Below are 72,089 nucleotides of genomic sequence, written 5' to 3'. Positions count from 1 at the left end.
TAAATTATAATTCGTAATTAAACTGTTTATAAATGAAATTGAGGACATGGTTGGTAGTGCAGCATAGTGGACTAGAAGATAAACAGAGACCAACTGAACAATGAAATACACGCAATTATATAACGTATAAACAAAAATTTATGATTTTTCTTAAAAAAATTAAATTTCAGTTTTAAATTTTTGTATGAATTTTTTAAATACAATTTTTGATGTGTATGACCAGTTAACACCACTGGTACAAAATTTATTCGTTATGATAATTTAATTTTAGCTTTTAAATTATAATCATGGATTGCATGTAATAAACTGAGTGATTAAAAATATACATTTCTTAATAATATTATTAACATTAACATAATTTAATTTAAGAAAAATACTTCTAACCCTGTGTATTATTGCCACCGGCATAGAATTTACTCGTTATGCCAATTTAATTCGATTTTCTACAATTTGAAATTTTTTTTATTTGCTTTTAATAATAGAATCTAAGACACTAAAGTAACATATCCTAGTTTTAAATGCATTTATGAACCTCTAGTAAATTTCATTACTCATAACATAAGGATTCATTTATGGCAGTGTTTCAAGAATTTATCTTAGCAATAGAGATGTTCATAATGTGCATTATAAACTTAGGTATATAAAAATTGCTAATGTGCTTTACATTCACAGTCCATAAGTAGAAATGAAAATTTCCGATCAAATCGAATTTAAGTACCTTGAGAGTGTGAATCCCGTAAATTAAAAACGGAGACAGCTGGTGGCCATAAATGTAGCTCACCACTGAACTTCCGTAAGTGCAAATACAACACAGTATGCATTTTCCCAATGACGCTACGCGTTCTCAACGATCTAATGGAAAAGGGGCTTCATACAATTGTCCCACTTAGTATGCATATGCAAAAAAGATAATGAAAGCCTTAGTTTTTTTTTTACTTCCTTGCACGAACTAAAGAGGAAGCATTCTAATCGCCAATAGTTTAGGCATCATATTTCGACGAAAATATACATTCTAACCGCTATCGAATGCTATTTAACGATGTTTTTGCGTGACATCGGTACGTAAGGGCAGAATAAAAGACTCTTTTCCTCCTAAAAAATTATAAAACTGACTTAAAATGAATTCCGGAGAGAATTTTTCGCCGCGTCTGTACGTACGTACTTATCTTGCATAACTGAAAAACGACTAGCCTCAGAAAGTTGAAATTTTGTATATGTGACTAGTATAACATGTAGATGTGCACCTGGCATGCTCATGCGCTATTCACTTATTCTGAGAACGTTTGGTAAGAAATGTATAAACTTGTTTAAAATGTATCTTAGGTAAAAATTCTTTATTTTATGAAGAACTCTATACTGTTTTGGTTACAGTTGAAGATGTTATTAATTCCAGACCTATAATCTATGCAGGCAATAAACCAAATGAACCTGATCCTCTTTCCCCATCTCATTTTATAATTCGATCTAGATTGACTGATCTAGATTGATCATCTGAATCTAAACTAGATCTGCAAGATCTCAGTTGATTAAAAGATGGAAGCTTAGGCAATTATTATTACAGTATTTTTGAAAAGGTTTTATAAGGAATATTTGTTAAAACTCTTTGCGGCTTAGTGTTCCACTACATGGAACACCCAAATTGAATCGCTTCTGAAACCTTTAAATTCAACCGTAAATAGATAAGAAATGCCTTTATTATATACTTTGAATTTTTCTTTTTAAACAGCAGGTAGCAGCATATCACAAGGATACACAGAATTTTCATTTATTATGTGTTATTAAAATCCACTTTTTTTCAAGTAATTTTCTCTATTTTTTTAATGATATAAAAATTTTATTTGGAAAAAAAAAATTAGGCATAATTTTGCTGCCTGTACTCCAAATTATTTGTTCTATATATATTTTTTTTTTAATCTTTCATACAAAAACCATACGCAGAATCATTGAATGAAACCAGGTGTTCCATTAGCGGAACACTGCGCCTTTAGCGATCTCATGCTGTTACGAATCAGAACATCTGTGCTTAGGAGAGAACATCCGTTATTTACGTTTTCTGTTTCCGTTGTTTTGGGGGAGATGAATTCAAACAAAGCAGTATTGAGGGCTGAGGTGTGTTTTGTGTTATGAAAGCCCTAATATTGGCATCTCGAATTTTTTGGGAGTAGTTTTTAGGCGGGAATTTTATTAGTAGCTTGACTCATTTTTACTTAGACCTGCACGAATTTTTTGCTGTCGCATTTTAGTCTCATTTCCATTTATTTTCAATAATTGTGTAGATATTTTTCGTGTATGTATATATTATAGGCTTATTTTTCTTTATTGTTAACATTAATCGTAGTTATTTTTTTTTATTATTAATTTTCCATAAATGGCGCGGAGAGGTCTAACTCTTTCCGAAGCGCTCTTTCCGAAAATTTGTAAATATTTTTGTACATAGGACTTGTGTATATAGATATTTATCTCATTTATCTGTATATATTCAAAAATATTGTGCATATCCAGGAAACCATGTATACAGCAATAATACAGAGTTTTTTCTTTCTTATACAAACGCTTCTACTCATTTTCGTACTTCACTGCAATGCTAGCTTTGTCGCACTTTTAAAAGCTCTGGCGGCGCAGTGTTCCACCTCATGCAACACCCACAGAATTAAAACGGTAAGTGCAATTTTTGCAAAATTTTACCTGTATACTCCTTTAGGACTAAATAGACCGCATACAACTTTTTTTTTTTTTTTTTTTTTTTTTGTTGAAATTCCGACGTTAACGTATAGTGCGCCGCAAAGGGTTAAAATTAAAATCAGTTATGTTTTCAAAAACTCAAAAAAAATTGTCATGTGTTTAAAATTAGTGATGTTGTCCTTGCACGAGAATATAATGTGAAACGTTGTAATTAGAATTTAGGATTAAGGAATTATTTCACGGAAGAGATGGTAGAATTAAATCTTGTGAAATTCAGTTCGATAAGGGTGTTGGTAGAAAACCAACGGAAAGACTTTATAATCTTGAAGTTCAGGAAGATTGATGCATCCGTTCACGGAGGCATGGGGGGAAGTGTTAAATACAAGTTTGTGATTATGTATTTTCAGATTGCCAATAGATGACGGTAGAGTTTCTTTGTAAAAAGAAACTGTGATGTCATAATTATGTATATGCATTAGTTCGTCTTTCGTATTCGTCAATAAACGTTGTGGGGAAGAACGCTCTTTGTTTATTACTTAAAATTCGATCCAGTCTGATTTATTAGACTTACATATATTTTATTTATGGATAAGTATATATATATTAAACATCATTAAATCAGAAGCACGTGCAAGAAATATAAATTTAATTCTTACCTGCACTTGATATGTACTAGCTGGTGGGTGCTGCGAAGGATTTGCCGAAAATGGTGGATTCATTGCGGGATGTTGTGGAGGCACTGGTGGGAGAAAGTAGCCAGGATACCTCTCCATCTAGAAGATAAACGCAGAATAATGACACGTATGCAATTACGTACCATATAAACAAAAATATAAGATGATTTTTTTCATCTGAAAATTAAAACTAATTTGTTAAAAAATTGTCTAATTTAAATTTTTATATTTAAATTATTTAATTTACGTAGATTTTGTGTATAGTAAGATTACTTTAGAAAATTCAAATTTTTATCTAATGAAATTCAAGTATACCGCTCTCGAGACTCAGAATTAAAATGGAAATATACAAGGGCAGAAGAGGTCCCATGCAGTGCTTCCAATGCCAGAAATTTTTCCATGCGCAGGCAAAGTGCAAGCACACACCTGGTTGTGTTAAACGTAGAGCCGAGGGACTATCAAAACCCGTCTCTGAGCTCTCAACTTGTGGCAACTGTGGATTACGACATACACCAAACTACAAATTTTGTATGCACTACCCCCAAAACCCGCTCTACTAAGTCCTACTAAAGTCGTCCCACGCGTCACATAGCAGACAAGGTCATTAAAAACAGTGCGACGTCCCCGGAAGTAATTGTAGTAACACAGAAACTTGAGGAAGAAAAGACTGTTATAGGTCAACTCACGGCGGCTCACGCCGTCTTAAAACACACCATGCAAGTCCTCCTGGTTACTAAGCCAGAGGAAATTAAAGCCAAAAACTGGCCTGTGAACCATGGATAATAGCACCAATAACATGTGTTCCCCATTGAAAATCGTTCTATGGAACGCAAACAATCTCACCAACAAACCGCACGAATTACATGACTTCCTCTCTGTGAATGATATAGACATTTGCATGAACACGGAATCTCACGCTACGCCCTCACATAACCTGAGAATACCGAACTGAAGTGACAGAAGTGACTGAAGAGAACTCACACTGAAGTGACAGACTTCACCACCGTGGCGGCTGTGCTAGGATGTCTGTAATAAAGAATCTTGATTCCTGTTTTATTTCTGCCGATAATTCGAACGGCTATGAAGCCTTGAAATTGTACATTACTCTTCCTAAATTCAGTCCCACGGTTTTCTGAACAATTTACAACCCCCCTTGAAATCTTAGCGTAAATCATATGGACACTCGTTTAAATTCTAACATGTCTACAGTCCTTGGATAAGATATCAACGCAAAGCACTCAGACTGGTGTTGCTGCAATACTGATAGAAAAGGTCAAGTCATCCATCACTATGTCGTCAGTAAACCGTTATTTCTCCATGTTCCTGAAGAACTCATTTAAAGGCCTAAAGTAAATAACAGAAGGCACGATATTCTTGATTTATTCATCACTACAGTTAACATCTCCATGGCTCTATCTGTTCAAAATGAGCTTTCGTCAAATCATGTCCCGATTGTTGCATATCTGGGCATCCAGCAAAACAAGGATCTTCCTCCAGCTAAAGTCACGGACTGGGACTTGTTTCGTAATATTGCTACCACTACGAAACTTAATATTGGCTCTTTACGAACTGAACCTGATATTGACGAGGTAATAAGTACCCTCACAGCCTTCCTTAGCAAATCAAGGGATGAAGCTACTCATACTGTTGATGGTAACCTCGAAAAATATAAACTTCCAGCCACATCAGAGAAATTATGAGGACTCGAAATTGGCTGAGAAAGGACTTTTTAACAGGACATGGGACTCCTTGCTCAAAACCTCAATCAACATGCTCAACAGTAAAATCAAGCAGCTTTTTCAAACAGCCACCTGGAATGACAAGAGTTCCAATATTAATTTGGACCTTAAACCAATTTGGAAAATCAAAAATTTTGAAGAAACCTGGCAGTCAAAACTCTCCCATCAAAGATGTTCGAGGACTGGTTTATTAAAACGCTGAGAAGGCGGAGCTTTTTTCAGCCACCTATCAGTTGAATTTACGCCCAATGCTCAGGTGTCCAATGCGGATTCTGAAAAACGTATCACCGAATTTGTCGAAAAATATATCATGTATCCTGCATCATGCAATATCCCTAAATTTACTACTCCGGTGGAAATTAAGAAAATTATCAGAACTCTCAATCTGAAAAATCTCCAGGAATAGATTCTATCAAAACAAAATGCTGAGATACGAGAGAAAATTATCAGTAAGCTGACTAGCATTCCCTATGCTTGCCAGCAAAATCTCTACTTTTAGAAAAGCATGGAAGCATGCTACCATTTTCCTCATTCAGAAACCAAGGAAGCCTCATGACAATCTCGCACGTTACCGGCCCATCAGGTCTGCTCTCTGCTCTTAGTAAACTTTTAGACAGAATTATTTATGAACGAATCAAGGATTATCTCAGTGTAATTACTTCCAATCAGCATGGTTTTCGCATGCGGCTTTACACTACTACTCAGCTTGTGAGAATCACAGAATTTATCGGTAGTTCCTTACACAACAAAATGAGTACCGCCAATCTTGATGCTAGACGTGGCCAAAGCTTTTGAACAGGTGTGGCACACAGGACTTATCTACAAACTCATCCAGATGGACTTCCGGATAGAAATTAAACCTATGTTCCAGTCATTTCCACAAAATCGTACATTCTCAGTTCGACAAGGAAATGACATCTCTGGTTCAAGAAACATCCTCTGTGGCAACCCTCAAGGAAGGGCTATTGAGGCAGTTTTGTATACTCTATATATAAATGACTTCCCTGATTTCAGAAAAGACAGTAATACCTTGCTCGCCTGTTATGCAGACGAAACGGCGATTCTTATTGAGACGCTCAAATCATGAAATGGAAACAATTTCCAGAAAAGATCTCTGTTATTGAGGGCATGTGTGCAAAATGGAAAACGTGCATCCAGCTAGAAAAATCACAATTTCTACTGACACAAATGTATCGTACGCAGGATAAAATCGCCAACAACATCACTCTGTTCGGACATCAAGTTCCTAAAATCAAGCAGGCTGTTTACCTAGGAGTTGTGTTAAACCGCCCATTCACCTGGTCAACGCACATCAGACGAGCTATTAGCACGGCGTGAGGAGTTGCCATGAAACTATACTCCTTCTCTAAAGATCAACTGCTGATGCTAAATCGCAAAAGGCATATTTATCTTTCTTTTATTTCGCCCATGATTACATATGACTCTCCAACACGGACAAATGCCAGCGAAAGGATATTCAGTCTCTGTAGATAATGCAGACTAAGATTCTTAGGATTATTACTGGAGCCCAATACTACGTACGAAATAAAAAATCTTTACGATGACCTCAAAATTGAGCTCATCTCCGAATTTCTGCACAGACTAAACTGAAAATTTTATTACAAGGCCATCCGAAATACGTCAGCCTGCCTTTCGGGCATTTTTACCTATGAAATACTCGACGAGGACAGAAATATCAGGCCCTGCGCGTCATGAAAGTCAGAAAATGCACAGACATAATATCAGCACCAGACAGCGTTCCGTCCAGCCCACATACTAGGAGTATTTTACTTAAATTAACTATATTGCAAAGTATACTCAAAACTTTACTACATTTGACGTTTGCATAGTAGGATTCAACTGACTATTTTCTCGCTCCTGATTGGATTTTAGCTCATCAAACTCTCACCGCCAGTGAGTCTGCAGAGACAACGTTTCTCATTTTATTAATCTCAAGTCTTCACATCTTTATGGTGAAACAGTTATGAGAAGCCAGTATGTGTGAGGCCCCAAGTGGGATGCCGCGGTAAGCTCTAGTAAGAGCAGGATAAATTCCTACTGAACACCAGAATACGCAACTAAAGCATCCAAAGATGTGCAATTCGTATTGTGGTTGCAATCGGCGGCACCAAACGTATATAAATATATGTATATATTACTCTGTTACCCGGTTCAGTGATCTCAGTTTCTTTACTTTTTTATGTTTATTAATTGTTCATTTTTTGCTTTAAACAGGATTGAATTATGTTGTTCTTATCTTCCGATTAGGATTTTTATGCCTTTAGAAGATCTGCGTGCAATATTTGTAGAGTTATCAACAATTTAAAAGTTGTTTAAGCTAAGACTTGTTTTTGCCATGGCGGCCATGTTTGTTTACATTTGAAACTTGGCAGAATAGCGGATTCGTTGCCAATCTAGAATTTTGCAACAATAAAGATAACGCCTTCTTTTACTATTGCGAATAAAATCGTGCTTAATCCATTCTGGAATTTATTCGAGGAAATAAGTGTTTAAGATTTATTTCGTAATTTTTAATAGATACATTATGTTATTTAAGTTTTTATGTATTTGTGCCTTGTGAGGAAGTGAGACCTGAATTAATTGAATGATAAATACTGAATCGTCTGTGAAAAACTGTTTTTTTTTTTTTTTTTGCTTAGTTTGCTTAATTTCTTTTATGCATCGTTCTAGATTTATTATAATATTTGAATAGAACATGTGGCAACGATTAGATAATTCATCAAATGATATAAATTTACATGCATTCTGAGTTACAATATGGAGGACATGTAACGCTGTTAAGTGAACCTAGCGCCAGAGTGTCGCTATGGTAAACAAATGTAATGAATTTTAAAAAGCGCATTTATTCTATTGTGGTTTATGCGCTATCGACGAGGTAGATTTTATTCAATCCTATAAGTTTAAATGAAATGTAAGAATAAATGCATGTTATTTAATATTCCGTACAAGGAAGTCATGTTGTGTACACATCAGATTTTTTCTTCATGATTTAAAAATAAATGCACAGGGAGGGGGAGAAAATGTAAAACTTAAGAGAACGTAGCGAATTTCATCTGCTATTTTTTAACAAAATGCTTAGTTATGAGATATTGTCTTCGATATCTTTCAGAATATCAAAAGAAAAATTAGTTTAGAAGTAATAAAAGAAAAAAATAGAATTATTACCTGAGCATAAACAGGAAATGGCGTGCCTAAGATCTGATTAATATGTGCAGAGCCTGGTCCTTAAACTCTTTGACTTGAATGCGTTTTGCAAGTCTTCTAGAAGAGAAAAACACAAAAAAGCAATTGAACAATGAAATACAATATAGACAATGCAAAGCATACTGTTATGAATTTTGTACATAGATAGATTATTTTAGTGTGATTACCGTATTTACTCTCATAATAGTCACCTTCGTGTAATAGGCGCCTCCTTCTTTTGAAACAGAAAAAATCTGCAAAAGTGTACAATATTCTGTAGCAATTTTCTACCCATAACAGTAGTAGCACCTTGACTTTCACAATGAAAAAAAAAAGTAAAAAAGCGCGACTATCACGCGAGTAAACATGGTATATGTGAAACTGATGTAATTTTCTGTGCATGTAACGCGAAAAATCTAAAGAGAGAAGCTACACTGGAAAAGTGAGAATACAGGGCAAGTCCATTTAATGTTACATAAAGGGGTATCTTGGTAATTTTGCAGGATATCGTAAAGTCGACAACAAGTTTGCTACTTATTGTGTTGGAAAATTTGATGAGAAATTGCGCAAACCTTAGTCGACCGTTTCGCGATATTTTAGTCCGGTTCCTGTATCACAATAGTAGTTATTTGAAATTAAATAAAAGTAATTGACCACTATATTAATCGCAACAATATAGTGGTCACTCTTTATTTATGCGTAATATAAAATCTGAGAACTTTCAGATTTCTTTTTTTTTATGGTTTTGTCGGTGCTTTCAACTAAGCCTAGCACAGTTATCGGAAAAAATTTGTAGGGAAACTCCCTGGAAATACTTCGCTTATAGTTTTCATACCCCACGCTCCTGATTAGAGATTTATTTTTTATTTTTTATTTCTCTGATGAGATGCAAATATTCAACAGTGCTCAGTTACTGGAAAGAAGCATCCCCATTTTTTTTTAAACCCATTTCTCAGAACTCTTTGGAACAGTGTAAACACAAGCGTACTTTGGTTTCAAACCTTATCCCTAATAGAATAGAGTTGTACTTTTCTAATCAATACCAAAAACATGTTTCTTGATGTGCTCTTGTGTTCGATGTGCTGATGTGCTTGTGACTAGCAATGCGAAATCTGTTGCAAAAACAAAATGACCGTAGCATTTACAGCTTTAAAAATATATGAATCTTTAATTCAAGATTAACTACACCAAAAGGAATAATTACTCAAATGGGCAACATATTATTGACAAAAAAATAGCCTTCTGTAACTGCAATGAATTCAAATCTCAGCATCTTCCAATTATCTAGTTAATTTTTAAAAACAAATTACATATTTTTCTGTTCAACATAACCTGCCTTACACCAAAAGATAAAATTGGTCTTAGAAATTTATTCTGCCTATAAACAATATTATCTGCACAATAGAGGAGGCGGAACTGGCATTCTGATTTAATACTAGCTTTACATTATAATCATAAATTACTTTTAATAAACTAATTTATAAAAAAGTGCACACTTCTTAATAATATTATTAACATTTACATAATATAATTTATGAAAAGTATTTCTAACACTGTGGACCGTAAAGAGTAAATTTAATTCGATTTACTTCAACTTGAAGCATTCTTTTTTACTTAATTTTAATAATAGAATCTGAGAAATTAAAGGAACATATACTAGTTTTAAATGCATTTATGAACCTCTTGTAAATTTCATTATTCATAAGATAACGATTCATTATGGCAGTGTTTCAAGAATTTATCTTAGCAGTAGAGATGTTCATAATGTGTATTATAAACTTGGTTATCTAAAAATTGCTAATGTGCTTTACATTCCCAGTTCATAAGTAGAAATGAAAATTTACAATAAAATTGAATTTAAGTACCTTAAGAGTCTGAATCCATTAAATTAAATACAGAGACAACTGGTGGCAATAAATGCAACTGACCACCAAACTTCCGTAAGTGCAAATCCAACGCAATATGCGCTTCTCCCAATGACGCAACGCACGAATGGAAACGGGGCTTAACAGAATTCACCCACTTAGTATGCAGATGCAAAAAAGATAATGAAAGCCATAGTTTTTCTCTGCATGATATAATAATAAATGCATAGGGGGGGGGAATGTATAATTTAAGAGAAAATAGCGAATTTCATCTGCTATTGTAAATATTATTAACTTTTTGAATGTTATAAATGCTTAGCTATGAGATATTCTCTTTTATATCTTTCAGCATATCAACAGAAAAATTATTTTAGAAATAAAATATATCTATATATATAATTGTTACCTTAACATAAACAGAAGTTGGCGGGCCTAGGTTCTGATTAATAGCTGGAGAGCCTGTTCCTTCATTCTTTTGTCTTGAATGCATTTTCCAAGTCATCTAGAAGAGAAACCAAAAAAACATTTGAACAATGAAAAATATACAAGGCAAAACATGCTGGTATGAATTTTGCACATAGATAGATGATTTTAGTGGAATTACCATATTTACTCGCACACTAGTCGCTTTCTTGTAAGAGTCGAACCCCCGTTATGAAGCAGGAAAAATCTTCAAAAGCGAATTACATTTTGTAGTAATTTTTCCCTCATAAGAGTAGCACCAAGACTTTCACAATGAAAAAGTGCGACTATCACGGGAGTAAACACGGTATATGTAAATTGTAATTTTCTCTGCACGTAACGCGAAAAATCTAAAGAGAGAAACTATAGTGGAAAAGTAAGAATACAGGGCAAGTCCATTTAATGTTATGTAAATGTATAAATGTGATGTAAGTGTATAAAAGTGATGAAATCATCACATTTATATATTGTGTAAATGTGATTAACCACTAATGTATATGACCTACTATGGAATCTCGTGGGTAAGACTGCTGAACATTGATATCTGAACAAACTCCATATTCTGGCGAACAAATTCATTGCATGGATGCTTTCATGGGTTTTCCCATGTATAACATAAACAAAGCCATATCCTTGAAGTATCCATGAAGGCATATTTTCTCCTTCACAGCCCAGCAGATAAGACACCTGAGCACTGATGCTTCAGTCCAAGTTCAGATCTCAGTGACCAAACTGGCTGCATGCACGTTTTCATAGATTTCTCCCTTGCGTAACGTGAGTACAAGCCAATTTAGGTCAGAAAGCCAACCATGAAAGCATCATTTAGTCAGGGAATATAGACTAGTATACTTTAATTTAATAAATCCCAATCTCGTTTGAGCAGACCGTTCATATCTTTGCCTAAATCTAAAGTACAGATATTAAAAATCCTATTCTACATATATATTTAAAATATATATCCAGTAAACAGAATATTATTTTTTAATGTTTCTTATAAATTATTAGGCATATATCTAGAGATAGACAGATAGATGAAAGCTATGTAAATCCTTCTGGATCCTCTCCCCGACCCCACCAACAAGGCCAACATATTTGTCAGAAATTTCCACTTTTAACAGAAAGCATAACAAGTCCATTCAATGTACATTTGTTCATGTTGCTCTTAATCAATTTTAGTTTATAAAACTTTCTGCACTAACAGCATTTATAAGAATTTTTTGAATTTAGGAGAGGTTGTAAAGACTAAGGTACTGACTAAGGTTCCGTTAATAATCATTTTAATATTATCTGAGGACTATTTCTTTGTATATAAAGAGTTCATCTCATTTCTAATTCTAAACGATAAATATGAGATTTATTTCTATAAGACACTAAGAGCCATTTTTCCTTTAAGACACTTCATGAAGGCATCCCTAATTCTTAAGCAGATAGCTCTAATATCCATTGGTTAATTTTCCCCCGAGCTTTCATTCGTGATAGCAGAATTGGCAGGTTGCATAGATGTGTTCGTAGTTTTTCCACATGTTACTCAAATACAAGCCACTTTTTATTTATTTATTTATTTTTAAAAAATTTCCGAGCCATGAGTATTTCTTCACATCTCTCTTGTAATAAATTACTTGATATTTATGTTCTTGTGCAGTAGAAATCTGTTGGTTTTGCTATATTACAAAAGAGATATCAGATTATCCTACAAAAGACTTCTGTCTGTGTAACGTAAGAACGGTCCCACTAGGTAATTATTAAAAGGAACGTAAATAAAGCACTGAGAACGGGCAAAGATACGGAAGCCACAAATATGGAAAACTAAAAAAAGTTTACTGTTACGTAAAATCAACTGACACAGTTGCAGTAATAACTTTTTCAGATCGAGATGAATCTTCGTGAAGTTAGAACAACATTGCACAAATATATATTCTAGTGCCTTATAATAGGCAATGTCTGTTTTCCAATACCAGTTTTTGGCATTTTTAAAAAACTCTCAGTAAACTACGTACCATGCTTATGAATTAGTAGTATTCATTTCACTGATTTTGTTGCATTTATCACTATTATTTGAATTTATAATATCCCAGCTGTTCGATATCGTGAGAAATCCTGTATAATTGTCTACGAAAAATTTAAATATTTCTTTCAAATAGTTTAGTTCGGGATTACGTTTTGCATTTTACTGTTAAGATACGGGTACGATAAACTGGCAGCATGTTGTTTATAGGAAGAGTATAAGTGACATGCTTTCAATATCTTCCTTTCGTCGTGCAGATCAATGTGCACTATCTAAAAGTAAAAACTAATTCCTGTTGCACTAAAGGCATGTCGTAGTTTGTAACTGATAAAGAATACTATACATAGTTGGCATATCTACTATCGAAATGAGACCATTACCTATGTAAGCATAACTACACAATGAAAGGAATATATTGAAAGTATGTCACTTATAATCAAACCAATAAACACATTGAAAGTATTTTTAGAGCTGGATGAAAACTAAATTGGAGAACCCAGCCGGCAGAAATTACCAAAGGAAAACAATTTAAGAAAGATGACTAAACACAGGAGAAAAAAATCAGAATCTCTGTGCAAGCTTCGCTCTTTAGATGCCCTGTATCTTCCGTTGTGTTTAACATTCTTAGTGATTTGAAGTGATAACTAGTGATTGTGCTTTATCATAGTAAGAAGAGTTCTACGAGTACTTTTGTGAAAAGTTCAAGAACCGTAAAATATTTCTTTTGGAAAAATAAATTTTATCAAGCTATCACCAGTTCGGTATGCTTACAATACATTACGAACACCGAAATATACGTTTGTAGCTCAAATAAATTACAGTGGATGAAAATGCTCTCTCCTTATTCTATAGAATTCATCCTTTCGAAAGCTAGAATTAAAATGTGTTAAACGAAAATGCTCTGTCAAGTACTGTTTCTAATGTCACAACACTTAATAATAACTAACCTAAAATGAGTAGCAGTGTCATGTCCCAGATTTTATTTTTAAAAGAAAGGGTGTCCATTTTACAAAATAATTGATTTCTGGAAGCAGTTACTTTATATGTTTCATATATTTGACCCATTAATAAAAATAAACATATATGGAGACATATACGCAAAACAAATACAAATAACTACTTACAGTAATTCTCTGTTCTGCAGTCGAGAATGAAGGAATAAATTCAGGAGGTGTATAATTCTCATACATTGAAGCATACATTGTGGGAAAACTATAAAATAAAAACAAAATTAATCAAAATCTACAGACTTCTGCACATGGAAATTTAAGTACTTTTAAGGACCTTTAATGAAAAAATTTAAGAAACCAACAACAAATTGGAATTGAATAATTTCAATTAAAGATATAGCTATGCCTGAAATTCACTTTTGTGATACCATCCTAAGAATAAAATAGATTCACAGGTGGAATAAACTATTATTATAATTTAATAAACATAATTATAAAAAAATTAGTATAAAATCAACTTTATAAAATTTATCAAGTATAGTGTTAAATATTTTGCCCTTCTAATAGTTGGGCATTTTTAAAAGAACATTAGTGACATTTTGTTAACATTTTACTAGCAGTTAGCTTTTCTTTTTTCTTTATGTTTCATTGTGTCATATACTTGCTCAGTTTAGCGGTTTAATAAATAGTGGGGAAATTTTATATCAAAGGGCACAGGTTAAAATGAAAAGTAAAATCCTAACCAGCATGATTCACTACAGATCACTGGCTGTTGCCACCGCTGCTTCTGATCTAGAGTGAGGCCTGCTGATCAGAACAAACCTGAAAGCGTGATGTAGGCACGGTTGGCAAGTTTTGAAATTTAGTTGTGCTCTGCCCGTCTGAAGCAGTAAGTGTCACAAATTTGTGTAGCGTTCCTGTAACCCAGTTAATATATTTTAAGGTTCCAAGAAGTCACTAAAATAAACAGAGGTTATTAATTTTGTATTATTTTATGTCTCATTAGGTGCCAATAATTAAATTTGACATTAATTTTCACATTTTTGTGCTGTATCTTGTGACAATGGTCAAGATTAATAAAAGGCAATAATTCATCTTAATATGCAGATAACTTTTAAGGCTGATCATTTAATTAGAAATAATTATAGCAAGTTAGATATTCCTAGTTAATATGCATTTATCAAATCACAATCTATTAACATGTCACAGGTTAAAATTTATATAATTTATGACATTGATTCTTAAAACATATTAAGATTCCCACATTAAAAGCTTGAAACCTTTCCAGACATTCTGGCATCAATTTCCTTCTCTTTAAGTCTCTTTTCTAACAATTAGAAAATTGTTTTTATTATGGAAACCAATATTACCATTACTTCCTGCCTGTTTTATGTCATAATTTGCCAATCTCTCGACTATATACCTATGAGGCTTTACTTGATCTGATAAATGTTAAATAGTCCAAACCCCTGACGGACATGAAGTAAATTATCGCTATGTCTGAAAGTAACTACAAAGTGAGATAAAGGTTTAAATAAACTTCTTATTTAAAAAGACCTTAGAACATAAAGGCATGTTCTTATCAAAATCGTAAAAGAAACCTTATATTTAGCGAAATCATGTTCTTATGCTTGCAAAATCAACTACAGCTTTTGGTGATACAATTAAACAGGAAAAGTCAAATTCAAACTAAAAATGTGGGCTAGTATTCAAATACTACACAATTTAATCTTATCTAAGCTGGCTCGGTAACACGTAGTATCAAACTAGTAATTCATTGCAGCGTAGTTATCATGTAACAAATTGAAATACGGGAGTGATCTTATGTGGCAATGCCGGCTCATCCATACAAAGCATAAGATACCTTTCTTTCAAATTTATTTATTCATTAACAAACTAAGTCATTTTAAAGCAATAAATACAGTATCATTTCAGTTATTAATCACTAGCTGAATTTACAGAAATCCTCTCTCTCTATATATACACATATATAAAGAAGGGCATCTGCATGTTTGTGTGTATAATTCATACAAATTTCAAACTTTATTAAACTTTTTTCTACACACTTGACCTTCAAAACAACAGGAAGGTGATTGTCAACTTAACATATCATAAAACAATCTCATGGCGCTTATATTAAAACATTGCAATCGCAGGAACCGATCTTAGTTTCATAATATCGCATATCGTTGTTTCATTCCTGCTGTTAGGGGTAAGCAAGAAATATAACCTTTTTTTACAAAAATAAATATTAATATTTTTAAATATTGAAATCACATCATCCATTTTAGGTTTACATCATAATTGCTGCATTCTAGCAGTTTTTACTACAGCTATTAGATGGTACCGTGTTCATTTTTGCTTTAGAAAAGCACAGAACCTTTCGTCAAAATTTAAGTCGCAATCTATCCATTTTTCATGACGATTTCAAAAACAATGAAAAAATGGGCCGGAGTGGATTGTGATTTTCGGAAATAATATGCAACTGATAAAGAAAGCAAGTATCAGCACTAACTAAAACAGTTTGCTATATTAGTTCTACAATTTTACTCGAGCTTGGTCATATTTTACACATTTAATTTAGAAGCAAACTAAATTACATCTACCTCAGATTTTGAAGAAACTACCACCATCCCCTAAATATAGTCTTTTCACTCTGCTTAAAGCGAGTACTTAAGCTAGTAGCAAAACTATACATTGAAAAGATTGGAATTTCCTGTTAAATTTGCCCTAGGAATAGAAAAAAAAATATTCTTGTTATAAAAACATGGCACAATTATAGCAGACCCCCTGAATAAAATTTGAAAAATATATGTCATTATCAACTATATTACCTTTACATTCATATTTTTAATTTATGCCAAAAGAATACTAATATGAAGGTTGCTGTAACTCATGTATAAATAAATATTTAAAAGCAGTTATGTTGAATTAACAAGGGAAAAATTTAAGTTATGATTTGTTAGAAACTTTACACAATTTTCGACATACACATGGAAGACATGCACATGGAAATGACGAAATGTTCGTCAATGGCCTGCTTACTTAATCTGGCTTTGGTCAATGAATTTGTAATGATCGTTTTGCAGATGTTGTCACAGAATGAGCATAGTCTTTGTTGAGCCGTATTCTTGCCTTCTCCAGTCATTAAGATGTGTTTTCCCATTAAAAGTTTGTCTTAGGGCAATAGCCACACATCCAAGAAATGTCAGGGGTTTCTAGATGTGAAGGATGGGTTATCCACGGCATGCCCACAGAAATAATGGCATTCTGTAAAGGGTTGTTCTTTCTTCTCAGGATTCAGCAATCAGGAGATACTCTGTACTGATTCATATGATACTGCACTGATTCATATAATGTAAATCAATCCTCTGATGATCTACATACATTACTGTCCAAATTTGTGCCTCATTTTTGAAAGTACTGCCGGCGGAAAAGTGGAATCTTGGAGCAATATTCTTCCATCCTCAAAGTACCTATGGCACTTTACCCCACTACTGCAAGCTTACAAAGCATGTATCGCAACTCTGAAGCTAATTTACAAATTTAATGCAAAAATTTATTTTAGCTCATGGTTCTGCTTTTCTATTTATAATTGCGTACTATCATACATGTGTGACTACAAAAACGCAATTATAATATTTGATATGGTATTATTCCAAGAGATGACAAAATCTCTTGATACAGTGCCTTATTAAAACAGAAAATCACTATAGTGTAATCCTAGAACATTTGTTGGCGCACTACAAAGTCTAATCCAAGAACCTTTTGATATAGCTGCATGTATACTTGATGTGTGTGGGGGGGGGAGAGGAATGAAGGATTAGCTTCTCTTCATCTCAGATCATTAAAAAATTAATAGATCTGTATGCAAACATAAAAAGTACGGCAGTCCCAAAAGCAAGTGAATACACAAAGCTAATTATCACTAGTGTGAATTTTGTTTAAAAATACTTTCTTTAACAGTATCGAAACATTTACTGCAATTGATTTGACTACTAATTTTGCAGCTTTTACTGCCGATTCAGCCAGTTAACTTCTTTCTTCAAACCATTTTTTTAAAATACATATAATTGACAATATTTCTTTGATTGTTGGCAGTATGTCTCGCATGCTTGAAAATGTATTCTATCATTTAAATGGCACTGTGCAATGAAATGAGTTTTTCTTTGAAATGACTGAAATTTTGTATCCAGTTTTCTTTTTCACGATTTTTATTTTTCTATATTTCATAATTAGTTGACCAAACCTTTTTAAATAATTAAATCATCAAAAACTTGACGCATATGTCTTGTAAAATTTGTAACAGTTTAATTAATTTTTTCATTTGAGGCTTCTATTTCAGACCATTTTAATGTGCTGTTGTCTATTCAAATAAAAGATACCAAATTGTTTTCTCATACCTCAGTATAAGAAAGACATTAATCAAAAAGTTTGAAATTCTTGTAGGGTTGTATTTTTTCAGATGCGTCATTTTTTCCATGTTGTACGCGTTCATGTGCACGAAGTAGGTTCTGCTTTGAAAAAAGTTCCTCACAATCATCACATGTAAACTTGCGAGCAGTTCCTAATTTAGGAGCTAATTCCTGTAATTTCAAAGAATAAATATAAGACACAAGTAAACTGGTACGTCAGGGTTAACTTCGTAGCGTGACATGTCTTTAATTGCCGATCGTAAGATACATCGCCAATAGTGTATAGCAGATGCCAGCCTAATACTCTTGCGAAGCCTAATACATATATATACTCCTTTTTTATATTTGTTAATGATTTGAAGCTTATTAATTCAATTTTTACTACGGTAGCTTCTTGCCCTCATAAATAAAAAGATCAATTTTAGCCCATTAATTTTTCATTTAGGCTTTCAGTTTATTTTATTTCATTCACTGTTCTCACTCGATTTTACACATTAGAATTTAAGAAAGTCTAAGAAATCTAAATAATTTTTTCTAAAGGAATTGGCAAAAAACCTATAACTTGCAATTTAATTTGTTCTATCTTACTCTCTTCATTTTGACAAATAGATGTTATTGCAATGCAAAGATGCATAAGATTTTTCATTTGTCTTGAATTTTGTTAAAATACTATGCTCAGTATCGCGTAAATTAATGTTTTAAGAATTGTTTTACCTTGATTGGAATACTAAAAATGGAATTGGTTTTCCAGGTCCCTGGGCAATGAATCGACTTCAAAATTTCTGACTCTACTTATGTGTACACTATTATTTGCATCCAGAATAAAATCAGATGCGTATTATGAAATATTGTTGTAATAGCGTATCAACATTGACCGTATCACCGCTGAACAAAAAACGGGACAATGCAATTGCACAAATGGGATAAGAGACAATTATGAAAAGTGAATTTACAAACATTTTGATTGATGTTTTTCTTATACTGAGCTATAGGAAAACAGTTTTGGTGAGGTGGTATCTTCTATTTGAATAGACCACAGTAAATTATAAGGGGCTGAAATTGAAGCTTCAACTGAAAAGATGAAAAAAATTGTTTGGGGCGTAAATTTGTTAAGCTTACCATTATTCTTTTAATATCTGCATAGATATAAAAATTTAGGCACACAGATAGAGATAATGTGTACCATACTTCGCCACCATCATGCTATGAATATTAATGTTACTCAGAAATTTTTCTTCTTTCACACTTCATTATAAGAACGTATTATACTCATTGACACATATTTGCATTCCAGCAGCTTCACCTGCCTCATTGCTTATCCTAAGTGCTTCCTTTATCACATACTCTTGTAATAAAAATATTTTTTCAACATTTCGGAAAAATCTTAATGCTTCAGTAAAATTTCATATTTGTCTACGTGGGCTATTTTATATAATTAGAATAGCTGCACCCCAGTCGAATCAAGGGTCGAAAACCCATTAAAAACCGTGAACCAAAATTTAAAAAAACTAGAAATTAATGAGACAATGCTTAATTAATTAATATAATTAGTAAATAATAAGTATAAATTAAGTAATAAATAAATATATTATGAAACTAATTCTCGGTCACTTCGTATACTCCAGATCGAGAAATAGTCCTTGGTTCAAAATTCGACAATAACTTCGCATTCACATATATAACATTAGAGCAAAGATTAGAATTTTAAATAAGCATAAGGCCGCTCAAAATTTCTAAATGATCTTCAGAAGGAGAAAAAGGCCAGTTATCGAGCTTAAATGAAGGTTAACAGTTCGTATACCGGGTACGAAAAATTCCAGAACATCTAATTTTTAGAAATAAGTACAAATAAAATTTTAAAACATTCAGTTAAAAGTGCCAAAATCCATCAAAATACAGAGAATTTTTAGCCATCGAAAGACTGAGAAAAATAGAAAAAAAAAATAGGTAATGTGTAAAACTAGTTAGCACTTCCAGGTAAATTTTAACCGAAAATTTCATAAATATCTAAAATAGTACGAATGTTTGTCAACTGGAATGTGGGCTTCCATAATTTCTGACATTCTTTCAGCTATGGCACGTAATATATGTCGAAGATGGAGTAATCCCAAAACACGTTATTTATTTATTTTAAAAATTTTTATAAATAAGTAAATGTTCTAGAAACATCTGAATTTCAATACTATTTTTTAGGCAAACGAATGCTTTTTTTCACGCCCTTTTCTCGAATCAAGAATTTACACCGAATTTTTTCACTCACTCCTCAAATGGTCGGAAATGCTCCGGTCCTCGTGCTTGGTTCTGCTACGTGGTTCTTATCTTGAGTTTTTTTGTTCATATTTAAAGGAATTTTAGGGCATAATTTAAAATTTGCAGCGTGTCCCAAATTACAGTTATAGAACGCTTTTATCCACTTGTCCACAGTTTTCGATCCATTTATAAAAAAATTGTAATACATTAGTTTAATAATTTATTCCCCAAAAACTGTGTAAGAGTTTGCTGTACATTAATTCCAGCAATTCGTGTGACAAGCTCTTAATCGACTGTCTAAGGAACGGCTTATAATCATCTTGCTAAGCTTTTTCAAGTGACTTAGCCACAGCTACCTCAGTTTGTTAACATTAATAAATTCAACAAGAAAGTTTCCCTTGATTTAGAATCTCTAGAATTTGCCTCTGCTGGTAATGTTCTAGCGAAATTTTAATTTGAATTCCCATCAAGTACTTTTCATTATAAATTACTATTGCTTAAAACTCGTACCTCTATTAACCACAGCAAAATATGCTTACCACTTTCACACTAAATCACCAAAATAATTAACAAAAGGAAAAGTATTTTCCAATTAAAATTAGCCAAATTAATAGTATTTTTCAGTTTAAAATCTTGATCTATTCGAAATATAACAAAAAATTAGTTAGCCTAACTATCACTATTAAGACACTGGAAATTAGCATTTCATGATGTTCTAAATCTCTTTTAATAAAAATCATGCCCACATTGTTACAAGTGAACTTAATATCTTAGAAAATAAGCAGTTAAATAAATTCATCACTTTTGTCACAGAATTTAAAATTCATTACAGTTCTAATAAAAACTGGCTGAACAAAATCATTCATACCTAAAAAGAATATACTATCATATAATATTTCTCGAAAAAAAAAACGCAAGTACACTTCCTGAGATTTTCATTAAATAGACATACCATTAAATTTTGATTAAAAATTAAAATAATAATAATAATAATTAAAAAAATCTGAAGTTCTTTAGATTTTATATTACGCCCAAAGAAGCGTTTTTTCTAACGTTTCGTGTGTTCCTTTATTTGTTAAATATAATGTTATTCGCACTTAAACAATAAAATTTAATCCTACTGCCAAATTTAATCTTTCACAAAATATTTAAAAAGAGCATATCTTTAGAATTTCCAATACACAGTCCCGTGCGAGGGACGTTGTACGGGAGGGGAGATAATTCCCATCCCCCGTACAATGTTGCCATTGCCCGTTTTCAAAAGGTTGGTTTGTTTATCAAAAATTCCTTAAAGGTTTTCAAAATATTAAATAGATAATAAAACAAATTCCAAATTTGAGCTTCCTGATGCCCATATTCGGCTCGAGGACTACTTTCTTCTAAATTTGATGTCTCTAGGTATCGTTGTTTCTTCACAATGTGGGAAACATACATAGATTCGTTATTATTTAATTTCTTTAAGTGGAATGCAGAAGGATAATATTTGGTAGCAGCAATTTGAAACGTTAAACGCCGTTTTATAGTACATCAGGCAAAATGCCAAAACGAAATTAATAGTCCTTCGGAGCAAATTGTCCCTTTGGCCTAATAATGACAATAATTTACGACTCATGAGAAGCAATTTAAGAATTTAGAAGTTAATCGAATATTAATATTATTAACTTAAAAAGCATTTTAAAAGCGAAGAACACAAAAAATTTTATGTTAAAATTTTAATTGTGAAACTACATTGAAAAGGTAGATTACTGAATAAGCTTATTTCTTGCCCCATCTAATGAAAATAATCTCTCAAACTTTCTAAGGAAATTTATAACAATAATTTTAAAAATTTATCAAATTTAGTTAATTTAAGAATTCATAATGCCTTTTGGGTTAAATATGTTTTGAGCACTAAAACTACGATTCAATGTCCTCTTTTCAGAACAAAAACCTAGAAATAATATGACTTCGGATACTCCACGTGTTTACAAACATACTTTCCCTACTAATATGGCTTTACAAAGAAGTGAACGAGAAATAGTGCGATCACGTGAGTAAGTTACAAAAATATACTGATGTGTCTTTCGTTTATTAATGTGATGATCAGCACATGGGACATATTTTGAAACTGTGATGCGAGTATCGTATAATTAAAATTTAAACTGCTGAACTGTAAAAAAGGATGTCTTAGAGCAGTATTTTAAATACCTCTTAAAAAATTATTTGACACAATGCGATCGCATTAAAGAAGTTAAAGAGCCGCAATTTAATCATGTCTGGTTTAATCTGACTATATCATCAGATTACGCTATAGCTTCTGCACTGCAGGAATTAAGTTTACATGTAGAAGTTGTAGCAGTATCTTTTTAAAATTTACTTGTGGGGCATATCTAACATTATGTTGTTCCTGGTATAAGCAATTCTGCTGGTGATCAGTTATTTTATAGGGTAATTCGGGTGCCTTACTGTCCCATAAGCAACGAAGACTAAGAAAAATAATACATATTAACCGTATTTGTGACAATGAATGGCATTTAATAATACAAAAATAGGCACCTATATGCTTATTTTAGTTTTAGGAAATGATTTTCTGTTTCCATTTCAGCTGTAGCGCTATCGATTGGACTGAAAACATCTTTCCTCTCTCTTATCGAAGAAGACAATTTCTTCCGTCCAAATGCAATGCTCAGTCAATAAGGACGTCACTTAGTCAGTCATTGGTCAGTTAATGTTCAATTTTTATTCAGTCACTGGTCAGGCAAAGAAATCTTCACTTTCTCAGTCGACGTTCAGTGAATGTCCAATTTTTATTCTGTCACTGGTCAGTTAATCAGATCGTCACTCAGTCACTAGCCTGTCAATGAGATCGTCACTCAGTCAATGTCCAATTTTTATTCAGTCACTGGTCAGGCAAGGAGACCTTCACTTTCTCAGTTCCTGTTCAGTGAATGTCCAAATTTTAGTCTGTCAGTGCTCAGTCAATGAGATCGCCACTCAGTCACTGCTCAGTCAATGTCCAAATTTAGTCAGTCTCCGGTCTGTCAATGAGATAGTCAGTTAGTCAGTCACTGGTCAGACAATGTCCTACTTTTAGTCACTCAATGAGATTGTCATTTAGTAAGTCACTGGTCAGACAATGTCCAATTTTTAGTCAGTCAACGGGCAATCAAGGAGACCGTCACATAGTCAATCAATGTCCAATTTTTAGGCACGCCCTGGTCAGTCAATGTGATCGTCAGTTAGTGACTGGTCAGTCAATGTCCAATTTTTAGGCAAGTACTGGTCAGTCGAGATCGGTGTCATGCCAAACAAATTTATCACGAATACAAACTGAAATTGTGTAAACTTATCTCAGATCTATATAATATGTTTTAAGTCCTTTGTTTATTTTTAATATTTTAAAGCAGAAATATTTCAGTAATGTTTTTCTTATGTTTGAAATTTTGAAACGCTTGCTATGATTAGAAGAAGGATGTTGAGTGTACTCGTCATCAAAGCAGATAACAGGGAAGGTACCAACGACGAGATCAACGAGCTGTTCTTTAGATTCTTCAGTTGGTTTCAGTTCTGTTCTGTCTACTTGATTCAGTTTGCCATTCATTTTTGGTTCATTATTTGTGTTAAGCAGATTACCAGAATCGATGTGTCTTTGTGCTCCATGATCGTTATGCGATACAATGCATTCAGCATCCAATGATTCAAACTGAATTCTTCCTGGTTCAAGATGGCTATACTGCTATTCGTGCCTATTTGATTACCTGAGTTATCAAGTTTTGGAAAATCAAAATCCTTTTCTGTTTCATGTTGGAGGTAATTAAATTGCTTTTCTTCGCTGATATTGTGCACATCATAAGAATTATTATCGAAATCTTTGGCAAAACGGCCGATGTGATCAGTGTCACAATCAATATGCAACTTAAGATTGTTATTATCAAAAGTTTCGTTATTAACTTCGAGGAGATCGGTGTCACTGTCTATGTCCACATCAAAGGAATCATCATTAAATTCATTCATATCAGCATATGAATCAAGGAAATCTAAATTGTTTCCGGCATTAAACTTGTGTTCATTACGGTTAATAGAGTTTTCATCATTATTTTCCCGAATTCTCTCTTCTCTTCGAGAAAACAAAAGGAAGGCAGCCGCAAAACAAATAAGTATGCCCAATAGGCTGTCGATAAAGGGTGTTGGTATAAAAACGTAAAACAATACTGTCAAAAAAAAGAACTCCATTCCTAAAAAAGGTTCGAATGCGATTTCAGCATTACAAATAACAAGCAAATAAGCTCCACACGTAAGATTTTAGCACCACTAGATTTGATATCTCTAATGATTATGGTTTATAAGTATTGTTAAAAATGTATACATTATCTTTCTGAGATACTCCCTTTCCGTGTGAATGACAGGGACATAAATGGATGGAGATGATAGCTCATCATCTCCACGTACAGAATCTTATTGAGGGAGGTAAGAACAAGTACTAAAGATCCCAAACACAACCAGAAGAAAGCATACCAGACCATGATTAAGCCTCCACGGCCTTGTACAGTTCCAATCAGTCATACCGGATTGATACATTCATGATTCTCTCGTCATATTCTGAGCCTCCCATCCGTATTAATTAGAGGGATCGACACTCATCACTCCTACACATTTCATGTCCACTAGTGTCTATTCTCTATATTCTCTTGCCCAGGTAAGAATGGCAACTCGATGGCATGCATTTAGGAAAGGTACCCTCGTGTGTCTACGGCTTCCGAAAACCATATGGTGAAGGGAGCGATACACGATCGTTTTACTGACTGTACGACTGTCGCCTGCTTTATCTAGGTGGTAATTTGAGCTAATATTTGGCTTCATTGACCATGTACAATACGGCTGAGACGTGTCACAGCACGATTGTTCTAAGTTAAATGTGCTTTGCACTTTGCAGAGTCGCTACCTTTCCCCCCCATCCGTGTATTCTCGGTATGCTCTTGACACTGTCGACCGTTAAAATCCTATCCCGCTGAGGATTTTAGAAATTGTATGGCCCATGCGACGAGAGATTACTATCTGCCCCTTATTGAAATTTTACCTATACTGGTATATGAAACAACTGATTATCGACAAGCATAGTGCTAGCTGTATGTGCATTTATCACAACTCCCTCACGTAAGTCCAGATGCGGCGCAGCGCTATTCAATTTGCATAGCCATGTCTATCCCTAATTTAGTGGCACTTCAGTGTAGTTACAACTCATGAAGCTTGGGCATACGTGTAACGCTTGCAAGAGATAAACATGAATTTACTGCCGAAAAAGAGGAGCAAAAGACTTAATATATTGGTTCAGAGAAATTTTTTTTTTTTTTTTTTTTCTAAAGGTTGTAAAGTTGCGCGCTTCCAATCTGCAAGCAACAAAGTGTTGACTGCTGAGAACTGGAAATAGACCAAAGTCTTGAGAAGGGTTTAAATCCCTTTTTATTCAACTTCAGAAATTACAAATGCGTGCTCTTGACGCTCACAAACTACGCCGACCCGGCGGTAAAATAAAAATAAGAAACTGAAAAGAGATAATAACAAGTGACTAACTACAAGGCTCTCTAAACGTAACTAACCTCACCGTGTTCTAAAATACCGCTGATAATTCAGCAAACTCTGAATATTACGTTGAAAGATTAACAATTTGCCGAGGCAAGCACACAGGCCGAAACGCGTGGTTCTTCAATTTCTAACTAGCCACCTCCACACTCGTGAAGCAAGAAAGCACCCTTTCGAACTCGTTTCCTTTCTATTTAACTCAGATACTTCCGCTGATAATTTGAATCCTTGCGCGTTCTACTAAAATTTACATACTCTGGCATTGGCAATTCCAGGGGAAAGTAAGGCTTGACAGGAAAGATAGTTTAAACTTAAAATAAATGTTAGTTAAAATAAATATAAACCCTACATTTTCTGCTGCCAGAATTTGGAAAACTTGGAAGCAGGTCCTACAAACGACCTGTTGAATAGTTTCTACAATTCTGAACTAAATTTTAGGAGCCTCGTTTACATTAAAAAAAAAAAAAATTGTTATCTCACAAAAGGTATAATAAATTTCTGTGTGTACTTATTTAATTCTCTCTTCTTACAGCAACTTTTCCTGGACTTCAGCAATCAATCTGTTCTCTTCCTTCCAGCATCTGGAAGGAATAAGTATCAGTATCTTTCTAAATACATTATAATTTTCACTTTCTTGACACTGAATAAGTTTTTGTTTTTGAACGATTTATTTTCCTTAGTTACTGCTTAATTCACATTCATTCAAGTATTCAAACATGAATTTAACTTTACCCTGGCTCTCCACCATGTGTGGTGTCAGACGGGAATATTCGTGTTTTAGTATTGCAACACTTCCCCTAACCACAATGATTTGTTAGAATTCAACGACCAAATAGGCACACCTTACTCGACATTCTACAACTCGATGAGCTACTTTAACATTCTTAAAATTCAAGTGTAGGTGGAGAACCCTACAAAACACATTCATTCTAAATTCCCCCTAAGCAGGCTTTCGCTCTAAAGCATGATCTTATCTACAGTTTAATACTTAAATTTGAATTCATTGCTTTTGAGCATTAACTTTTAGCATCTAAAATTTTATGCTTCAAGACTAAATTCTACTTTTACATAACTTTCAAGTATTTACGTATATTTACAAAATTCTAATACATATGGTTTTTACAATTTACCATAAAATGAATAAGAGAAAAATAAATTTTTACTTTACTTATTCTTCGTCAAGCTGGCGGCACTGAAACTAAAGTTCTTATTAATACAAGAATACGAAGTTATTTTTAATCTTCGGCCAAATTTTGGCTTTAACATAACAGAATTAGTCTTTCGACCAACAGAAACTGCTTGGTCTTAGATTTTATACTTAAAGAAAATAATACTTTTGCCTTAGCTAAATAAAGTAAAACAAAACTAAGTCTCAACCGAGACACATTGACTTCCGTCAAAACATAGAACTTCGTATTTACGCATAACATTTCGGAACAAAAGAAAAAAAATTTATAGAAGATTTTAACTTATCTTTGAGTTTTCGATGATTGAAACTCCGACATTCTTTTCTGGCAGAACTGCTCCCACGTTGTAGGTTTCATGGACATCAGTCTTCTCCTTAGAATCCTCCGAGTGTCGTCCACGTTATTTTTTCTTTTTCGCCCTCTGCATGCTGGCCTCTTGGAGTGGTAGTCGTCGGGTTGCTGTCTTTTCCGTTTTTTCCCTGGACGGCTGGTCTTGGCGTCCTCCGGTCTGCAGTCATGCTTGAATTTCTTGTTAGTGGTGGTCTTTTCGTTCCTCCTGCTGTCTTTTCATTTTCGGGAACGGCGGCCTTGTTTGCACCTGACTCTCTGGCCCTGGGAGCGTTCTCCTCGATGTAGCATTTCTACTGCGATACGTTGTAAGTGGTGTTTTCCTCTTTACCAAGGTTTCTTTACGCGGCGTCTTTGCTTTCTTGTTTTTCTTAAATGCTGGAGTCTAAAAGTTTTCGTTTCTTCTTTTCGGTACCGTCGCATGGGTTGTAGAAGGGCTATGTTTCTCTTCAGCTCTCTGCTTCTTGGGTGGTGGAACGGGTGACGTTACTTCTGGACCTTCTACTTCTATTACGCTTGAGTCCTGCAAGAAACTTTTAAGGATTTCAAAATCAATTTGATTATAATATTTTTTCACCTAATCGGGACTTGCTTTACAGATTTCCCCTCTCTCGTTCTTAAAGTACAATACGACTCCTGAATTGATTTCCTGAATTACATAGGGGCCTTCAAATTTTGGAGCTAACTTTGCAGTAAAATTGTCTGGGGCACTTGATAAAGAAAATTTCCGCATCTACACTTTATCCCCAACTTTAAAATCTGCTTCACGGCGTTTTCTATCATAATATACTTTTTGACTATTTCTTGCCGTATCCGAGCTTTTAACCGCCTGGTCAACAAGTGTTTGCACGTCTTTCTGTTTAAATTCTTGCTCTCTTTGTTGCACAAAGAATAATTTATCTAATGGCGTAATTAACGTTCGTCCTAAAAATAATTCTGCTGGGGTTTTTCCCGTAGTATCGTGATTTGCCGTTCTTAAAGTATAAGCTAACTCATTTATGTAGCCATCCCAGCGCTTGTGACGTGTGCTAACGAAACTTCGAATTATTTTTACAATGTTTTTATTAACTCTTTCTGCTATGTTTGCCTGTGGTCTATACGGAACCATTTTGATATAGCGTATGCCAAGTCCAGTGCATATGTTTTCAAATATTTGACTAATGAATTGTTTACCGTTATCGCTAATGACTTTTATCGGTGCACCGTATTTTAAAATGTATCTGTGTAAGAATGCATCTGCGACTGTTTTGGTTGACGCGCGTTTAAATGGAACAATTTCTGTCCATTTTGAAAAATGATGTACAATTACTAAAAGAAAACGATTTTTATTTAACTCACTCTGGGGGAAAGGACCCAGAAGATCTGTGCCTAAAATTTCATTCGGAAATGTAGCGCAAATGCTATTTAAGTACCCGGCCGGGCTGTAATTAATATCATTTATTAACTGACATTAATTGCAGGACCTGACATACGCAGTTACTATTTTGTATAATTGCGGGAAATATACCGCCTCGCGTACCCTTTTTAAAGTCTTTCTGACCCCGAGGTGGCCCGCTGTTTTTTTTTCGTGCAACTCCCTCAAAATGCTTAATCGAAGCGAGGCTGGGATGACTGGCTTATACTCAAGATTTTCGTTTGTTGTTTTCGTATAAAATAATAAATTATCTATTATTTCATAGTTTTAAGCTCTATTTCTTATCGCATCGATATCTGTGTGCTCAAAGCTTTCGGGGTCTTTCAAATATGCATAGATACTTCCAAATTCAGGATCAGCTTTCAATTCAGCAATAACTGTATCTCTAGAATCTAAAATTTTTTAAGTCAACACAGCCTATTTAAGTTCATTACCTTTATCGTCCAGTTTTATACGAGAAAGTGCGTCAGCTACATTGTTTTCCTTACCCGGTTTATATTTCATTATTAGATTATATTCTTGGAGTTTTAAAGCCCATCTTATTAACCTGGGCGTTAGGTTTTTCCCCGAGTAAAGTCTACCAACAGCCGCATGATCCGAAAAGACTGTTACTGGCGCTTTGCCGAAATAAACTCGAAATTTGTGTACAGCCATTAATACGGCTAATGTTTCTCTCTCTGTAGCTGTATAATTCCTTTGTGTATGTTTCAACGTTTTACTAAAAAATGCCAAAGGATGGCTAGTTTGCATAAGAACCGCACCCACCGCATAGTCCGACGCATCTGCTGCAATTTCCAGGTTTTCGTCCCCCTCCGGGAATTTCAAAACAGGGGCATTGATGAGCGCTTCTTTTGATCTTTCAAATGCGGTATTTGCTTCCGCTGTCCACGTGAATTTACTTTTCTTTCTTTTAATTACTAACAAGGGTTCAACAATATTAGCGAAATCTTTTATGAATGACCGATAGTAAGAACATAACCCAAGGAAAGAAGAAAGTTTCTTGGCGGTGTTGGGATGTGGGAAATTCTTGATTGCTTTTATTTTTGAATCTTGAGTTTCTATACCCTTTTGCGAAATTTTATAACCCAGATATTTAAGTTCTTTAGTTGCCAACTTGCATTTTGAGGCGTTAATTGTAAGACCGGCCTCTTTTAATAATTTAAAAACTTCTTCTAGATCTTTAATATGTTGTTCCAACGTACTACTCGTTATAATTATATCATCTATATAGATTAAAGTCGATTTTCCTAGGACATGCTTTAGAACAATGTCCACAGCTCTCTGGATTGTTGATGGGGCCCCACACAACCCAAAGGGCATGCGTAAAAATGTATAAGTGCCCGATTTTGTTATAAACGCGGTTTTATGTATGTTTTCGGGTCTCATAGCTATTTGATAGTAGCCAGACGTTATGTCCAAAGTAGTCATGTATCTAGTAGATTTAATCTTTCTAATAATTGGCTCACCAGCGGCCGAGCGGTAAAGTCGCTGAACACTGGTAGTTCGGTCCGAGGTTCGAATCCCGCGAACGGGCTGGCTGCATGGGTGTTTTCGTGGTTTTCCCCATGTGTAACGTGTATACGAGCCAGTTTCCCTTAGAAAGTCCTCCACGAAAGGCATCCCTCCTCTTAGGCAGATAGCCCTAGTGTGCTTTGCCATAATTAAATACACCACACCTTTCTAATAATTTCCTCTATAACCGGCAAAGGGTAAACTGGGAATTTAGTAATACTATTCAGTTTTCTGTAATCGATAGCAAACCTCCAAGCCCTTTTATCCGAAGGAGGAAACTCGTTATTTTTCCTACATAGTACGACTGGACTCGCGTACTCACTATTTATGGGCGTTATTATTTTGTTCTTTAACATTTATTGAATATGTTCTTCTATGATTAGGTCTTTCTGTTTATCATAGCGATAAGGTTTAGTCCTACAGGGTTTGTCGGCAGTTAACTGTATCTCATGCGTAACTATTTGACAGCTACCAGGCCGTTCTGAAAACAAGTTTGAAAAAGTACTCACCACTTGCTGGATGGCTTGACTTTCATGGTCATTCAAATGGCTAAGGTCAACTTGCGGTTGTTCCACTGGTTCCACCACCCTCCGGTCCATCTCCAGCACAATAGAACTGTCCTGAAAATTCAGTTTGGCCCTCGCGGCCCTTAAAAACTCCATACCTAAAATAAGTGGATTTTGCAAATTTTTTACTACAAAAATTAATACTTTGAGGCTTTCATCTTTTACCTGTATGTTTAATGATAACTTCCCGATGCATTGACAGGTTTTTCCTTGCGCCGCTATAATTTCTGTGTTTTTATTTTTAAATAATCGTAACCTATTAAAATTCTTCTTGAAAAATGTATATATATATATATATATATAGCATTTTTCTAATGTAGGTATTTTGGCAGTTGGCGATGTACCAGTAGAAGCCCTCATCGATACAGGAGCAGATATATATATATATCCTAAATAGCGCTTTCGAGACATGAGAAATGCAAGTTGAATTTCGTCAATTGGCCCATTAGAACGCGAGATATAGAACTGCCCCCCTTTTCCCCCCGCAGTATACATAAGTTAAAAATTTTTCCATACGGCTGACTGCTTCGTCATTTCCGTTTAATTTTAGGGATATTCTCTGCTTAAAAGCCAAAGACAGAATGCATCAGATGCACTGCCATTAGAAATCGGATTAAAAACAAAACTTACTTTTATAAGTGAAAGAATACTTGTATGTAAATCTGTTTGAAATAGCTGTAAAACTATTAACAATTAGCTTAGTATATTCTATAATAATAATAAAAGGAACACTGCACTCATACACTATTGTGTTACTGATTGTTGTACCTTCACCCCCAGATTTTAGAATGATACCCCTATCCTTAAGCTATCTTGCACATTCAGTCGACACCATCGTGGTCGTAGCCAAGATCCAACTACGAGGTGCAAACGATCTTAGACCGAGAAAACGAAACTAAAATATGACTCTAACTCCTGCAGCAGTGTTTGAGTGTTTAAAACTGTTGAGCACTAGTAATTCGGTGTAAGAGCGTACTGGTTGGCTGCATGCAGATTTTCATAGATTTTCTCAAGAATTTCTTAGATAACTTGAATGCGAAGCAGTTTCCCTCAGAAACTGTCCTCTTCAGGTGTAGAACCCTCACATACTTTATTGCTATTCTAAAACGAGAAAATAAATAATGGATTGGAATAAATGAGTTTAAGCAAAATATGAGAATTGAAGATTGGGAAAAAAAAGAAACTGGTTTTTACTTCTTTGTACGAAGTAAAGGAAGTATTGTAATCACGATTCTGGGAATTATATTTCAACGAAAATATCATTTTGCCCGCTATCGAATGCTATTTAATGATGTTTTTGCGTGACATCTGTACGCAACGACAGAATAAAGGGCTCTTCTCCCCCCCCAAACGAATTATAAAACTGATTTAAAATGGATTCAATAGAGATTTTGTTTCGTGGCGCATGTACGTACGCATGTAGTTCGCATAATTCAAAAACGAATAGTTTCAGAACGTTAAAATTTTGTATATAGGACTGCTGTAATATGTAGTTCAGCACCTCTCTTTTTCGTTGCAATCGGTCGCACTAAAAGTACATAAAAATATATAACCACTACGTTACTCGGCTCGGTGACCACACCTCTTTTTGTTTTTGTATGTTGGTAAATTGGGCATTTTTTTTTTTTTAATGATTGAATTACGTTGCTATTATCTTCCGGTTAAGGTTAGGTTTTTATGCCTTTAGTTAACCTGCATGCAATAACAGTATAATTATCAACAATTTAAAAGTTTTTTAAGTGCAGCTAAGCCTAATTTTTGTTTACCATAGCAGCCATATTTGTTTACATTTGAAACTTGGCAAAATAGTGGATTTGTTGCCAATTTGGAGAAAGTAAGCTTCCCAACAATTTTTTTTTCTATTATTGCGAATTAAATCATGCTTAATCCATTCTGGAATTATCACTTAATTATTAAATTATCTGACATATTGATTCAATATAGCGTCCACAACAAATTAAGTCATTTTTTACGCCTTCAGTGTCTTTTTGCCGAGTGAGACCAAAAGTAAACTTTGTTTTGTTCATAGAAAAATTTTCTTGTCCGCTGGCCGAATTGCTTGTTTTTGCGTAGAAAATCTAATTTTAATTGTAGAAGTTCTTTAAATTGTTATATTTTTTAATTTCTAATAAAAATATTTTGAGGTTTTATGTATTTTTTTGCCTTGTCGGGATTTGAGAACTGAATAAACTGAATGTGAAATATATCGCTAATGAAATGTGAGGAAATGCAGTTTAAATGAAAGGCAGGAAAAAATGCCTATAATTTAATATTCCGTACAAGGAAGTCATGATCACACACACAGATACATATCAGATTCTTTTATTCTTATATGTTGGTAAATTGTGCATTTTTTGCTTTCAAAAGGATTAAATTAGGTTAGTCTTATTTATCTCGGTTAAGGTTTTTATGCCTCTACTAAATCTGCATGCAACAGTTGTAGAATTATCAAGATTTTAAACTTTTAATTGGTAGTAACTTTCGGTCAAGTAAGTAATAAGTAAACTTAGTTTTGTGCACCAAAAAATCTGCCTTCTTGCCCGCTCGCCAAATTGCTAGTTTTTCCCTTAGAAACTCTAATTTTAATTGTAAAAATTGTTTTTTTAATCATTTTAACTGTATTTGGTGCTTGATGCTTTTCTATATTTTTCAGTTTTTAATAAAGATATTTTGAGGTTTTGTATTTTTGCCTTGCCGTCAAGTGAGAACTGAATTAATTAAATGAGAAACATATCTCTAATGATTTTTGAAGAATTAAGTTTGAACAAAATGCAAAAAAATGCATATGATTTAATATTCCATACAAGGAAGTCATGTGGTGTCTCCGCATGAGATTTTTTTTTTTTTTTTTTAAATTTAATCTTATAAAAAATGTCCCTTTCTATTTCTATTCTTGAAAAAGTTTTCAATGCACATTTAACATACACAGCCCATTCACACTATTCTTTGTTATTGTTGAGCACAACAAAATTTTTTCTCTGCCCAGGGTACTAAATGAGTGCTCAATAGTACTCGTTATACATGGTTGAGACAAAGATAGAAGAAAGACATACTACATTTCTGTAAAAAATGTCGTCGCTTATTTTACCTCACCTTTACCCTCTTTTTATTGTTAACTCCTTTATCTTGTTGATTTTTAATTTCTTCCCTTTTCAGAAGTTACACATTATTCTATCTCCCAGATTATAAAAAATCGAGCTAGCACTACACATTTTTTGATAAATTCTTCTACACAGGAAATTCAGCCTTAGTTGAGAATTCTTCCTTAGAGGCCCTGAATTCCATAAAATATAATATAATGGGAATTATTTATGCTAATGCTTTTAAATTTTTTTCCAATTACTTTTTGCTGTTAAAAAATAAACCTGATATGTACAAGTTCATGATATCTAGAAAATTATTAGCTATTACTGATCTAAAAAGTGGTTTTTGCATGCTTTGTGTATGACATGGAAATGCCTAAATGGTAGTTCTGTGGTACAAATAATTTTAGCATGAATTTCTAGTGTGCATTGTTATGATTACAAAGAGACTTATGTATCTGTACACGAAAGCCAGCTCGCTGATACGCATTTTATCATGGAGCTTAGATAAAACGAAGCAGCTACTCAAAAGAGATACAAAGAACCATTCCAGAGTAACTCCTTCGAAAAGATGTTTCGTTTTCTTCTGCAGTACCTTATCGAAAATATTCGATGAAATCGACGTTTATGGAGCGAAGAATGTTGTTCAAAATTAACGAGGTGAATGAAAATTTATGCCAGCAAATTGCTTTAACAATGTCCTATCCTATACTACTCCCGACATATTTTCCCACAAACATTTCATTAGTATTTCATTAGTATTAAAATCTGTTTATTTATGCCCTCTTTACCTGTCTTTATATTTTCGAGAGATATTTTTTGAGCCAAGCTATATATATTACAGAAATTCAGCATCAATCAGTAATAGAATTTTTATTTTGTCTTAAGTTGATATTTAATCAATCTTAATGTTAAAACATGTTTTTTAATTCGTATTTAAAAAATTTTTTTTGTGATATTAGATGGAGGGGGGATCACCTAGCAGTTTACCATTCTGTTTTTAAACTACTACTCTGTTTTCTGCACACTTATTTTGTACAAAATCAAGAGAAAAATCACAAAATTTTTAAACATAGCATATTTGGAACTCATAAATTATTGCAACCATCTTAGTAGAAGTCGCCAAACTCTGGCAACCATCTGCATAATAATTCTCTTAGATAACCATTTACATGCAAGTTTCAATACCAAAATTCCTGATCACCTCTTTCTATTGTAAAAATTCACCAAGGTAGTTGTGCTAAGTAACCGCATATTTTTAGAATTCCCAGTAAAGTATTAAGTGTTGTCATACATTTTTCTTTTTTCTTTTTTTATTTTTTCAGTCTTTTCTCAGCTCCTCATATCAGTGTTCAGATTTCTTAGGTACGATGACTTAGTTTTTAACAAAAAGATTGAGAAACGTTGTGTTAATCTTTTGATTATTAACTTTTAAATTTATTTATTAAGCATTACTTTCTTTACACTTACCCCAAATAAAATTCAACAGCAAACCACAAAATATTTAAAAGCAGCACATATATTTGGAACTGCCAATAGAGTGTTAAGTGTTGCCATACACTTTTTTACATTCGCTATATTATTTCTTTAAAAATATTTACATGGCAACAAGATTTGGTGGCAACATCCTTTTACTTGAAAAGTGATACGGATACAAAAATGAGGATCAAGACTAGCAGCACCTCTGATGCCAAAAGAGTCGGTCTAATTTTTTCTTGCATTTATCATTTACTGGTAACATAAAAAATGTCACATACATGCATAAAAATTTAATAAACATCTTTGCATTCAGCTGTTTTTTTAGAGCATATTAACTTCATTGAAATGACTTTATTTAAGAAAATCATCTAAGTTTACGCCAAAAATTCAAAAACCATTCTCTAATTTATACTCAGTTTTTGTGTATTATAAGTCACAAAAGCCTAAAAAATATCCATGAATTTTCAGAATGTTAAATAATAAATCAAACAACAAGCTCTAACTGCTGCCTAGGCCACAACATCCAGCCTACGTTCTTATGTTTCAGAAGGCTGCACATCTTGGTGCAATTTCTCCTTATTCTGCCTTTGTCTAGGAAACAAACAAGGAAAGCGATTTGTGGGAGCCCTAGAAAGAACACTGCTTCTGCGTTAATTGGGGCCTGTAGAACAATAAAGGTAAAGGTAAAAGTATGGGGGACAGCTGCGATGTACCATAGGCCTACTGGTAATGCCTTCCCATACTAAATCTTTGAAAAAAAAGGGAGGTGTGAATTGGAAGTTTTATAAGAATTTGCATAGACTGAAGGTTTCCAAAAAGTCTACAGTTTGCCTATTATGGTACATCGTGCAATCCCACAGTACACCCCGCATCCAGTATTTATTAAAAATAAAGATGTAGGACATAAGTAGATTACAAAATAGTCGAAATACAATTTGAGATTCACAAGATAAATTGAACATCTGATTTGTTTCAACAAAAATAGGAGATAAACATAATTAATAAACAGATAAACATAATGAGATAATTATAATTAGTACCGGCAACACAATGTTAAAATGAATTGTAATAATAATGCTAAAGAGGTGGCTGTCCACGGGTTATTTCAGATAGACGAATGAATGAATAAGAAGAAATCAAGTAAAACTGTTCGTGAACTTCTATCGGTTAAAAAAATTGCTTTTGTTTTACAGGCTGTAAGAGCATCTCCCTGCATTCTGGCCGGATGCAGGCATGGATAATCTGATAAAAAACAGGTGAAACTAAAGGAGAGATTCATGGTGCATGATGAAGCATTTTTCAAAGGAACTCCAAATTGGCTTAAATTCACTTATAATAATGAATGATTTAGTTTATTGAAATATTTGTAATAGAATTCTGATGTAAAAGTTAGTATTTAATTAAATATTCTAAATTTCATGCTCTTTCACTTCATTTTGTAATTTTTTCACTTTTATACCGAGAAAAATCCAGAGTAGATAAGAAAAGCTTTTTTTTTTTTTTTTTTTTTTTTTTTTTAAGTACTTTTAAATGAGATGAAAAAATAACTAAAGAATGCGGTATCTGTGGGAATATCATATATGGAAGTAAAATAAAAATTAATACAAATATTAACCAATTTACTAACATTGCTTGAATCTTCATATAAAATCTGCAAATGTCTACAAGGAAACCACATCAAATGAAAAAAAAGTCAATAAAATGTAATAAGGGAAAGTACACTTCAAACCAAATAAACTTTAACAAGAAAAATTATTCCAAAAATAACCGGAAGTAGAGAAACAGCATATTTGTAACTTTGTAATTTTGTAACTAAACTAATTTTTGTAACTAACATTTTTGTAACAGCATTAATTTATTAAATTTCACATATTGTTCTGATATTTCTAAGCAGAGGCTCAAAATTAAAAACTAGAAGATGGTAATTTATCGAGAGATGTTTAAAAAAACCAGGAGACGTAGCAGCTATGTGATATTTTGGACAATTTCCACCATTAATAACTGACTGACATATGTAGATATTTTCTTTCTGTAAGGTTCGAGTTTCAGTGCAGTTAACCCTTCGTGGCGCACTATACCTTAAAGTCGGAATTTCAACAAAAAAAAAAAAAAGTTCCATTCAGTCTATTTAGGCTTAAAGGAGCGTACATGTAAAATTTTGTAAATATTGCACTTACCATTTGAATTTTGTGGGTGTTCCACGAGGAGGAACAGTGCACCGCCAGAGCTCTTAAAGTGCGACTGCACAAACATTGCAGCGAAACACGAAGCTTTTGTATAATAATGAAAAAGCAATGTATTATGGCTGTATACATGGTTTTTCTGGATATACACAATATTCTTGAATATATATGGATAAATATATATATATATACACCCAAGTCCTATATAAAAAATATTTACAAATTTTTCTATTTCTTAACTTCATGAAATTGTTCAAAGCATGTCACATCTTTTGATAGAAGCACAAATCAACTTTGCAGGTTTTGCACAAACTTGTTTTGTGATGACTCGAGCTGCTGAAAGGATGACTCGAGCTACTGATAAAAGTCCTGCCTGAACTCACAAAAATTTCAAGATGCCCATATTAGGATTTTCATAGCACAAACCAAATTTCACCCTCAATACTGCTTTGTTTGAATTCATTTCCCCCAAAATAACAGAAACAGAAAACATATACAACAGATGTTTTCTCCTCAGAACGGATGTTCTGATGCGCAATAGCATGAGATCGCTAAAGGTGCAGTGTCCCGCTGATGGAACACCCTGTTTTATTCGATGATTCTGTGCATGCTTTTTGTATGAAAAATTTTAAAAAATATATAGAACAAATAATATACAGCTATTAAAATTATACAGAAATTTTTTTCAAACAGTTTTTTCTTTTTGTATCACAAAAAATAGAGAAAATTACTTGAAAATAAGTGGATTTTAATAACACATCATAGGTGAAAATTCTAGGTCTCCTTGTGATATGCTGCCATCTACTATTTAAAAATAAAAGTTCAAAGTATATTATAAAGGCATTTTTATCCATTTACGGTTGAATTTAACGGTTTCAGAAGCATTTCAATTTGGGCGTTCCATTTAGTGGAATACTGAGCAACAAAGGGTTAAAGAAATTAGCAAAGAATGAAACTGCTGAAAGTACGTAATTTGCCTCTGATTTAGTTCCTAATGCAAAAGAATTTTGTGGTTTTCCTTAATGTAATACAAATGTAAGCTTGCTTGGATGAGAGAATTTTCCAACAAGTGCCTCTTTTAAGATCAGCAGCTTTTGCATGCTTTACAATAATCAACAAACATGAGTTAATTAAGAAAAATGTAAGAATGCAAGTACAAAATTTTTATTTAGCAAAAGGTATACCAACACAGTACAACAAATATAAAGCACAGAGCTAAAAGTTTAACTATTATTTGTAGCACACTTGATTTGGTGCATCACAATCTTCATTTTAATCTCCTCCAATATAAATAAAAGGGGAAAAATCTGCTTTCTTATATGAACTATACAAATGAAAAATTTATCTAAAAAATGCATCATTTTCCACACCACCTTTGAGGTATGATGCTAGGCACATTATCCCTTTTTGGGCGGGTTCTCCAGTTGACCTATTTCCCTTATATTTCATAACAGAATCATCTTGAACATAAAAAATCTTATCAGAAAAGATGAGAACACTCTCAAGCAGCTACGAAAGACGTATGTATTTATACGGAGTTTGTCGCCCTGAAAATAGAAATGAAAGATTATAAGGATGTGAATACATAATATACAAGTCTTTAATAACATATTTAAATGCAATAAAATATTTTTCATAATTTCAGTTTTAGTCATGCATGCCTTTACAAAGAAAATATATTTATTAATAATGTTGAAAGAGACACGATTTCTAGTAGAATATTAAGTTCTATTTTATTATAAATAAACTGAAATATTTATATATTTCAGTTTATTTAATATATATTTTATTATAAATAGACTGAAAGAAGTTTATTATAAATAGACTGAAAGAAGTTTTCAGCTTTAGACTTCCATGGAAATTCTGCAAGAAAGGAAAGTAAAAACTTCAAAACTGTGACAGGAGTTAATACAAATGTTATTATTTTCTTAAATGTGCAAGTGTTCCATGATATATTATCTAAAATCACTTTAATTAAAATGGTGATATAACACATAAATAAAAAATGCATGCTAATTATTTTGAAAAATGTTATGGATAATGTTTTCTTTATGACAATTTTCATAAATTTAAATTCATAACACTTTTATAAATAGCAATATTAGCATTAAAAATCTCATTCATGCATAACAGAAAATAATGAGGTGAATACACAGGTATATGTAAATAATAGACATGCATAAAAGTTTACAGGAATGAGGTAGATTTATAATGACATCACATTTTCTTAAAAGCCACTTTATTACTGAATAAATGTAGCAAAGTTTTACAATGCAACTGTGTGCAAAGAAAACAATTTTGATACCACAGCAAATTTTCTAAAATAACAAAGTTGATAAGCCAAGAAGTAATAGAAAGTAAGTGCATCAGAGAAAAAATTTTAATATCTATACATTGAATTATCACTTTTCATTGTTGATGAGAAAAAAAAAATTATTTCTCAAAATGAAATCAATCATTATTAATTGATCTAAAGTGTTTGTATTTCATTAACACTTGGTACACGTTCAAAGAATGCAAAATCTGCAGTGATGTAAAAACATCCTAAAATGATATTTTATTTCTTATTTCAAAATTAATTTCTAGTTTTTTTTTTTTTTTTTTTTTTATCTCTAGTAGAATGATGATTTCAATATGAATCATAGAATGAGAACTAGTATATATAATTCATAATATGAACTGTACTGCCATAATACTATAAATAGTAATTGTATATTTCTGCTTAATCTTAAAATTAACAAGAATTATTTCTTGTATTCATTCGCAACATTTATTCACTACATGATTCTAACATACACCACTTTTTCACATACATAGCTAAATCTAAACATTTCCTGCCTAAAATACTTCTATAAAAATTATTATTTTCTTGTTCACTGAAACACTGTTCATGTCCTTAAATGAGCAACTCTGCGTCTGGAATTCAGTCTGAAAGTTATTTTCAAAATATTCCATAGTTATATGTTTGATGTCATCATCAGCATGATCTCTTCCTATGAAATTAAGATTTCAGTTTAAAAAAAGATAACTGGAGCTAATTCTGAACATCACAAGAGCTGATTAAAATCCTTAAACTTACAATTCTGTTTTTGAGCTGCTGAATAAAGGTATCCACGACTTTTTCATCTGAAAATGTTCCTGAAGAATGCGCAAAAACAATTATTTTATGTAGATCCAATCTTGCTTCTATCTCCTTAATTTTTAATTTCTTGTCACTCAATATTTCAAATCTTTTCTTTAGAATAAAGACTCTAAAAGTTAAAATTTTAATTGAAGTGTACTAAAATTTTAACATTTTCGGAACAAACTAACACATGGGCTCATTCACTAAGCAATCAAAAAGAACATAAATGATTTCTCTAATGAAAATTAATTTACTTGTTTAGTATTGCAAACATGACTGGAAAAGGACTTTATCGCGAAAAATTTATTGTGAAAGCATATGACACTGTATTTTATTAATAGGTGGGTAATCAGAAATTGCATATAAATCAACAAAATAAAAAATCAAGAACTTAATTTCCTAGGGACAAGAACTTTAAGTATCCACTTTTTAACGATTTCCATTTTAAAAAATAAGAACATAAATAAACTTTCTGATAAATTACAGGAATATTGGTTTAAAAAACTGCATATTACCAATAAAATACAGATCTGCCACATAAATCACAATCGATATTCAATAAACAAAAGAATAAATATACAGCATGTATGCTAAAGTTAAATTTAACTGGATCTGTAAATTAAGAAATATGAAAAAATAAGGAAAGGAATGCTACTAGGAAAAAGTGTTCAAATTTTGTGTAAGAATATTTCCAATAAAAATTAAAGCTAAAAGGAAATTAAAATAATCATAAATTCTTTACCAGGTGTGGGAAATATATCATCCCTTTTTAAAATCTCCTGTAAACGAGGGAGCTTCTCTGCTTCAGGATTTATGTTCTCAACTTCTAAAAATTTAATGTATAAATATTTCTGCGAAATAACAATTTATTTTCTTTAAAATTACAATATCAGGGTTCGTACACATTTCCTTACATGAAAATTAAGGACTTTTAAGGACCATCAAAGAAAAAAATTAAGGACCTGTCAGGGAAAAAAAAAAAAAAAAAACGAATAGAATAAAGCAATTATCCATTTAAGAAAGTAACAGAAGTGTGTATTATGCACTATTAGTAAATTCAATTTAATACTTAACATAAAACAATTTTCAAAATTAAACTTAATACTTAACATAAAACAATTTTGAAAATTAAACTAACTCCCTACAAGTTATGAAGATAACATTAAATTAAGAACATAATTTCTTGAAAAATTTGCATAAGTGTATTTCACAGTAATAACAGCCACCGATATTTTAGAGATTTACATGATTATTATTTAACTTATTTGATATTTATTTAAACACAGTCAACTACTATTATAATTGCAATGTAAGAATATTTTGCAGATTAAAATAACAGATATGTAAACATACATTTCTTTGGTTTTTTGAAAGATACTAGAATAATAAACTATGCAATAAAAAATACAAAACATTTATGCTTTTTTAAAATCTGAAAATTTTTCAGATATTTTAACATCTAATTTATTTATGTCTATTTCCTTTTCTTTAACTATTCTTCTAAGTTCATATGTTTTCATAAACAAATCAATGTTCCTGCTCGTCTCGGCTTCATCTGCAAAAAGCATCTATCGAAGCTGCTGCTGATCTCATTTCTTTATTAATTTCGATATTAAGAATACCTCCAGAAAATTTTATGTAATCAAATACTGTGCGTTGAGAAATGTATGATGAGTCACTTAAATTTTCAATTTCAACTGCTTTATTTACAGAGAAGTCCCTTTCCACAAAGGCCTGTCCATGTGACAAGATAAGAATCATTTCCACTATTTTTCATACTTTAGAATAGTGGAAATCATGAAAATAAGAAGTGAGAAATGTGTCAAGAGAAAGATTTTGGAAATCAAAAGTAGAAAATTTATGTAAATTTCTCTTAACTACTTTGTCTAGAATCTCTCCAAACTGCAGCAGAATTTCACCACAATTATCTTGTAAAACATGTTTATTCCGCGTTAATACGGTTAGGACTATTTTCATTTTGTTCTGGGCTTTTTCTGGACTTTTAGCCATCAACTGTGGGTATACACAAGATGCATTTCGAATAAGAGAATAATTTATTGGACATTTAGCCATTAAGTGTTGTACCATTGTTAAGACACATTGTTGACCTTGTTTCAATGCAAAACTTGCAGCTTGTGAAATGTCCTTCTTGCGGCATTTATCATTCATTAACTACTCACCAATGAATCCCAAATAAACTTTACTTTTATCATTATAACAATTTGGATCATTAAAATTAAATTTATAAAGATTTTCTGCTTTAATTATTTTTGAATATTCTAGTTTCAAAATTTTAAAGTGCTAAAAGCAATCATTTACAAGTTTTAATATCTTCAGCAAAAAACGGAATAAGTGGTTTATCGCTTTGATAATATTCAAGGAAAGGCAATAATATTTTCGACAGAGAGAGAAAAAAATTTAATTTTATAAGAAATGTTTTATCCTTAGTTGCCTCCAAAATATTTGAGAAGGATTTCAATGAATTTTTTTAAACTGCCCCATTTCAACGTTTTTAACGTATAGTAGCAAGTCATCTCATATTTCAATGGCTCTTTCTACTGCTGGGACATTTTGAAACCATCGGTAAAAGCAGAATTTCACAGCAGAAAATTTTAATTAAAACATCATTTCTTTATCTATCAGATGATGGAGCAAAGATAAAAATTCTGCAATAATTTTTATTATTGGCTTTATTGTTTTATTTTTATTATGGTTTTATTGTTAAACAAAAATGCATGAATTTTTCTTACTCATTATATTTTAACACTTAAAAAATGTACTATATCGATAAAAAATTGAGACATCGTGAAATATTCTAGGCAAGCATTCCTGCACAGATTCCATTACATCGCTAAAATTGCCATAAGAATGCTATATTGGCAATACCATGAACACATTTTCTCCGTGTAGCAACCATTCCGCTTATCGGTCATTTTCTTTTAATTTATTAATCTTCCGTTTCTTTTATTTTTCCCTTATTTCAACACTGACTTTTTATTCAGGATTTAGCTTTCATTTTAATTTCTAGTTATAAATAGGTGAAATTAGCTTAATAACAAAAGATAATTTCAATCATTATCACAATGAAATTTTATATCGACCAACTATTTGGATAACTGATGCGATATTAAAATTCAATAACATTCTTCTGAAAGCAGTATTCCTTTTATAAAAATACTTAATAAAAATTCTAGTATACGGTGCAGCCTTGGTGCAATTTTGAAAATTATCACCAACACCAAAATGACTCGTTTAACTACTCATCGTATATGTCTCGTTTACTGCTCATCATAAAGTTGCCAAAAGTAGCCAAATCCCTTATGCAACGGATACCTTGTGCATAGGATTAAACTTTCTTTAAGAGTACTTAATTGTCTATTGAAGCTTCAAAACATATTTCCGAACTTCACATTTTTTCGGCTAGCGTTACCGAATTTGCACTTGGTGACCTAAAATTGAAATGAAGCCAATAGATTTCCCGCGAAATCGATAACAGACCCTCTGCAGAAATAAACTCATAATTCCGATATCCCATATATATATGTGCAAAAGAGAATAAACTCCATAGAAGGTGATCAAAAGTTAATTTATGGCTTAATTCAAACAAACACAGAAATTAAGGTAAGCATAACTGTGTAAAAACAAATTGAAATGATAAAACAAAACTTAATTTTCATGTGAATTTTCAGAGCTGACTCTCCCATTCTAGAAATTTCAATTTTTTTCAGACAAAGACCACATTTAGCTTTATAAGGATTGTCATCCATCAATATCCAGTCTTTGTAGTAAGGTTGATGAAGTCACAGTTTATTGAAAATGCACTTTCCAGGCATCTCATTCCTATTGGCGTCGAAGGGGTTGTGGCCTTCCAGGTTGGAATTGTTCTAATTTCGGCAAAGATTTTCAGAATTCCCCCCCTTTTTTTTCCTCGAGCACGTTCATCATTACTTTCGCCTCTTAAAGAACTTCCGGCTTCACGCTTTCATCACAATCTGCATAAATTTATGGATAACACCTGTTTCGAAAGATTGGGTGAATAGCCAATCAGACACCCGATACTTTCATCCTAGGGTAGCTAATTGTTTTTTTATCATTTGCAATGCAAATCCGCCAACAGATTGCTTAAGAGCCGTGTAATTTTAATTCCATATTCATGAGAAATCGCATTTCACACTTATAATGGCAATCATTAAAAATGATAAGAAATGTCAAATGAGCAAAATTAAGGACCGTTTATTCATTTTGACCAAAAATAAGGACTTTTAAGGACCAAAAATCATTTTTGAAAAATTTAAGGACCGTACGAACTCTGAATATCTATTTCCTTAAAATTACAATATGTATATTAAATTGTTTGATAAATTAATAAAAATGTTTCATTTTTATTACATTTCACAAACTTATTAAAAATGTTTCGATTATCAGTTAATCATTTGATATCATTCAGTTATTACATCTTTAAATTGAGGTGTTACGGTACTTTCCCGTTTCGCCGGCGCAAAACTCGCCAAGCAGACTTTGTTGGCGACAACATACAGTATGCACATAAAAAATTTTAACAAATGTTACTTCTAAGAATTTATTATTTTAAAGGTATAAACATTTTAATATGGTTTAAAATTTTGTAAAAAGCCAATAAATAAAGGCAATAAATTCGTAAAAAACATTAATTTAAGAATTTACTATGCTATCATGGTTCTACATCCTGATTCACCGGTTCGTATCACGTGACCACAAGTGATCTCATCTCATGTAAGCTACTTTACAAATATATAATTCTCTCAGTAATTATCTACATTAATTTCAAGTTAAATCTTAATTTGGAATACAAGTTTAAATGCAAGAATTATTTCAATTCGTACGAATAGCTTACTCGGTGCTCTACTTCCCTAGTGCATTCTCATTAGAATTGATGAATTTAACCCTTAATTTTGCCTTTTCTATATTTTCGCCTTCGGGCGAGCGGTGTGATTACATCCTAATTGACTTAATTACCGCTAATGGTCTTAGGGCATAAAGTTTAATTTTCTTTGTAACTATTTTATGTAATTGTTTGCCAGTATTGAAAGAAACAATCAATCTGGTAAGAAATGGCTGCGACTTGTTTTGAAAATGAGGCGTTAAAGGTTACCAGCGAAGATATTCCGTTTGGCATCAGTTCTACCATTAGTGGCGACTTTATCGTTTGCGCCGGCAAAACGGAAAAGTACCGGTGTAATTATTTACCGTAACCATAAATTACAATTACAGGAAAAGTATTAAATTTGAAAATATACATTTATTTCACTTGCAAATTTATAATAAATTTCAGGTAAACACTTACAAAATATTTCTAAATATGCAAATTAAAATTCAGATTTAAACAGTCAATTTCAATCAAGATTTAAACAGTCAACATATATCTTGGATTTGATCTAATCTTAACCATCTGCATACAGTTTACCAATGAGGGAAGTTTTCACTATGAAACTTGCTACATAAGCAAGTACACATAGACACAGATATTACTCTAAATTTATTCTACCTTACTACCTGTGAGGCTTAATTTTAAAAATATAAAACGCAAGGTTACCAGTTGCCCGAATATGGCTGTGAACACAAACTTAGCTTTAAAACTTTTTGTAAGTACACTACCTAACCAAGTTTTAATATAGGCAATTCGCAGGTATCTAATAATAACAATTCAGAATCTGAACCTACCACCAATCAAGTTTACCTTTAGGCTTTAGTCGTATGCAAGGTAGAAGCAAGTGATAAACCAGATGGCAGGCAGTCCATGTTAATTCAAACACTCATACAGTTACAAAATGTTTCTCTAACCTTACACCAAACAGCTTGCCCCATTCAAGTCTGCTAATTTTTAGAATGAGTGAGCATCGTGACAAAATGAGGATATAGTTAAGATGCAAATTCAAATCAACTTAATTAGCAAACTCAAACAAAATACCACTTTTTTTAAACAAACACAATTGTCTCAAATATTCCTTTGAAAATTAGCTAGAACAATATATTATAATAATTGAAATAAGAATTGTACAATAATGCAAAATTCTTTATAAGCCTCCAAAATTATTAATAAGCAACACAGCTGATCTGCTAAGCTTTCACAGGGGGTGCAGAAAGCAGATATTTATCACAAGCAAATATTGAGCAGAAAGCTTCAAGCAAAGCTATTTAAATTTAAAAAATATTTATATATAATATTATCTCCCAATAGCATTTTTAAAGTAAATTGAATTTTAATCATGAAATATAGAAACGTAGTTTTCTTAATGAAAATTAAATAAACTAAGTAATTATCGTCATTGGTCGACTTCTGAAGAGGAACAAACCAACTCACGTTCAATTAACAATTAATAAATGCAAAGGTGTTTTGTCATTCACTCAAGTAAGAAGAATGATGCCAAACTGTCAATACGAGTTTAAGTCAATCTTGTGATTTGCATTCTAATTCAGAGAAGTGACATTAAAGAATTCATAATGAATGTAGCACTTCCGTTAATTTTATGAACTTTTCAGAAATCTTGAGATGTTATTTTCAAATTGAGTAATGGCAATAAAATTTCTCTGCTAGATTAAGTAGTATTAAAATTATTTTTGAAATTACTCATTATTTATGATCTCAAACTTATAAAAATAAAATACAAAAAAAGTTAGACTCCATATGTTTCTCGAGATTGATAGATTAAATCACGAATATTATTATGCTGACTATTGGGAAATGCTTCGATCGATTTAAACTCTTTAAAATGAAGACTTTATTTAGTTTCTTACAGAATTCATGTTTTAGAAAACAAAGGTTGCACTGGCTTCTAATGCTAGCAAATTTAGCTCTGCAGTGAGATAGTCAGCAGTGGAAGTGGGCGTTGGTGAGAAAAAATGCCATTCTTCGGCAAGTTTTACCCATCTCCATATTTAAGTCTAGTCAGAATCATTTGAGTATTATAATGCTGTCATCTGGCATGTCACAAATATGTATGTAATAGACAGTGGGATCATACACATTTTTCTTCGGGATGGCCTTGTAGTTATGATATTTCAGAATGGATACAGTAGCTAATATTCTGGAACCACTAGCCAGCCACCTCATGTAAATCTTTCTACATGGATTATACATACCATTCTCTTGGATAATAATAAAAAAATAATAATAAAATAAAATGACACCTGCTTCTCTATTATAACCTCAATCCAGATACATAGCAATTACTCAACCACTGAAATTTGGCCCAATTCTTTCTTGGTATGATTGTGCTCTTCATCATTAATGCACCTTTCACACTTTTAATATCTTATGTTTCACTGTCATATTCAGTATTGGAACAGATCACTTTCATATAGGCAAATAATTTTCAACTTTTCATCTAAGTCAATTGCAGTTTTTTAGAAGTATTTTGTATTTCATTTCAAATCCATTTCAAGAGTAAATTAACAACAAATACAAATGCTAAAAAGCAAGTAATTAAAGTAAGCTCTCAGATATTCTTTGAATGCAAGAAGAAAGAAAAATTGTTTAATTTCGGGGATCCTTATTTCTCAACAACTGGTCTCAGTTTGAATATATGGCTTTTGTGTTTTCACAAAACTGCTAATTTATGTAAGTTGAATGTTGTGCAAGTTGGGGGAGATTACAGTGATTAATGTATGCTCTTGATTGTTGTCTCTTATATTTATTCATAATATTACATGCTTTCAGTAAACAGTCAGGTTGCATTTTAATATTGAGTTTGTGGCTACTTGCAATATGCAATAAGCATTAACATGAAAGAAACTACATGTGCATTTGTTTACATATTTTCTTTGTTTGTTTTACTTTTATCATGCTATCGAAACTACATTTTGGAATTCCGCAGTAATGCAAATATTACTGCACTTTTAGTTTAAAAATTACCGGTGAAAATGTGTTGTTTTGTATTCTAGTATGATTCATTTCAACTTTGGAACTTGTTTTTAATTTAAAGTGTGTGATTTTATTTCTGTATATTTTAACATTTTAGGTAAAAATTAAAAGTACTTAATATTTAAACTGTATGTTCATTAAATAAAAATTACATAGTATATGAAATGGCATAATTCATGATAAAATGTTTAATAGAACAAGTTGATTTAAGTATCTTAGGTACAAGACATATAGTAATTTAACATCAGATTTGAAGTACAAACTTATTACTTAATATCCTAACTGTTAATGACATCAGAAACTAAGCAACATGGTTTCAATAAGATCCTGCTTTTAATCCTTTTACAGTATTTTATAGCAATAACTTTGTTTAATTTAGAATAATTAATTTGAATGCAATTATTATACAACTGCATAAAACAGGCTACATTGTCTTGATTGTTGTAATTGATTGTTTGAAATTTTATTTATAATTTTTCTAAAATTAAAATGCTTTCTATTGCCTTACAAACTTTTATTCCAATATTCAGGATTTTAAAATTAGATTGATACATTCAATACATACACATTTAACTCATGACAATAATTTGCCATCTTAAAATAATGACAAGGTCTCATGCAACATGGTTATTATACTTCAGCACATGCATATTAAAAGTGAATAAACATAATGCAAAAATTCTATTAAACAGGTCATCTACTCTAAATTTTAGTTTTCCAGTGTTACTGTGCATACTGTATAAAAACCTGTACTTTTAAAGAAAAATATTGCAGTTTTATGCATGCCCATTAAAAATACGAAGAAAGCTCACTTTCACCAAGATCTGTTTTGCTACAGCTATCAGGTAAATCAGTCTTCATGTGAAGGGAATAATTCATCCCATTAAGAGTTGTAGCCTTAGTTTCTTCTTTAGGATCTGACAACTTTTCCTCAGGTGACTTTACTGAAAAATAGATTAAGTATATCATACATAGACTGCTGAATCTTTATATAATAACCCTCAAAGAACTAAAAATGATCAAGGAAAAATGTAGATATACATATAACTAAAATAATACTCAAAAGATAGTTTAAATGTCATATTTCATGTTTTATAACAAAACAATTTTAATGAAAAGACAAGATTATTTCCAGCTTTTACCACCAACAGGAAGTGAAATTCACAATCAGGTTTTGGAGGGGGGGGGGGTTAAACAATCCTACAAGAAGATGAAACAAACTTGTTTCTATGGTGTTACGAAAATATATTTTTTTAGTTCAAGTGAAACTAATGACAAATAACGCAATAATAAACAAAAAATACCAGATCTCACCATATCTGGGACTGAGTTATGATTGGGTTTTTAACTTTTTTGAGTTATGACTGAGTTACATCTGGGCCTTTGAGTTATGAAAACTGAGAAATCAAGGAGTTATGCGGCCTCTGACTGAATTTAGCAATAATGTACAGAGTTTACAATAGAATGCAGTATCACAATTAAAATTTTATTTCTATGAAGTAACAATAATGTGTTTAATGCTGTAGCATAACCAAGATGTAATGTAGTATTATACGGTACTGTCTCCCTCCTTCTAGTATGGTTTTGTAGTGTAATGGTAGCACATTTGGTGCATATTCGAGAAGTCCAAGTTTGAGTCCCACTGAAGGCATAGCATATTTTTCACGCCTCTTGCTTCACAATAACCTAATACTTCTACAGTATATGCAGCATTAAACTTTCTTTAGATCCGAATATAAGAATTTTGTTTGGTAAAATTCAAGACTGAAAGCAGATAGAGCAATCAGAGCTTAAACAATCATGGATTATCAGAACTGTATTATAATAATTTTATTTGTTTTAAATTTATCAAATGTAACAGATGTGTTTATCTTGAAACCTAACTCGGCAAACGAAAATCAAGAATTCAAAACATTTTGAATTTTTCTCTTGCAAATCTCATTCATGATCAACATTTAATTATTTTTGCTATTGCACAGCTCATAAATATATAGACCATTAGCATATACAGTCAAAAGTCGTTAATTCGGACACCCATAATCCGGACCTCAAAGCTACAAACTTTCTGTGCATGCGTCGGTTTGACGCATGCGTGTAAGACCTTTACGGCTGCGAATATGCGTGTGCGCATGCGCAAAATACGTTTAGGAATGCGCGTTTAATGTATAACGGACGGTATAAGCTAAGCTAAAATTATCTAATTCAGTTAATGTTGCAGATTGCGTTGTTCCTTATCTTTGAATTGGATTCGGCTTATTATTTTTTGCAGATTGTTAGAGCAATTTTATAATAGTAAGCTTGAACTTTCGATTATGTCAAAAAGAATTTCTGATATATATTTACTGATATGTAAAGGATCTAAAAAGCGAAAGTATGTTTCGAAGTCCATTAAGCAAAAAGTGGAATTGCTGCAAAAAATGGATAAAGGCAAATCCTTTGTTTATCTAAACTTTAAACTTTGTTTATCTTTAACGCCGCTGCGCGCAATGAATGATCTGTCAGCACTATCCTTATCTTCAGGGCAGATGTTTTTATTTTATTTGGCTTATAATTCCTTACTAAATGTAGTATTTCATCTCGATGTATTGCATCTTTGATATGATTTAAATCGAATTCCTCGTCATTATAATTCGCTTCCGATAGCGAAGAAAGTGACAGAGGCTATCGAAAATGAAAAAATTTCGATTGACAAATTAGTTGGTATTCTCGACACAGCAATTATAGGACTTGAACAGTGGAACTTTGTAACTGAACAAGAAATTATGTCTGATTATAGAATTAAAGAGAATATATCATCACATAAAAAACGAAGCAACTTAAACAACTTACGTTGAAAGAAATGTTTAATAAAGTAAACAAATAAATATTAAGCTTTTTTGTAAATTTTGATACCCTTTATATCATAATTGTTCTTTATTTCATAAATTATGGTTTCATATTTTTAATTTTATAATTTCTGCATGCCATCTTACCACTATCCTTATAAACTATCCTCTATAAACTGATGATCTATAATCCGGAAAAATCGATAATCTGGAATCGCCAAAGTCCCGACGAGTCTGGATTAACGACTTTTGACAGTACTGAGAAAAGGCTTTGAAGCACAATTTTACAAAATATCCAGTATGAATAATACCTAAGATTGCACAATAAACAGAACAGCTCTACTTAATGATACTTCATCATAAAAGTACTTAAACCTTGTTGCACTGTTCACAAAGACAGAAATCTCTGTCAGAAAATTTGCACACACCTTTATGAAGATAAATTTATGATTTGAGAAAACTAACCTTTTACTGAACCAGAATTATGCAAGACTTACTTCTCTATTTTGATTTTCTAATTCAGCAAGGAAGAAACAAATTCATAGCACTTTTATGAAAACCAATGAATTTGCATAAAAGTGTTCAAACTTTTATGAAAAGCCTTGTACTGTCATGAGTAGATGCTTGCGCCTTCATAAACTGTAATGGCTTTAAAGGGTGCTTTGACACAATAATGTTTATTTTTTTTTCTATTTTTTTATTATTTTCTATTCTAAGATAATGGTGGCTGATAAAATATTTGAAGTTTTTTTTTTTTTTTTTTTTTTTTGAACCCCTTACCACAATTTTGTTTTATTTTTTATTTTTAAGGGACAAGATTTCAAAGAATTGATTTTTAAGGTACTCAGATGTTAAATACAATCTCAAATTCACAGGTATTTGTCTCAAAGGTAACTTTTATTTGTAAATAAACTTATAATTAAAACTTGGAATACACGGAATTATTCCTAAAATACTGCGGGATGATTTAATGGAAAGGAGATGGTTCAATCAATCATTGATGAAAACAGTTTTTAAATTTCCATCTTAGGATGAAGAAATCTCAACTAATTATAATGAAGCATTTCACTGATTTTAAACCATTTTAAATCTAATAGGGCTTAAACCATTTTCAGATGAATTTGTATACATTCATGATAGCAATTATATCAAAAGTATAATGCAACACAATAATACAGTGAAAACTCTGTAATAAGAGTTTTAAATGTATTATTGTGTTGCATTACATGTTTTAATTTTAGCTGTAACTATTTTTCTATTAAATTTTATGTTTTAATTTTAACTCACTAAAATCAACTACAAGAGGTGTAGTTAGCACTTATATAAAAGTGTGCTAAAATTAGGAAACCAACATTCAATACCAGTATTAGTTTATCCTTCAAGAAATATTTGCTGTCTTTAGAAGTGGTCTACAAAAGTTTATTACTGTGTACTAATTTACTATATATTCTTTATAGACTTTACTGTTTATTAGCATAATCCTTTTTATTATAATACTTAACATACTTAATAATAATTAAAACTTTTATGCAAAATTACTAAACTGAAAATTTGTATCTGTAAGGAAATTCAAACTTTGCACTAATTTTTTTAGTTCTCGGCAAAGGAGAGTTTAGATTAGTTATCTGAATACTACAAATCCAGGGGCGTAGCTAGAGGGGAGCAAAAAGGGGCATCTGTCCCCGGCCGCAGAATCCAAGGGGCGCCAAACTGATGTTACGGCATTTTAGAATTAAATGTTTCCCATCCTTAGCAAGCAGTAGGGGGCACGAAATCTTCAGTTGTCCCTGGATGCTGAAAACCCTAGCTACGACTCTGTACAAATCTCACAAGAGTTATCTAGGGGAAGAGATGCCTTTGTGCAGAAGCATACAGAGAAAGGGAGCGGAATGTCCACATCTCTGAACAGGGAGGGGGACTGAAGAACAGTTACATTTTTAAGAACATGTACCTATACACAGGAATATGTAAAAAGGACAAAACTAAAAAGGTGGTCTGTACTGAAAACATTAAAATTTACTGTGGAGGTAAATTTTCAAGGATCATATTGGGCATTAAAGACATTTTTGACATTGTATGTTTCAGCTGCTTCTTTCAAGAGAAGCTTTAAGTTGATTAAAGCCTATGTTCGATGTAAGATTTAATGATTTGCCATGCAAATGCAAGACTTAATTTTTCCTCTTTGCACTAAAAACATTGATTTTGATGAAGCTATAAAAATATTTTAAGAATTCAAAGCTCGCAAAAAGTAGTTTTAGCTTTTTATGGAAAGAACAATTAAAAATAATCTTTAATCAAAAATGGCAGAATAATACTATTTTTTAAATATATGTTTGTTTACTAGATGTAAGTTCTCGTTTTCTCTAGTCTTACGATTTTTTGTTTTCCAGATCATTTTAATTATTTAATTTCAATTAAGTACATACTAATTGTATATTTCTGTTGACATTTTGTATGGTGATCATTTCAATAAAGAGGATTTCCTGTTCTGGGCCCGGATAGCTGTAAGTCTGCCTGCCTGGGATTGATCCCGGATTGAATTCCCACTATTCAGCTGTCTTAACCCACTCGGATATTCTACAGATGTCAAGTTCAGCTACATTTCTTTTTTAATTAAACACATCTGTTTTCGGCTTTTATATTTGAATTTGAGATTTAGATAGGTATTTGAAGAAAAATAAGGTAAGATATTCATATGCTGTTCTGTTATCAGGACCGGGTCCAGAAATTTATGTATGAATAGATGTGTTCACTGTATGCGTGTATATGTGCATGTACCACCCTATATTACTTTAGGCTTTCTATCTGTGTGTGCACATATACATCTATGCAAATACATACACATGTCTATATTGAAGTACATATATATACACACTTCTGAATCCGGTCTTGATAACAGAAAAGTACCAATATTTACATAATTTTTAATAATAAACTCTCATATATTAGCAAAAAACTTTTAAAGAAATTACAAGTTATGCTTTAAAAAACACATGCCTTCATATAAACTCTTAAGATGCAAATCACATTGAAATGAAATGCAAAAATTTACTGATTATATATGATTTTTTAAAATGTGTCCAAATTTATAAGGCATTCAGTCTTTATATGAAGGTACAAGTCTACTAATTTTATTCATATCCGATCATAGCAAAATTTAAAAATGATTGATACATTCAGTTGGATACTTGTACATAACCTAAATTTGTGCACATAGCAGCAAAGATACTCTTGTACTAAGAAACACTCGCACCACTCTCAACAAGTCTAAGCTGTTATCTGTTTCAGTCTGAAGCGGTCATAAAGTGGATCGACAGAAATCAAAACATCAATGCGATGAAAGCTCAAAATTGCAGTACTTTTTAAATGCAACATTCACTTAAATCCCAAGACGATATGAAAGACTCCTACTTTCCTCTCCTAAATAATTCAATTTAAATAATGGGCATTTTTCAAATAAAGATCATATACAGAAAGGATTTATCTTCCTTTTAATATTAAAAATAAGACGAAAATATTTTGTTAATAAGTACTAATATACAGGGTACCTATATTGAAGATAAATATAGAAACGAACAAGTAAAATTATTAACTTACCTTTAGTTCCCAGCCTAGTTTTTGGTGAAAGTAAGCGCAATAAGGATTTTTGCAACCACCAGGTTTGCTTTCAAAAAAACACTGAATCTCGGACTTCTTTACCTATAAAAGTATTTTGTGATATTGTTATCAAGAAATTCATGTATCAGTACATGAATAGAAAGTCATATTTAATTCACGATTAATTAATTATAAACAACCTAATTTAAATCTTGAGACCGTGAATTCATGTTCAGTTTATTTCATACAATTTTGTGAATTTTTACTAGGAACAGTTAAAAATCACAAAAAAACTAATATATAAAATGGTAATCAGCAGGCAATTACACAATACATTTCTTAAAGCACAGCAAATTGAAAATCAGTAAGCAGAAGGTCATTCGATATATCACTCGTAAGCAATAGTATAGCTCGTAATAGTTTGAATCTGATTTATAACTTAACATTGTTTGAAATAAAAAAAAAAAAAAAAGCAAAACACATAGTAAAATAAAAATTTTAAAACTAAGGGAAAACATGAAAATATGACGTTCTACTGCTGTTCTATCATGAACTGTGTTACCAATTGAAAATGTGAGAGTATTAGTAAATAGCTAAAAAATGTTCACTAGGTATTGTTTTGTAATAAATATGTTCCTTAAAGCAGAGGAACGAGAAATAAATCAAACAGCATTTAAACCTTGAATTTAAACATTCTTTCAAATTTAATTTACAATCAAACAAAAAGACGAGGGAAGGTGTCAAAAAACTTCACAATCACAACAGATCTGGTCTTTTTCAGTTATTTGGCTTACTAGCGGCCGAGCGGTAAAATATTGATCGGTCTCAGGTTAAAACTTTGTGAATGGGCTGGCTGCATGGTTTTTCCGAAGTGTAAGAAAAATTATTTTTAGTATGTCTCCAAGTGCTTTCAATTATGCTTGTGTGACACTCTGCTTCAAAATTCTTAAAATGAATTGAATGCTTAACTTTTATGTGATCCAATTCTTCAAGTGAAATTATATCATATACCTTCCGGCAATCATTATAAATTAAACTATCTGGTTCTATCCATTCTTCAATGACATTGAATAATGTTTCTCTAAGTGCTATTAAATACTGCAAACAGAAAACGTTTTTCGAGTCCTCTCTCCGCCGTGCCAAAATCCCACTGACCCTCCACTCAATGTCCTCTATTACAGTGCTCTGCAACCTTTTCTCACCTGCGGCACACAAAAAATCTTTCTGGAATTTCGTGGCACACCAAAGAGTTCCGAGTTATCAAGGAAGTGCCGAAAAAATTCAAATGCTGACACACTTACAATCACACACACAATAACACAACAGTGAAATATATAAAAACATTTAAAATAGACATTATTAAAGAAAAAAAATTGTCATTGTGTATTAAATACATTATAAAAAATTGCAAAATGTCAAATACATGTATTTGATTGCGGCACACCTATATCCTACTCATGGCACATCGGTTCCGGAGCACTGCTCTATTACACTTTCTTTTATCAAACTTGGATTCATCAATTTCGACAATCTTACCACCTGTTTTCTCAGGCATCAGCTCAACGTGATTAAGAATCATTTCATCAATGAACTGAGGCCAGTCAGCAAGAGTAGGTGAGGAAAAGTTAAAATCGTCAGCGATATCGCACTTACACGTGTCCCTATTTCAAACATTAATTAAAATACCTCTTCCAGCTTACGCTTACTACACAAAAACCAAGACCTTTACCTATAAGACTTTTCACACCCTCAAACCTTCCCCTTCTTAACTTTCCTGTAAAACCATCCCAAATGGTTTTCTTAGGAACAAGCTTTAACCCCTTCACCCTTTAGGAAAATTAAATTCTCTTTAACTAACCCAGCTATCCTCAAAAAATCAAGTATAATATATACATTCTATATGCATGAAAATTAAGAATCTAAATAATTTTCGCTAAAGGAATTGACGAAAAACCTTTACTGTAATTTCATCAAAATCACCATCTTCATTTGGACAAAGAGATTCATTTTTTCAAATAGATAGAATAATATATATATAATTGTTTAAAATATTCTTTCAGTAGCAAACAATTAAATAATTACTATGACATGAGCAGCATAAAATCCCTTACTTTCTTGTAAGAAGAATCGTAATAGGAATAGCGACCGTCAGCTTTTCTTTTTCTCTCCCTCTCTCTATGGTTGATATCATAAAGAAGAAACGAATATGCGTTAATGAACGTATAATAAAACTGAAATAACAAAAAATAAGAAAATGAAAATTATTATTAAAGTTTAAGGTAGGATGATTTGTTTTGGTTTTTGGTATTGCGGCAAACCCTCGCGGGTTATCTGCCTAAGGGAAGGGGTGCCTTTTTGGAGGACTTTCTAAGGGAAAGTGGCTCATATACACGTTACACATGGGCAAACCATGTAGGCGCCCATGCAGCCAGCTTGTTTGCGGGATTCGAGCATCGGACCGAACTCGGAGTGTCCAGCGACTCGGCCGCTAGTGGGCCTAAGGTAGGATGAAATAAATAATGGTGTCTAAGAAATAAGGTTTGGTTTGTTTGATTATGGCAAAGTACGTGATGGCTATTTGCCTAAAGTTATACAAATAAGAAACAAATACGATTAGGCAGAAAATCATACGCAATATATCTTTTGCTGTACAATACATGCACATAATTGTTGTACAATACATAATTATATAATAACTTTACCGTATAACAAACCTCTGAACTTAACAATTACGCTTAAAAATGGAAGGCATACTGAAAAAATAGCAACGATAGTAAAAACTTACTTGAAGTACAAAACGTAAAAAATTACCGAGCTTAAACGAGCGATCCCACGCGCACTGCACAGAGAAAAAAGTGAGGTTACAGAACGGAAATTACGTATTCCAGCGTATACAATAGAGTTTTAAGGAGAGATTGAAGTGAAAAATGGCGGGACATATTCCAACACACATGTAGTGAGCGAATACTGTTACGCAAGGTTCTGACAGACAGACAAAGTAGACAGATGTTTTGTTTTGCACCCGCTAAGTCTTTCTGCCCCGATGGGCGAAAAACAAGCATAGGTGCGAAGGAAAGGTATATAGAAAGAGGGGCAATTTCGTGTTTGAGGAAAGTAAAAAGGAACTTCGTACATTTTTTACGAGTTCAAAAGGCCAGAAAGAAAAGATGGGACAAAATAAAATTTAAAATAAATGGCCCACAAATAATAGAGGAGGAAAAAAAAGGGCCTATAGAAAGAAAAGGAAAAGAAGTAGAAAATATCCTAAAATACGATTGTGTCCATAAGTGTAGTTAAGGAGTTCATCTGCAAAGATTAGTGTCTTTAAGAAGCAAACTTTAGCTAAGTTAAAGAAAAAAAAAAAAAAAAAAGAATGAATTCCTACATGGTAATGTGTATGCCCTTATCTTGAGACCTAACTAGAAAAGACATATATCATCACAGAGATGTACATAATATTTTAAATAAAGTAACATTAAATATTACCGTTTCCAAAAAATTCATGTATATTTCAGAAAAACAGTAATTGACAAAATTATAAATCCATCATACACAGTGTGAGAGCATTTCAGCAAAAATAAATTATACAGTTTATTTTTCTTAAATATTAGTTAAATATAAAATTAATTTATTAATTTAACCGTTGAAATTTATTATAGTACAAGTTTAACAAATTCCGTCACTGTATTTTTATTTGCTCATAATTCTAAGTTTGAGACCTGAAAAAAAAAAAAAAAAAAGTCGGGGATCTTTGTTACTAAAATCACAATCTATACTCATCGATGATCAAGAGATCCCCATTTTTCCCTCACAAGAAATTCCAAAGCACGAAAAGGGCGGCCTCCGAAGGGTGTGAGTTGCTGATAAGAACGGACTACTGATAAGGAATGTGGCGTCTCTAGGAATAGTTACGAAGAAAAGAACCACATGACCTGCTACTATTACCAACTATTGTATAATGCTAGAATCTTATGAAAAATAATAAATAAAAAAATTTAATGACACTCTAGTGATAGAGAAACAGATATTTTATAGAGAACAGAATGTTACTTATCTGAATATTCCGTGTCAGAGCCTCTTTTGGATTTCTCGTGTTCATAGTGAACAGCTAACAAAACACCTGAAGTTTCGAAGAAGCGAAGTTTCCTTTTTCAATTTGATGAATGAGACATTGCATAGGAAAGGTGCATTTAACTATTTTAGAGAGTTCAAAACATTTTTGAAACACTTATTTAAAATACTTCGGAGCTATGTTCAGACACTGCCTCCAGCTCCAAAATGCACGCCGTTTCGTTGTTTTTTCTTACGCAAGGTTCTTGAATATACTAAAGGTTAGGGCAGGTACGGAAAAAGCATGCCTATGCAAGGTTCTTGAATATACTAAAGGTTAGGGCAGGAACGGAAAAAGCATGCCATTGGTTGCTGGTAGTGACGTCACTCGAGTGACAAGCACAGCCGACTGTATCATGGCCTTGAAGTGAAATCAGTTTCGGAAGGTCACGTGATCGAAATAGTCGATCTCTTTCTCTTTACCATAATCCTGGTGTTAAAGTTTACCGAAAATAATAGTTTGTCTTAAAATAAATATAAATTAATAAACGTGAGTAGGTCGTATGATTTACATTAAATTTTTCATACTGCAATATTTTTAAAGGCGGTAAAAATGTATATCTTCAATAATTTTTAAAACAATTTGTACTTCGTTTACGTAACTAAAAATATCATTGAGAATCACCACATGCGAACTTTATTTATGTAATTTTGATAAAAATGAAATCCATTTATGTAATCTGAATCAAATTTATTGTCAAAATAATATAAAATCCACAAAAGGGGGAATTCAATAGATTTATGAATGTAAATTTTAGATTTTCATACTAGTAAAATAAATATTAAGGAAAGAATTATTTTGTAAAACTCCATGCCGCTACCATCGCATCAGCTATATAAATTTTTAGAAGACAAATACCCATAGTCATCTCTCTTCACTCCATTCACTAATAAAATCTGCATATCTCAATTTTATCAAAACAGGCAAATGAATTAAAATTCCTTAAATGCTAGAAAATTTGAATATAAAGATGAACTTACATGCATGTTGTACTATAAATAAAACTTTCAAGATAATATCAAAGAACTAAATGCTAATTGCATTCATAAAAAAGGACAGCCATCTATTTGTACTAGTTCCAATTTAAATCAAATTCCAATTAAAATTACTTTTTAAAAACCACCCAAGGGATAAGTGATTAGGCTTTGTTTTTTTAAAGTGACTTCTCCAAATTACATGTCTATTCCACTATTAAAAATAAATTCATAAAACTTGAAGCTGTACCATATACATACATGCTACATATTATACATAATCTATGCAAAAACAAAGCATAAATCAAAATAAACAATTGAGTTATTAACTGAAATTATAGAGTTGGCTGTGAGTGACAAGATACATCGGTCGACGCGTCTGTTGCATGATTTCAGTAATGGAAAAAATGTAAATTAAAGCAAAATGATCATTTTATATGTAGTATGTATAATAACATATTGAAAATACCGGGTATATACTTTGCTATTAAGTATTTTGTCAAAGCAAATGTTTATTTTATGTTCAGAATTCGTACTAATGCTAAAATAATTGTAAACATGCTTTTCTTAAAGGAAAGCATTAAAATATGAAAAATGATATTTCAATTAATGAAACTAAATATTGCAAAACGCGGTATTTTTAAATATTTTTACGTTGTATTGCCTGCTCTTAATAAATCTTGTTGAATAGAACACATGAAGGCAGAACTGTCAAAACCATGGTAATAACATAATCAAAAAGTATTTTCCCATATGTTTTCATTGCTCATGCTTTTTTTCTAATACAAATGAATTTTGATACTCTGTGAGTAATATATGATCGTGATTTTCAGTTTAAATTACAGATCTCAAGTAAAAAAATATATAAAAGGATTTGAATCACCAAATTCATACTCAATTAATATAAAATTCTACAAATTTCTTTACAACGTCAATATATTTTTAAAATAGACTTATTACAGTCTTTTTAAGGTAAAAAGTCACTTATATTGATTCACTTCAGATGTCAGCAGAGTACATATATTTTCAGTATTATCTAAAAGTAATCTTTCTTTAATTCTTAATTTAAATTAAGCCTGCGTACAAATTAAATATTTTTAATAACTACTGTATTTATATCGCCTTGTTTCTTAAAATGCTTTTGTTATACTCGAAATAGTGTTCAGTATTTAAATATTTTTCTTTCCGTTATAATTAAAAACAAATTATATGGAATCAAAATTAAAGACATATGCAGCAGTTTAATAACACTGAAGAGAATATCTTACTTACTCTTTCGCTATTTGTATTCCAACGCAATACACATATTTTTTTTTCCCTTCAGGGTCAAGCATGGGGAAATTCACTTAGTTCTGTTAATTAAATTATATCAGATTCAGTTAAATAACACTGATGGGAATATGTCACTCACTGATTCGATATTTTCTTGGTAGTGTTGTTGAGAAACTGTTCTTTCATTGGGGTGAAGCATATATCAGTTTACTTCGTACGCAATGCTTAACCCAAACATTGCTTCAATATATAGAATTACTTTTGAGATGTAAAGAAAGTAACCAAAACACATAGGCATGTGACTGAAGTTGTATAAGCGAATTTAATAATTAGCTAATCATTTAGGTAGTCAATATTGGTAAACATGATTCTGAGCTTAAATATCTCATTGTGATATAAGTCTCATTCACAAAATGAAGATCATGATAGAAAGTGATTTAAGATTAGAAAAAAATAAAAAATTTAAATTTAAATGTAAGATATTAGTAAAATGACCTATAAATGTACAATTACATATACTAATGTATTCATTCGATCACAGTTATGTGTGAAAACTACATAAATTCATTACAAAAATAAGCAGATATTTAAACTGGTTGTAACGACTAACTCAAATGTGTCACTGGATGATGTGTCCCTTCAACCAAATCAGATGTGTCACTGGGTGTAAACTGAGTTGCACAGTCTATCTTATCAGCTTATAGCCTTTCCTTTTTGGAGGAACGGGAAGCTAAATTTTCCAATGATCATTTCCTAAGGAAACGATCATTGGATCATTGGTGTGTTTCAAGAAAATTCCAGTCTATCCGCGTAATGTACGTTGGCTGTGCTAAGAGGTAAATTAATTATGGTATTACTTGTATTGTGTAGCAAATTCACTTAATTATTCAATAAATGCCAGAGGACATTTATTCTTAATTATTCTTGGTATACTTTTTTTGATAATTTTGTTTAGTTTTCCACTTAAGAAACTTAATAAAATTTAAGATATATACATTGGATAACAAATGTATGTTTTATTTAATTATTACTCATGATCATCACCAGTTCAACACGAGGCTAATCCGGTCCTTATAAATCACAACGCAATGCTAAATAGTTAGGTTAGATTTTAGGTAAATTTAATTTGCGTGAGGTATGTTCTTAAAAGGCACCTTAGCACTTGAAAACACAAATATAATTATAATAGTTGTTGTTTTCTCCACTGAAGATTGAGATTAGAATCTTCCCAATCTGGAATAAAATAAGGCTTTTTTTTGCAGACGTTCTGCAGCTAAACGAAAGAAAGAAATCTATTTTAATAAATTGAGGTATTTTATATTTATTTTGCAGCATACATAAGGAAAAAATATGTGCATTAAATTTCGTGATGGTATGTCATCATACTACTATAATTAATTTTAGGATTATGCCAGAGAAAATTTCTTGAAATTTGGAAATATTATTTACTAATAATAAATAAATTTAGAGGGAAGAAGCAACATTAAATTATATGAATAACATAAAAATAATTACTTAAAAATTGAATTAGAATAATCAACGATATTTTAGCGAATATAGTTATATTACATGGCTAGCCTAGATGACTGATTACTATTTTTTTATTTTACTGCAAAATGGCAAGGTATTTATTAAAAAGAAAAAAAAAAAAAGGTTTAAAAAGATTTTGCGGTAAAATTCTAGTATACGGTAAGGCTTTGGCACGATTTTGAAAATTGTCGCCAAGACCAAAATGACCCGTTTACTGCGCATCATGATGTCGCAAAATCCCATTATTATTCTAAACAAAGAACGTCTATGTAAAGAAGAAAAGGTTCCATACAAGTAAAATGCTATTACGCCGTTAGAATGCGGAGGGAAAATTTGTCAAGGGATTTGGCGACAGAACCTGGCGGCCAGAATTTCTCTCTTCGCGATGTGTACAGGAAATTGAGAAACACGTGTTAAGAAGAAACGCTCTTTGACAAAAAGAAAACTACGAAAATCCGTTTTTAAAATTATTGCGAAAAATCCACGCAATAATTTTAAAAACGGATTTTCGTAGTTTTTTTTCCCCTGAAAATAACTAATCCATGAATTAATTTACATGCGCCAAAAAATATTTTCTTTTCCTTTAGAGTTTAACCACTTGCGCTAAGACTAAACTTCACGGTTGCGGTGCCGTGCGCTACAATATAACAAGCGGTAAAGTGTCTCATTTACGCCGCTCCGCATCTGCGAGTGCAATCCAGAGCTGTAACTCGAGAAATAAACAATCTCGTTGTTAGGCGACGTGTGCACCACGTTATTTTCATTTTTGCGATAAATGCTTATCGACGTGGTGTTCACGTCGCTCACGGTTTGAGACAAAAGCATCTCGACGTGCGTGGCACGTCTTTTTAGCGCAAGTCGTTCAAGAAATTTTAAACGATATTCATTTTATGAACTCTTGATGACCTTCGAACTTCGACACCGGTTTCGATCTTCGGCGACAGATATATCAGACATGCACAGCTGTTTCCCTCTATGATGGAACGGAGCCACGTCTGTTGCAGAAAAGTTTTCCTTCTTTACAATACATATTCTTTGATTCTAACCTCCATGGTACCGTATACTAGGATTAAACCCATTTTGTTTTATACGAGAACAGGTACTTTCTTTAGTTCGTGCACTGCACATGCGATTCTCGAGAATACCGGAAACCAAAAGTTGCTTTGCCTTTCTAAAAGACAATCAAATTGGAGCTGCGAAAATTGGCTCTATGCCAGCTACCCGAATGACACTCACGTGATACATAATTCGCCAAAAAAGTTATCTCTTCCGACGTCGGCGCAAAAATCGCTTTTTTTGGCGGCATCGTTGTATGAACTTCCCTGACTTTTCCAGATTTTGACAAAAATACTTAAATTCCCTGACTTTTCCCTGAATATTTTGGTCAATTTTCGAATTCCCTGACTTTTCCCGGTTCTCCCGGTTTTCCGGGTAGCGTGGCAACCCTGTTCCTTGTTTTGCGAGACTAACACCTTGCTCTATCGCTTTTTAGCATAAATTTGGATGAATCATTCGTGTCAAAAATATTTCTTTCGTGATTAACGTCAGTTTTCTGAAGTACAACATATATAATGTATTGGTCAGTTATTTTCACACGATGATGGTGTAAGATGTAAAGTGGGAGCTTTCAGCACCCTTTTAGAAGTTGAACCAAGCAATTCTGCATTTAGATGCCGTGTGTAGTCATCAGTTGTAAAATGAAGGCCACATATTCTTGCATTTTCGATGTTGGAATTATCTGCTTTTTTGCAGAGAACAATCCATAACTTACGAAGTTCTGGATCACTTGGAAAACGATGGTATGTGATACCCTGACTTCTAGTTTTCCTTCTAAATTCTGACATAACGATACAGCATAATTTGCAATTTCTGACCAGGTATAATAGCGAATCAACAACACAAATCAAATGAAACTGTTGATGCAACAAATGTAAACAAACGCAAAGAACTAACGACTGTCACTCATGGACCTTATAAGAAATAGGCTAACCCAGTGGGCGGGGTGTGCGTAACATATGTCGGGAAGAGAGAGTAGTTTATCCTAACATTGAAACATATGGCGTTTGTATCACATAACTCTTTTTAATTATTTAATGAGATACGTTGTGTAAATGATGAGATAATAAAAATCACAGTTTTTGCTAATAAGATTTTATATATCTCATGAAACCACTTTTTAGTGCATTTTGAGTATTTTTTTTTTTTTTTTTTTTTTTTTTTTGCTGCATTTTGAGCATAAGCGTAATTCTTGTCTAAACATCATTACTTTGATAAAACGGTAAAAACTCTAAACAAAAAATTTATGAATTTACTTTTGCCTACAAATAAAGTAAAATTAAGTAAGACTGATAGTACATGATGCTATGAAACAAATAAGGTAAAATTAAACAAGATTTGTTAATTTTTTTTAATTCTATGAACATTTTCAGGCAGTAGTAGCAAATATTTATTATCATTTCAAATGTGTTCGAGAATAAACATATAAGTACTCAGGAAACACAAACACCAAGATTTAATGGACTGTAGCTTTATTTCTTTTAACTTCTGTTTGGATGGACACTCTTGCCATCGCATAGGTGCACCTCCCATCACGCAATCAAACACAATAATAATGGCCGCTAGCTAACCACGTTGTCGTTTTCTCCCATCGTGGTTGCCAGATCACTTCTGCCTTAACATACCGCCCGGGTTGGGCATTTGTTACATAGTTAACAATGACCAAAATTAAACAGTTTTAAATCACCATACAGTCCAAATCATATATCACAAAATTTAAATTGATACACATGAACAAAAGCAATAAACATAATTAATCACAGAACATGAAATGCACAACATCTAAATTAAAATACAATGCATATATATAACAATTTTTTGAACTCAGGAAATATACATGAAATTATGTAACATCTACTGGTAGTACAGCCAATTTAGTTATTGGTCTTTTTTAAAAATCCTGACTTGGTTCTTACAATACAAACTCTAACCTTTTTATCCTTACCATAAATTACCTCTTCTATTTTACCCAGTAACCAAGTCGAAGTGGGCATGTTGTCTTCCTTTACTAAAACTATAGTGCCCTTTTTAACGTTATCCTTAGAGAAATACCACTTAAATCGTTGCTGTAAATGACTGATGTAATCATTTTGCCATCTTTTCCACAAATATTGCGTTACTTTAGTAGTGCGCTGCCAGTGCTTTAAAGAACTATCAGAAAAATCAGTTAAATCAGGCTCTGTTATTGATGTTAAAGGTCGCCCGACTAGAAAGTGTGCGGGCGTAAGAGCTTCTAAATCATTGGTGTCATTTGACAAAGGGGATATTGGACGTGAATTTAAAATTCCTTCAATCTGGTTCAAAATTGTAAGAAATTCCTCAAATGTAAAAATCAATCTCCCAACTGCACGCTTAAGATAAAACTTAAACGACTTAACACCTGCCTCCCAGATACCTCCAAAGTGAGGAGCCCTGGGAGGGATAAACTTCCAATGAATTCTTTCAGATGTCAGATATTTGGTTAAGAATTCATCAGGGTATTTCAACAAATTGTAGAGCCGCTTCAATTCATTGCTAGCCCCAACAAAATTTCGAGCGTTATCGCTAAATAAGGTTGCGCATTTACCCCTTCTAGAAATCGCTTCAAAGCAGCAATAAATGATTCTGTAGACAAATTTGAAACAATCTCGAGGTGGACTGCACGAGTCAAGAGGCAAACAAAAATTGCAACATAAATCTTGTGCACTACGCTCTTCCTTTGAGTTGTATACTTTATACCAAAAGGGCCACAAAAGTCAACACCAGTATGATTAAAGGGAAAGGATGGATTCAGTCTCTCTAATGGTAAATTTCCTATCTTTTGATAGAGCAATACTGGTTTTACTTTGGCACACGTAACACATTCTCTTACTATCTTTCTAGCAAGATTATGCCCACTTATCGGCCAAAATTTTTGTCTCACACTATGCAAGAGCGCTTGTGCTCCAGTATGAAAGTTTCGAATATGGTAGTGTAACATAATTAAATGAGTCAGTTTATGATTTTTTGGCAGGACAGCAGGGTGCTTTGTGTTAAAGGGTAAGTTAGCTTCCTGCAGTCTAATACCTACTCTAATAACTTGAGATTCATCTAAAAAGGGACATAAAAATTTTAACTGACTATTTTTACATACTTCCCTTCTCTTACTTAAGTTCTTGAATTCTTCAGGAAAGTTTTGACATTGGACTAAGGAAAGTAATTTATTTTCGCTTAACGAAACCTCATCTACTGTCAGATGACCTACTTGTTTTTCCTTGGATCTACAATTTCTTATAAATCTTAAAACATAAGCAAAAACATTAATTAATTTAGCATAACAATTAGTAATACTAAAAACATAATCCAAAAGAGAATTTTTAACAGTTACGGTCAAATTTACATTAGAAATAAGTTTCAGTTCGCGCACATAGTTCTCATTTGAATTTTCAAAATTATTATTAACACTATAATTGATGACCTGTTGATGCAGAAAATTTGGTCCTTGAAACCACAAAGAGTTGTCAGCAATAATTTCCGGTCTCAGACCGCGAGAAATTAGGTCAGCGGGATTGTCTGCTGTTCTGACATGTTGCCAGCAGAAATCCTTAGTTAGCTCTTGGATACGAGCTACTCTATTTGACACAAACACTTTTAGAAGATGAGGAGATGTAGCAATCCAAGCTAACACAATTGTTGAATCTGTGTACAGAATAACTTTGTCAACATATAAACTCAAAGATGTTATTACCTTACACACAGGTTTGGAAAGGAGCTCTGCTGCACACAAATCCAGACGAGGAATGGTTATTACCTTGATAGGCGATACTCGAGATTTGCTGCAAAGTAAAGTCACTTTAACTTCGCCAATTTTAGAGACACAGCGCAAGTAAATTACTCCACCATATCCAAACTTTGAAGCATCAGCAAAACAGTGGAGCTCAATTTCTTTAATTGATTCTATTAGAGTGCAACGAGGGACTTTGATTTGTTTCAACTCTGGTAGGGCCTTTTGAAATGTCTCCCATTCTTGTTGCTCTTTGAAAGGAAGTGGATCATCCCACTTATCATCCACTGCAAAGCCACTGCAAAGCCACAGCCTTTGCAGGAATATCTTAGCACGCATGATTACAGGCCCTAGGAAACCTAAAGGATCAAACAGTTTAGCAATATCAGCCAAAACCGTGCATTTTGTACAGATTTTTGACGAACTAGACACAGTAAAACTAAAAGAGTCGTTTTCTGGATTCCATCTTAAACCCAGAGTCTTTACGGTGCTTTGTGAAGATTCTCCAAAACGATACTCTTGTTTTTCGAATGGAACTTGTTCTAAAAGAATTTTTTCATTTGAGCACCACTTGTGCAATTCCATTTTCGCAGATTGTAGCATGTCTATTAACTGCCGCTGCAATTCTACAGCAGAGGTGACATCTTCTGCACCAGACAAAATGTCATCAACATAAAAATCGTTGAGTGTCGTTTTAGAAGCCAATGGATACTTATCCTTTTCATCTAAGGCTAACTGCTTCAACACTCTTGTTGCTAAAAAAGGCGCTGATTTTGTTCCACATGTTACCGTAAGTAATTGATAAAGTTTAGATGCATCATTCAACGTATTTTTCCAAAGTATGCATTGAAGTTTGCGTTGCTCAGGATCTATACGAATCTGCCGATACATCTTGCATATATCAGCAGTGAAAGCCACCTTGTGTTTTCTAAATCGTAGCAAGATAGCAAAGAGGTCATTTTGAACTACACCTCCATTCATCGAACAGTCGTTTAATGAAACACCAGACGATGAAGGAGCCGATGCGTCGAATACTCGTAACTTAGTTGTACTGCTGTCTGCCTTATAAACACCATGATGAGGCACTATGTATTTAGGAGTTTCCGTCACACTCTGCATTTTTTGCATATGCCTTAACGCTTCATATTCACTCATGAACTCACAATACATCCTAGACATGTCAGGGGTTTTGTCTAGTCTCTTCCACAAATTATTTAACCGTTGGGTGGCTAATTCCGAAGAATCACCCAAATGAACATCTTGCCTTAATGGTAGCGTCACTACATATCTACCCTCAATATCCCTCTGATGGGTTTTTCTAAAATGCTCCTCACATTCTACTTCTTCTTTATTTTTTAGTTTGAGAGATTCTGTAACAGCCTCAATTTCCCAAAAGGACTTGATTAGTGAATTTAAGTCTTCTTCGACTTTCATAAATCCGCACTGAATCGTATTGCCTGAATTTGAACCAACATTTACACCGGTAGCAATGTATCCAAATACGGAATTTTGAAGAGTTAAATTAGAATTTCGTGGATGAATTTGATCAGCCTTCAATAGTTCATAAAAGCATTCTGCACCTAACAAGGCATCTATTTTCTGGGGCTTGTTAAAATGAGGATCCGCTAGTTTTATCTTTTGCGGAAGCTGTGAAAATGAAAATTTAAAATAATTCACTGGTACCAAATCATTAATTTTAGGTACAACAAAGAATTCGAGAGCACGGTGGTAATCACGCTTGTTTGATATCACAGCAGTAAGCTTGGATTTTACCGATAGAGCTTTTCCATTTAAACATGAAATTGATATGTTAATTTTACTCCCTTTTATTCCAAGCCTATTAGCGAAATCATAGGTGAAACACGAACATTGACTTCCGCAGTCAAGTAAAGCTCGACAAGCAATAAAATTCCCGCAAGAATCTTTAACATAAATAATAGCAGTAGATAGTAATACCTCCTTCGAAATCACTTGTGAAGCAGTTACAGACGAACCACTAAATTCCGAATTGTTTATTTGGTTGCAATTAGATAACATTTCAAAACATCTGGCGTCAGGGTTTAGATTCGAGTTGTCTACTAAAGGAGGGTCAGAATTATTAGCCGGTGCTTCCTCCTTCCCCACACAACTCGCTATAGTAGCAGGTGAATGCGAAATGTCTTGATTGGGAAAATGCAGTAAACTATGGTGTTTTTTCATGCATTTTGAACAGCTGAATTCTGAACGACAGTAGTAGCATGATAATGGGCGTTCTGCGACAGGTGGGTCAGTGGGTCAGGGGGCGTGGTCAATGACATCACAGAGGGCGGGGCCAAAGGCAACGTCATCACACTAGGAGGCGTGGTTTCGAGTGGAGTTGAGTTGTTCGTAGACTACTGATTGAGTTGTAGACCTCCTGCTTTTCATTAAAAGTTAGTTTTTTTAAATTTGGCAACGGAGTCATGGCGTCCTCTAGGGATGAAAAAAGAAAATAATGTATTTAGGAATTGTTTATGGCGTCCTCTAGGGACGAAAAAAGAAAATAATCTATTTTAGAAGTTTCTTTTTTTTAAATGTTCTATGATTCAAAATATAGGATTGAACTCTCAAACAAAATATCTCACCAGCTGAGTAGTTTGAAGATTTTAACCACTAAGCTGACGGGATACATTCAGATTTAGGTAAAAAAGCCTATATAAGAAAATGGAATTTGAATCAGCTCATCAATTTATTCTGATACTTTTATCCTTTCTAGTTTTTCATGAAACTTTAACTTATTTCTCAGGTTTTCTGTTTCATAATAACATATTCATTTACTGTCATATTTTTTTAATACTTAACATTTCTAATTTATTTGTAATATTTTATTTAATTTCCACATACTATTTTTTTCATACCTTTCAAAAATTTCAGAATACCTGATTTTTAACTTATACGTTATATTTCACAAACGTTCCCGCACGTGCTGTTTATTTGTTACATTACTTAATTTTAGATGCAATTTCACACTTTTTTTAACGTTATAATGTTCAATATATTCTGAATTTTAACTTCATTCACGTTTTTTAAACCATTCTAGTATTCTATACACACTTTAACTTAGTGGTATGAAACTGTATTTAAAAAGAAACGTTTATTTTTCATGATCTTAGTTCTTTTACTAAATTTTCTACAGAATTTCTAATTTCTTTCACGTGTTTAACAATATCTTCCTTACATGACCGAATATTTTTAAAAAAAAACTTAAGTCTATAACTGTTAATTGCTTTTCTTACGTTCATGATTTCCCTTCTGTGTTTATATTTCTTAATTCTAGCTTAACTTATTTATTATAATGTTTTTATTTCTGTCTCATCACTCGTAATTCCAACATTTTATCCCTTTTTATTGATTTTAACGATATGGATTGTTTTCATTTACTCCATATTCAAATATTTCCTTACAATTTTTATAATACTTGTTTTATTCCTCGATCATAATAGATCATCTACAGGTTTTACTCAGAAATTTCCATTCACAACTTTACAGTTTAATACCATTTATATCTAAATGTATTTCTTTCTCATATAGTTTTATGGTCTTCAAAGTTTCTAACATCATGTTTAGTTTTAAATCCCGATTACCTTTAAGTGTGTTGATAATTTTCATTTCTAATTTTACAACCACGTTCAGTGTTTCATCCACACATACCAAAATATTTCTTACGTTTTCTGATATTTAGTCTATGTCATATTTCAGTACTTCAAATGAATTTACACTGCTCACACTATTATTTTTTCATGTTTTAGAGACACTAACTATACTAATTTTACTATTTTTCCTGCACTAATTGCATCTATGTCAGCACTCATGATAAACTAGCAATTGTTTTGCATCACATGCATAAAGAAATTCTTAAAACCAACTTTTTCAATATCGTACTCAAATTACTGTTTTCCAGATGGGAATTACTAGTATTCTTTGGTTTTACTCTGTTACATCTTTTTAAATTTTAACATCTTACTTTTAATTCTAACATACATCTTTTAAACAGTTTTTTCTTTTAATGATAGCCTTACCTTATTTGTTCAAATTAATTCTTTCATTCACCTTCTTTACTACCTTTCAGTACCTTCATAATTCACTATGCAAACGCAATGTCTTTCAATGACATTCTGTTTAATAATACCACAAGTTTCCTTAATTGACAAAAAGCGAATTATTTCTCATTTCAAAATAGAACTACAGTATTTTTGCACAAACATTACCTTTATCCATTCAAGCCACCCCTTAACCTGTAACTGACGTAGCGATAGGAAAGGAGATTCTTATCACATGCTCTTTCGACATTTGAGGTTTCTAGAACTTCTTTGACAAGTATATCAATACCATCAGAAAATATACTTAACACTTTTACCCAGTT

At 32.5% G+C, this 72,089-nt stretch overlaps 1 protein-coding gene and 1 long non-coding RNA gene across 4 annotated transcripts in view; both read right to left on the bottom strand.

The window, feature by feature from the left end:
* The window catches only part of LOC146994266 (uncharacterized), a 17,620-nt gene extending 3,743 nt beyond the window's left edge, over window positions 1-13,877 (bottom strand). Inside the window, exons 1-4 of the mRNA XM_085826478.1 lie at window positions 13,756-13,877; window positions 10,571-10,666; window positions 8,282-8,377; window positions 3,339-3,455 (exon numbers count right to left, since the gene is read on the bottom strand). Coding sequence (XP_085682604.1) covers window positions 3,339-3,455 — 117 coding nt within the window. The 5' untranslated portion in view covers window positions 8,282-8,377; window positions 10,571-10,666; window positions 13,756-13,877. The remainder of the gene's footprint in view (window positions 1-3,338; window positions 3,456-8,281; window positions 8,378-10,570; window positions 10,667-13,755) is intronic.
* Window positions 13,878-38,725: 24,848 nt separating this feature from the next.
* On the bottom strand, window positions 38,726-58,028 carry LOC146994265 (uncharacterized). 3 transcript variants are annotated; one of them, XR_015044114.1, is made up of 5 exons: window positions 57,809-58,028; window positions 55,024-55,125; window positions 49,414-49,545; window positions 41,444-41,527; window positions 38,726-39,124 (listed from the first exon to the last, which is right to left on the bottom strand). It is a non-coding gene; the product is annotated as an uncharacterized LOC146994265 (long non-coding RNA). The 3 variants fall into 3 exon arrangements; XR_015044116.1 differs by lacking the exon at window positions 41,444-41,527 and adding an exon at window positions 57,135-57,198 and having other exon boundaries at window positions 57,809-58,022; XR_015044115.1 differs by lacking the exon at window positions 41,444-41,527 and having other exon boundaries at window positions 57,809-58,016.
* Between the last annotated feature and the right edge of the window lie 14,061 nt (window positions 58,029-72,089).

The sequence above is a fragment of the Stegodyphus dumicola genome, chromosome 11, assembly GCF_044657685.1.
Source record: "Stegodyphus dumicola isolate Sdum_Otavi_A_Nest chromosome 11, ASM4465768v1".
Lineage (NCBI taxonomy): Eukaryota > Metazoa > Arthropoda > Arachnida > Araneae > Eresidae > Stegodyphus > Stegodyphus dumicola.
Note: the sequence above shows the minus strand (reverse complement) of the source record. Positions and strands in the feature narration are given on the sequence as shown.